Source organism: Argiope bruennichi, chromosome 7 (genome assembly GCF_947563725.1).
Source record: "Argiope bruennichi chromosome 7, qqArgBrue1.1, whole genome shotgun sequence".
Lineage (NCBI taxonomy): Eukaryota > Metazoa > Arthropoda > Arachnida > Araneae > Araneidae > Argiope > Argiope bruennichi.
The window spans coordinates 120,230,535-120,302,623 of NC_079157.1; the positions used below are offsets into that span (position 1 = coordinate 120,230,535).

General features: G+C 27.7%; 1 protein-coding gene across 2 annotated transcripts; it reads right to left on the reverse strand.

The window, feature by feature from the left end:
* Positions 1–11,049: 11,049 nt before the first annotated feature.
* Positions 11,050–51,219, reverse strand: LOC129974900 (cytoplasmic aconitate hydratase-like). 2 transcript variants are annotated; one of them, XM_056087678.1, is made up of 23 exons: positions 51,004–51,219; positions 47,125–47,217; positions 45,611–45,785; positions 44,957–45,094; positions 39,689–40,039; positions 37,261–37,330; positions 35,267–35,450; positions 32,359–32,498; positions 32,049–32,220; positions 31,406–31,506; positions 28,660–28,776; positions 27,090–27,249; positions 25,167–25,302; positions 24,960–25,044; positions 23,874–24,030; positions 22,609–22,673; positions 22,426–22,485; positions 19,956–20,060; positions 18,874–19,016; positions 18,623–18,770; positions 16,987–17,109; positions 14,805–14,990; positions 11,050–11,941 (listed from the first exon to the last, which is right to left on the reverse strand). In XM_056087678.1, exons 1-23 carry the CDS (start codon positions 51,014–51,016, stop codon positions 11,822–11,824), a joined length of 3,042 nt encoding a protein of 1,013 aa, XP_055943653.1. In that variant the 5' UTR covers positions 51,017–51,219; the 3' UTR covers positions 11,050–11,821. The 2 variants fall into 2 exon arrangements, with proteins under 2 accessions (XP_055943653.1, XP_055943654.1); XM_056087679.1 differs by lacking the exon at positions 39,689–40,039 and having other exon boundaries at positions 51,004–51,218.
* Positions 51,220–72,089: the final 20,870 nt, after the last annotated feature.

Here is a 72,089-nt window from a genome sequence, read left to right on the forward strand (position 1 = left end):
GAGTACGACTTTGCTACTCACCCATCACTCATTCGCTTGCACAACCACTTTTTACAGGAGGGCACATTCACACATCTCACAGATAGAACAGATGAAGAACAACTATGCCCAAACCGGGACTAGAACCCAGGGCGCCCAGATCAGGGAGAAGACGCGCTACCCCTATGTTAATTGACGCCGGCTTATCTAGTAGTTATCAGGTGTATTATTGATAAATAGGCATTTTGCCAAATTGTCCTTAGTGAAGCAAACATTTACTTTCATTTCCATTCTGAGGACCATAATAATAGTAACTGTCATCATTTGGATAAAGGAAAAAATTATCTTTAAACATTTAGTCACTTAGGTAGTAGGTCTTCTTCATGTGCAGATTGGATTGCTTTTAGTTCTTTAAAGCGTTATCATGTTGATTTGTTTTCTGAAAAATCAATTCAGACATATAAAGAATCATTATTATTGATCATATTTTAACTATTTGTAATCTTTGGAAGAAGAAAGATGGATTAGTTTATAGATTAATAAGTCTGGCTGAGCGAATCTTAGAATGAACTTTCGTTTCAGACTATATAGATGGTAAAGAGATAATATCAGAATCTTATTGAGAACGTATGGGGTAGTTTATCAAGTCGGTTAAAACGATAAGCATTTAACCTCAGCAGAGTAATGACCCATTATTGCTGATGAATGATACCAAATCATTTCGAAAAAATTAGTCAAAAATTACAGTGGTCATGTAAGTTGGATATTTGAGGTCATTATACCAAATAGGGAAATTATTGGATTATTAAATAATGGATTCTGCATTCTTATATTTTTATGAATTTAGAATACTGCTTTCCTGAACAATTAGAAAGTTTTATAGATATGTTAAAAGTTAGGGAATGAATGCCCTACTGATGATTTACCGGTCTAGACGATAAACTTGACAGAAATTTGGAGATAATAATGAAAGATCTTGATCATTCGAGAATCTTGACAATATTTCCGTTGTGATTCGAATTTCAGTGTTTGTTCTAGAGCATTCGATGTGCTTTTACGGTAATGATAAAAGCAGAGGTTCACAGACAAAGTGAGTGATATGTTTTATCAGAACCTTAAGTAAATAGTGAGATCTGAAATCTTAAACTACCATCTCGTTTCCATCAGTTCGCTCCCACATCCTCATCACCAATAACATCCAATAAGATAGCTGCTGCTTTTGATCACTATCTCGGAACCGGTCAATCTCTCTCAGTCAATCTTTGCCTATCTTGAGAGTAGGAACTATCACCTTCTTGAGACTCTTACTCAGTTCACGACACTTAACCAAAAGCAATATTATCATTCAGTCACTATCGTGAAGGAGATAATCCTCTGATTCAAGGACAGGAGCTCCGGTAAGCTTGTTATGAAGCTATAACAAAGTGAATGAATCGATGGAAAGTTATAAAGTGAATTGTCTCCTTGGAGTGTTGATCTCCAGAGAATTCTTTCTGAATGCTTTTCAGTTGTTTAATAACTATTTACTGCTTTTGTGCTGTTGATTTTTGTTAAGTACTATTTTATGCACACCTTGTTTATGGTTAATTATGTGCATTTCGTGCAGTTTAAAGCGTTTTGATTTGTTGATGCTTCTTACAGCATAGGAATTGTGTACAATTGTGTTCAAATTGTATACAGCCGACCACCTGGTCACCATTTAAACGAAGCATTATCGACAAAATTTGCTACGGCCGACTGCTGTCTTTATCATAATCCTTCCATAGCACCGGCCGATTCACCAAGCTGATATTCTCTTCGAGACATTTGGCCTCCAACCACAAAGTCCTCAATCACTGACCTTCCTCCTTTCCGAACACGTATCATCCTGCCACATTGAGCAAATCTCCTCTGAATTCTCAATATTCCTCCAAATTCTCGTTCAACAACAAAAGAAAGGAAAATACTTTAAAACTTTCAAATAATTGGAAAAAAACTGTCAATTTTTAAGATTTTCTGGCGCCAGAAGTACTGTACTTAAGTCATTATTTTTGACAATTAGATTCTTTCTTAATTCCGAGGCTTCTGTGCATTCCTTTAAATAACGATAGAAGGCCCCAGTTCCACCTCAGTTTTCTTTATTTTCAAGCATTGTTGCATTATTGTAAATAGTTGGAAGTATTGGGAAAATTTCGCATGTCCTGATATAATTTTGATTAGCAGCGTAATTGGTACTCTTGGACTTTCCACCGTATAACCAACCATACATGCAACAATAATATTACAACGGACAAATGTTACCGTATATATATTGTTTTTATTTGGCTAACCTAAAAAATTTTACACAGGCTGAAGTAATACTTTTTGTATTAATGTTTTATCGTAGTTGTAACATGCATTTCAGTTTATTTCATTTACTTTCTAGTTACCATTTAAATTTCATAATAGCAATGAAATTCATTTGGTTTCTTCTGAGTTTATCAATAATTCAAATAATTTTCAGTGTCCTTAACCTTTTAAGAAGGGTGTATGTAACATTTGCTTTGAATGGATGCTGTTACGTATTCAGAATGCATTCAAGAACACAATACTAGTGTCCGCCCTCTTTGATGTATATCTATAAAAATGATAAGAAATCCAAATTTAGAGTTGTTTGAAGAATTAAAAATATATTTCTTCAAATGAATTTTTATCTGGAATATTAAAAAAAAAAATTATGCCAATCTAGACTCTAAAGGAACTGTAGATAAGTCGGCGCTATTCAGTGTGTCAAATGTTGGTTTACATGTTTGATTTAAGGTTTGAGTTCAAATATTTCGTCACTTGAAAAGACGAGTGTTTTTGTTACACCATGTGGTGAGTGATTAATTTAATCGAATTTGATTTAACCTTTAACGAATTGACTGAGTTAATTGATGGCAGGAGTTGTAGAGAAAAATTGTTGTGTTTGCTGTGTAGATGCTGTCTGCTACTTAAAAAAAAAAAAAAAAAAATTAGATGTAAAAAATAATTATCCACGTGGTTTAAAATTGATAGCCCAGAACCTATAAATTGATAGCCCCTAACTATATAACCTCACAAACGAGCATCAGGACTGCATGCCCTCCTGCCTCCGTGACGCTGAAATTTGGTGAGAGGGGTGGAGTGTCGGTTCAGGTGCCATCTTCGTCATCTGGCCACTATTCAAAATTATGAGGTCCATGCAAAAATAGTGCTCAAATTGCTTCAAAACTTGATGTAAATACTGTTTAACTATAATGGAATTTGACAAATTATTCTATATATTACTATGATATTAAATTTTCTTGATTAAAAAATATTATATTTTCCACCAATTTTTTTGTTTGTTTATTTCTGATCATTTATACAATTTTCACAGACAAGAGATATATACATTAGTTTAAATATTTTGAGTAGGAGTATTTCATAGCTAAGTATTGATTGAGTTCAGCATGTCGAAAGGTTACGACGAATACATTCATTCCTTTTGCCGTGCAACGCCATCTATGAGCAAATTTACACAACTGTTTCCAAAATGCACAGAAAACTGAATATTTCAAAAGTAATTCATGATAAAATTTCAGTCCTGGTTTAATTTCTTTGCCTGTTATTTGTGTTTTATACGCAAAATAATTTTATTTTTGGATTGATATACTATGAAAGAGTGGGGTTAAATTCTTTTATCTTTTGAATAATTAAGAAATAATTATTATAGAAATTTTTGATAAAAAAAACCTTCAACAGATTTTTCGATATTTGTATTTATATATTAAGTTATGATTGCTTCGTGTTTGTAAAGATGAAATTCGATTTCTTTTTCTCATTTCTTAAAGCTAAAATTTTCAAAATTTCGTAAACTTACATGTTTTTGCGATAATATATTTTTCAGAGCTTTATTGCCAATTACATGATTAAAGAAATGATACTGACATTTTGATTTCATTCTATCGATGTCATCCATCTGAGTAAAAATTGATTGTAAGATTCCATAAAAACATTACGTACTGGCCACCTCGATGACCAGCTAGTTCGCCAAGACTAATGCTCGCTAAAATTAAGTATTTTATATAACTTAATATCTTATTTTCTTCAGCAAAATATTTTTAAGCTTCACACTTTTATTGCCATATAACTCATATTATTATAAAAACCTCAAGCCAGTTTGTTCATTGTATTATATATTTCTCTAATTTACTGTCAGCTCAAATAAAATTTGAGCTTTAAATTAAAATTGAAGTGATTAGACTCCAATTAATACAAAAACTATTTTGGTGAAACCAAGCATGTATTTTTTAATAATATGAGTACAGAAAACAGAATCGTTCAGCATTGAAGTCTTATATGCTTTACAGAATAATTTTCATAATTTATGCAATATCTCAAAAAATTATTCAATAAAAAAATTTCCAATTCATTCTAAAATTCCTTTTTTTATTTTTGCTTTCAAAAGAATTTGAATGACATACGTAACTAACAATACTTTATTTTGTTTGGACTTAAAATTATATTACAAAAAAAATATGAAGTCTCGATTTTATACAGTCCTTTGATCCTAAAGAATCATTTTCTGGGAAATATTTTTGACACTCCAACTTTTAAATAATAAAAAAATGATAGTAATAAAACATGTGTCTATCTTTTGTGATCAAATCTGACCGAATTATGAAGTTTTAAATATCACAATTTTAAAACAATGAAAATTTTCATAATTTGTATCTTGAGGAAATTCTGAACGCTGATTGTCGTATTTTCTTTGAGAGGGTCCATGGAGTGGTCTAATATCGTCTGTTTTCATAAAAGCGTAATATTCAAATTTTCATTACTCAGTTTTAGTCGCAATTGAATGTATATTTCTTTTTATTTAAAGCCCTTCACTTTTGGCAACCAGCTGTTTCCCTGGGAATATTGGTTATATATAATTTTTAACTTTCTTTAAATCTTGTAGATATAACCTCATGTTAATGATTCCGTTAAATTATCTGACGTTATTTTAATTATCTCTTATATATGTTCTGCTTATTGTATGGGCGAACCTTTCTAATGGAAATCAATTCCCATGGCATTATGATGATATTAAACACGTAAATATCCCGTTCATCTATTTTCTAAATTTCGCAATATTGTAACTTCATTTTTTAAACGTCTCGTAAACTACACATATTAAATAGAAACCTTGTTCTTTCACTTTAATCAATGGAACAATTACACGCAATCAGATAGATTATGATGTAGTGATTCAATGGTTTGAACTTCATCTATCAATTGTTGGAAACTAATAATAGATTGGCATACGGTCGGTCCTCATACCAAATTTGGAGATTTTTGCCAAATTTTGAGCAAAATCCATTCAAAGAAAGTCTATCCGGCTGTTCGAATGTAAGTTGACATCATAACTACAAATGGAAGAATAATCACCTATCAGATTTTGAGTCAAATCCAATGAAGGGTGGACCATCTGTCAATCCGTACTTTCAGAAACATGTACACGTGATAACTCAAACACGCAATGACTTAAATATATCAAATTTGGTATGAGATTTTTTGACTACAAATGTAATTTCCCATCAAATTTTGAATTGACTTGGTTGGGAAAACACGTATTTAAAACACAAATTCGATTTTCGGATACTATTAACCACCTGCTAGTGATTAATCGCCAAAACACTCGCCAAGGATGGCACGATACATTCAGAAAAAATGCAAACTTCAAGCCAAGGGTTAATATTTTATAACTATTGTACGCCAATGCCATGCAACATTTTCTTTGGGATAACATTTTTATTAGGGAGTATGAAAGAAGGTTTTTTGTTGGGGGGGGGGGCACTCCGTTGATTTGTCTTTTAAACTATATAGATATTAAATAGAATCCTTCTTTTTAAGCTTTTAACAATGATTTTTAAAAAATCACGCAATTCAGTGACAGAACCAAAAAATAGCTTACATTTCAGGCAAGAATGTTATAAAAAATTAAGCCAAAAATGTTTTTTTATTAAATTTTCTAAAAATTCAAGGAAAATTAAGTTAATTTTTTTAATTATTAAGCATTGTAAAGTTCATTTTTGTGCAGCAATATTTTCAGAAGTCATCACGAAAAAAAACACCCAAAATTCAACTTAATTTTTAATAAATTAAAATAATAATGGATATTCGTGGCATTAATGGACTTTTTCCTTGCCTTTTTTTTTGCATATTTTGACGCAGCATTTAAATTTTTTCCGCCAATTCTGCCATTATTCTACTGGTTCCTCGTGTGGTATAATAGCAAGATAATACTGTGTTCACTTCTACCTATCATATACAAAAAATCATTGACTATAACTCAAATAATACTTGAATTGTTACAAAGTGCTGAATTTGGAAACTCCGAATTCGCTGAAGAGTGTCGGGAAGTGCAGTAGTCTGGAAACCACTGCCATAAGCAACTCCAAAAGCCCAATTCACTCTTCAAAACAAAGGCTGTTCGCCATTCAGAAGACCCCATTCTTTTTCATTTCCATATTTGTCATGGAGTGAACCATATCCGCTTGCACAAAAGACGATTTTCACATAACAGGAAGAAGAGGACAGGGGGTGGAGGATTCACCCAAGAGAGGGGCAACAAATTTAATCGCGTAATGGAAAGAGGGGGAGCTTCCCCAACTTATGTAAGGGAGAAGGGAAGTTATAAAAACCGAGAGGGTCATAACAATATTAGCGGTCACGGGAAGAGCAGTTTAGGGAAAAGAGGATTTGCAAGAATTGAAAGCAGTTAGGGGAAGGGGATACTCCCCCTCTCCACAAAGCAAAGAGAAATATTTAGTTTTTGGAAAGACAGTAAAGTTTTTAAGTTAGAGAAGTCCATTTCTTGATTAATTGTGTCCTTGAACTGAAAAGAGGGTTCGTTTCGTTTCTTGTCAAAATGGAAGTTGGTTCCATAGACAAATGTTTTGATGATTGAGTTCTGAATATACCATTTAATACAATTTCCAACTGACCACAGGGAATGAAAGTTAGAAAAAATTGTTTTTAAAATAACCAAAACAAGTACCTCGATATACTTCTTTGAATCATCTAAAGAGTTTTGTTTATGTGGTCATTTTTCAAAATAAATGTCCATGCCAATCCAGTTAAGTGTATTAAAAGAAATTGGATGGGCATATTTCGGGAGGGGGGGGGGCAAACAAACAAAAAAAAAACATTCCCAAAAGATAGTTTAGAGTATTTTATTTTCAAATCTTCAATCTCCATATGCCCTTCAATTATTCGAATTAAAAATGAACAACAACAACAGAAAAAAAAAAATAGACTGTTAAAAATCTTCCTTAGAATTTTGGATAATTATTTTATAAAAAATTTAGCAGTGTAAAGCGCATTTTAAACAATTTCTTCTTATTACTGATGTATATTTGTATCGACCATATCATGTCTATTTCGATACCAAATAGAAATCCCAATTTCTAAACAAATGTATAAAACTTAAAGCAATTATCTTAAAAGGAAATTTAATACAGTTTTTATGCATGGAAAAGCCCATTTCCGTAGCAAATTGCGCGTATTTTTATCTCGTGCTTTTTGTAAGATATTGACTTTATTTTGGGGAACGAAGAGAATTTTCACTATATTTAACTTTTCTATTTCCACGAAAGTAAAGAAAGCTGCTGAAAATCACAAAGCAATGCATTGAGTTTTTAGTGTTAATGATTAAGATTATTCACTTAGCAAATTTCTTTTTTCTAATTTGCGCTATAAAGTGATTAATATTTTTGGCAGACCAAATTCAAGTTGCTAGTAACCAAACGAATGCGATCACCGATTCGTACTTTCATATTTCAATGCATGACTTTAGACTCATAAGCTCATTTTTCAGTCGCAAGCAACTAGGATTTTTTTTAAATCTCAGTATTTGAGCTGGTTTATTGATTGAAAGAAATTTAATGAACACTGCGTATAAAATTTACACCCCAAATGTGTGAAAAAATGATAATTCCTACAATTTAATATTACACACATGGGCATTTTTAATAGTGCTACAATATTATGGGTCTATCTCCCTAAGAAAAGTTCATTTCATTCACAGTTTTAACATCAGACAACATGAAGGAATATTGGATATGAAATTATATTTAAATGATAAACCAGAAATCAAATATAATCCCGTTGACCCAGCTGGTTTAAGTGACGATATCACAGGATTCGACTCTTAGGATGATTGATATTGTTACGAATCTGTAATGTTCTTCCGAGCACAGATGGTTCCATCATAGGAAAAGAAGTTTTGCAGACAACTCTATTGGATGCTGATCGGATGCCGGATCAATAACCACTGGGCTTGGCGCCCATTTAGCGATAAAATGGATGATACTAGAATCTTCTGGAATTTTGGCGATAAGACCAGTAGGAGACGAGTTATGCTCGATTGTTCGAGAACCTTCTCTGCCCTGCTCTGGAAGCTAATTTTTTAATTTAACACTTGTTGCTCGATTCATATTCTCCAGAAGAAATGTTTTTCGTTAAGTTTCTTTAAAATAATCAATAGATTTATTTTTAAAAAATTTAATTATAAGCTTGAGAAATTTATTCACATTGTAAATATCTGTGGTAAGTGGACAAAGAAGATTTTCCAAATTAAAATCAAGTAAGAATTATGTTGAGATAATCATGTTTCAAGAAAGTTTAGTAGGGTTTCCAGTCAACCGAGTCCTTAATTCTAACGACGTTAAAGATTAATAACAATAATAAAAAAACTTGGTACTTTTGTTTTTAAAAAATATCTACATTTATCTATTACATGGTTTTCTGTTCATAACAGAAAATTAATTTTTTTATTCATTTAAAAACTATGTGGCTATGTATAAAAAATGTTTTTATAATTAATATTGCATACAGTTTTATCAATAGAATTGTTGATCTGAAAGTAATTTTTGGAAATAAATTCAATAAGAGTATAACTATTTGTCCGTTTGTACGCATGCAATTCAATGGCTGAAAATTGTAACAAGCTATAAAAATGAATTTTATTTGATTTTTGCATACTAAATAGTATGCATATATCACATTTTGAGCTTAAGAATCGAAGTATCCAAAGAAAGCATACAGCAATTCTTTTTATAAGGCAAAGCTAAATATAGTGCCTATAATGCAAGTAAATTAAAAAAAAAATCAAAAGAACACTTCTGTTGAATTCTCTACACTTGAAATAAAAGTACTGAAGATATGATATGATTTTAAATCAATTAAAAGAAATAAAATGTACATGAGGAGAAGAAAGGGAGGAAAACAAAAAACACCCCTCGAAATCAAATCTCACATAATTTTTTTTTTTTTTTATAGTGAAAACACTGTGTTCATTTTTTCGAGGCCTCAGCACTATATATTAAGGGAGGGAACATTTCTAAAAAAAAATAAAAAAAAAATCAAATCTGAGAACATGCAGGAATATTGAAAGCATATATATTATAAAAATAATGTTTATTCATTCAGCTATGGTGAGTGCCCTCTCCTCAAATATTTGATAGTTATAGAAAATTGTTCATGGAACTGATTACTTAAAATACTTAATTGTAGCATATACCTGGTGAGATATAAGAAACAGGCAAATCAAATTTCATCAAATACTTTAAACATAATATTCTATTTATATGCTCACATAACTTATTAAAATTGATAACAATATGAAATTTTCATTCATTAATTTTTTATCTTTATACTTTATGTGGAGGATGTGTGAATATTTTATTGATTTTATTTGTTCCACTGAAATTTTGTTTACAATCACATTATTTCATCTAAAGTTAGCTTCAAAATGTGAAGAAAACCTATTCTACCAATTGATAGCAGAGATGTAGAAAAAAAAAAAAAAATGTCATGTCAAAAAATGCAAATATTGTGAGCATGGGCAGAGATCTTCCCACATAGCAGTTCTTTCAATATCCAAGAGATATCTTTAAATTCTGTTAAAAAATTTTTAATAAATAATAACTTCTGTTAAAGATTTTTTCCTTGTCAATTGGCATTAGCAGATTTCAGTGTAAAGTTACTATTGCCAACATTTTAACTTCCCAGAATTGATCTACATGATTAACCAAGTTTACGTAAAGCTTGCATATATAAATAGACATGAAATAAAAAAAATAACTATACAGAAAATAAAAAAGATAAAAAAGAAATAAAATATAAAATGGAAATAAACTTAAGTATGCTGAAAAGAAAAAAAAAAAAAGATAGAAAAGAATTCATTAAGAAAAATAAAAAATAATAAAGTAAAATTTTTGAAGTTCTCAATGAAGAAAAAAAGATAAACAGAGATCAATTTTTAAAATAAGAATAAAAGAGTGAATAAATATGGATGCAAGAAAAGTCGGTGACTATCAATCTATTGCTCTAAGTTGCATACATAAGCATTCAAAATGAAGTTACTGGTGATTACTAATTTCCATATACAGATTTTGAGATATTAAAATTGAGTTCATAATATTAAGAGATAAATTTTCATTCTGCATTTTCCAAAAATTAATTACTACAATTTAATATTACCAATCGTGGTGATGCTGATGGAAGACTAACAAAACATATTTTTTTTTAAAATTCTAACTCTCAATTTATCAAATAATAAAATAAAAATATCTTTTCAGTACATTTTAATGATTGCTTCAAAAATTAGAAAAATTTATAATTCAGTTAATTTCAAAACTAAGGAGGATAAGCAATTTCCTTAGCAAATTTTGCAACTATTTTTAACATAGTGTAAGCTACAAATTTAATCCTCTTTCCAACTTATTTTTCTCTGAAAAAAGGAAGTATAAAATCCATATAATATATTCATAAAACTAAAAATAAGAAGGAAAAAAAAATATATTTATCTAGCATTTTTCCCCATAGCTTATCCCCCCCCCGACATTTATGAAAGTTTTTTGTAAACAGTTTCTCAACATTAAAATGCCATGTAAGATACTAAATAAATATAGTTAACTTACTATATTAAACTATAAGAATCTAATATATATTGAGAGAATAACTAAAAGAATCATACAAATTTCTGTGCTTCATTAAAATTTAGTGGGTAATGTAATAAAAAAAAAAATTAAGAACACAAATAAAGAGACATGTAGAAAATACCTCAAACCAACATTTATTTTATAAAAATAAAAATAAGAAATCACATTGCAAAATGCAAATCAACAAACCAAAAAGAGGTAATCATCTGTAACATATCTACTTCAAGCGGTCACATTCAAATTCTCAATATCAACCATGAGAAGTGTTGAATGATTTAATTATATTATTTTAATTCTATATACTATAACATTTCATTAACTTCCTCGATTCACCAGTCAAATGAACATCTATTTTAAGAGCTCAATATACATACAAAGGAAAATATTCCTAGGTTTTAACAATGAATAAAAAATATTTCAAATGCAGAAACCTGGAATTTACCTGATACTTAGAAAATAAAGAGTCAACAATAAGTTTAAATTAATCTGTATTTATGTTACAGGAATCTCTAAATATTGATAGTATTTGTACTTAACTTGTAGCTATAAGCAAATCGTATTATAAGCATTGGAAGCATATTATTAGTACAAGAGTTGAATGAAGTAAAAATTTTATTCAAAGAATAGGGGGAAAAAAAGAAAAGAACAAAACAAAGTTATTCTTGCTGTAAACTTTATAAATCATAATAGTTCATACATAAAATCTGAGTATTCGTCAAATAAGTAATAATTGGTTTCTTTTATAATACACCAAATTCAAAACAAAATCTAAAATGTAAGAATTAGGAATTGTCCACAAAACATATATTGTGCTGGGGTCCTGCACCTTATTAATTGAAACATAAAAACAACACAATTTAGAACAAAATAATCAGTATTTAGAATTTCTTTTATGCACTTTTCAACATCTGTCGAACCATATATTGTAATATTCCACCATTCTGAAAGTAGGTCAATTCCACCTCTGTGTCGAAGCGAGCAATAGTTTCAAATTTTCGACCATCATCCAACTAAAAAAAAAAAAAACAGGAATGATTAATAATGGATTTAAATGCAATTTCTGAGAAAAAATATCAACATGTGTTTCAATCCTTCCAAAATTAAAATTGATTAAATAAAAGAAATGATAAATTTTTTTTAATTTGATGTTTACATGGGATATTAGTTTATAGCATTTAAATACAAGCCCTTGTTTCTGAACATGCAGCTGAATTAATATAAGCTTAGTTCTTTTTCTAAACACATCATGAAAATTCAGATTTATCCATATTATTAGTATTATCTATTGTATCTACTATTTCTTATCCATACTAAATTGCAAGAATAATAATTAATCAATATCTAGTAACACTGTAAGTAGACAATACTATTTACTTGCTAGGGAATCAGTACATTTTGGGATATGCATGAAAATTTATTTTCATGATGGTTAATACTTAATTCAGTATACTGTAGATCAATTTTAGAAGTTTTCACTACAAAAAAAAGTTTTCATTTGATATTTTAAAAAATGTTAGTAGAAAGATAACACAAAGAAAGTTAATTTTTATTATATTTTTTAAATATCTTTTAAAATGCATTTCATAATATATCTATAGACTTTTTTCATTTGTTCTGCAGTTTTAGAATGCTTAATGATTTAGTAAAAAGACAATGTTTTTACAGACACAAATAATAGTTTATTAAATAGGAAAAAAAGAATATTTCCTTATATGCATTACAAATTGCGTTTCCTCAGAGTGCTTAAATTATTAATTTTAATTTGTATGTATGATTACATTGATATTAATGTAATATAAATGTATTTTTTTTTCTTCTACTGGAAGCTTGTCATGAAGTATAAATATCTGTAATATCTGTGAGTAAAATCATATATAAAAGCTGATTGTAATTATTTAAAAAGAAAATGGCTCATTCATAAAAATAAATAAATAAACCAATATTTTTAAAGAGTTTTCTATCAATTTTAGGGAAACAAACAGCATAATAAAATTAATAAAACTGATATGTTATACCAAACACTATATTTTTAAAAATATTTATATATTTTAAAATCAAACTGTTCACATCAGAAGATATTTTAAGTACATTTTATTTATTATTATAAAATTCATATTTTTTTTCCTAATAGGTAATTTTATTCAACTAGTGAAAGCATTTTAAAAAACAGATATTATAATTTTTATGAATGTAATATATTTATAATTTAAAAATACAGTGAACTCGTAATAATCTGAATAATTGGACAACATGACAAAAGCAGATATGAGAATTTTGTGTATAATATACCACAAAATATTGGGTTGGCAACTAAGTAATTGCGGATTTCACTCATAGATGGCTTCAGTTGAATTTCTAGGTTTGTAGACGTAGTACAAATGTAAAACACATTTTGTTATTTGATAGTTGGCAATTCAGCTGTCAATCAGTAAAAAAAGTTCTTTGATCGGTTGCGTAGTTTTCGTTTGGCGTTCGTTGAAAAATGGAAAATGAAAAGGAACATTTTCGTCATATTTTGCTTTTTTATTTCCGCAAAGGGAAAAACGCATCGCAAGCTCATAAAAAGTTATGTTCTGTTTATGGTGACGAAGCCTTAAAAGAACGGCAGTGTCAAAATTGGTTTGCCAAATTTCGTTCTGGTGATTTTTCACTCAAAGATGAAAAACGCTCTGGTCGTCCAGATGAAGTTGATGACGACCTAATCAAAGCAATAATCGATTCGGATCGTCACAGTCCAACACGTGAGATTGCAGAGAAGCTTCATGTATCACATACATGCATTGAAAATCACTTAAAACAACTTGGCTATGTTCAAAAACTCGATACATGGGTTCCTCACGAACTGAAAGAAACACATTTAATGCAACGCATTAACAGCAGCAATTTGCTAAAGAAACGTAATGAAAATGATCCATTTTTAAAACGACTGATAACTGGCGATGAAAAATGGGTTGTTATGAACAATATCAAGTGGAACAGGCCAGGTGAACCAACTCAAACAACATCAAAAGCTGATATTCATCAAAAGAAGGTGGTTTTGTTATCAGTTTGGTGGGATTACAAAGGAATTGTCTACTTTGAACTCTTACCACCCAATCGAACGATCAATTCTGATGTCTACATTGAACAACTAACGAAATTAAACAATGCAGTTGAAGAAAAGCGGCCCGAATTGACAAATCGAAAAGGTGTTGTATTCCATCATGACAATGCAAGGCCAGACACATCTTTGGTCACTTGGCAAAAATTATTGGAGCTTGGTTGGAATGTTTTGCCACATCCACCATATAGTCCTGATCTTGCACCATCTGATTACTTTTTGTTTCGATCTTTACAAAACTCCTTGAATAGTAAAAATTTCAATGATGATGATGATGTCAAATCGTATCTGATTCAGTTTTTTGCTAATAAAAACCAGAAGTTTTATGAACGTGGGATTATGATGCTGCCTGAAAGATGGCAAAAGGTCATTGATCAAAATGGGCAATACTTTACAGAATAAAGTTATTTAGTTCCATGAAAAAATTGTCTTTGATTTTCTAAAAAAAATCCACAATTACTTAGTTGCCAACCCAATAGCTTAAAAATAGCACAAATTAATGAAAAATGATTTGAAATTTTTTTTATTTACAATAAGAGGCTTAATAATGACTCAATATGCAGTAACTATTTCCATTTAAAAATCTATTTAGTTTGTTAAAAAAAATTGTGCATGTTGAACATTTGTTAAAATATTTGATTTTTATTTATTTTTGAAACTTGTTTAGTAACGTTTTAGGGAAAACAGTCACAGTAAAATCAAACAATTTATTGTATATTATATACATATATATGTATGCATATATAAATGTGATTTAACTTATAGTCACTTACCAATACTGGAACTTTCATCAGAGTTTCTAATTTATCAGGTATTATTATGGTATATTGTTCATATCCAGTGAGTTTTAAACTTTCAGCATTTTCACCAGGCAAAAATTGCAGAGGAACAATGCCCATGCCAACTAAGTTACTACGATGGATTCGTTCAAAACTTTCAGCAATGATTGCACGAACACCCTGCAACAGGAGAAATAATGAGCAATTTTTTTAAAAAAAAGTGATAAAAAATAGAAATAATTCCTTAAAAAAGAAACAAAATATTTTAATAGCATCTATTGCTGATTGCTACAATTAGGTTTTTTTCAGAGCATTTTATCATGAAACATTTTAAACTTGGTTGTGTTAATAACAAAAGCATGGTTTTAAAGAATTAAAAAAGTCCTTGTTTCAACATGACACAGGCTTGGAACAAAAGTGAGTGAACTTCAAAGAATGATGAACTGTGCCTTACAAAATTAAAACTTCCTAAAACGAACATTAAACTTAATAACAATATAAGAAATGAACAAAAATTCACACAGTTTTATATATTTTGAAAATATTTGTGTCATTCTTTAGTCATGCTGAATGGCATTTGTTTTCATTGAAATTTATTTTATTGCAGATGATGCATTTGAAAAATTAAAAATAAATGAGAAGAGAAGTGAGCCGAATAAAGTGACAGACTCTTGCATTAAAAAAAAAAAAAGTTAAGCTACTATACTTCCAACATTAATTATATTAATTATAACTTGTGTTTAAAATTTTTTAACTTAGTTTTGACTAATCATATTTGTTTTGGAATTGTGTTTTAGCTCTATATCTATATTTTTCTAGTAATAATGGTCTTTTCTAGAAATTTTGTAAAACTGTAAAAAAAGAGGGGGTGGAATTTATTCAACTTCTGCTATCGATCATATCAAGTAGAAACTAAAAATACCATTTTAAAGGTAATAAACGAACATTAAAAGATGCTGTGCCTAAAACTTTTTTTCTTATGCATAAAATTGTACAAATTTCCTATGTAATCTATATCTAAATATAGTTTACAATAAGCAATATAATTATTCTTAAAAGTCTGAGTATCGACATAGTTTTAGTTTTTCATTTGCTAATAAATCTTTGAAATTATTTTCAAAAAGAATTTTAAGATCACCTTTTTAATTAGTAAAAAAATTGTAACTAATTGTTTTTCAGTTTCATTTGATTCATTTCTCCCCTTCATATAAATATTTTTTAAAAAATGCATAATTTTATACTGACAAAAATAATAGTCAATTAAAACATTAATCAATACACTATGAATGAATGAATTTATTTGAAATTCTTCATTTTCACATGTGTAGAAAATAAATGTCAATTACATTTTGCATATAAAATATTAATACTAAATGTATTATTTAATAATGTTTTAATGCCTGATTTTTTAAAATTCTATTTGAAATTGTATACATTATCATAATAATTATAAATACGACAGAAACTATCCTCCACATTTAAAAGTAGTGATTATTAATAAAGGGTAATGGCAATAGAAAATATTTTCTTTTAACTGTTTCATATTTTTTTGCAGCTGAACATATTTATTTTTATATATATTCTTACATTAAACAACATGGAAAACAATGTTTGTGTTAAAGAATACAAGATTAGCAGCATTTAAAGGCTAAATAAAAAACTGCTAACATTTTGAAATGTGTGAATTCATCCCTAAATGCATCATTTTAAGGGTAAGACAGAACATTTAACACTATGGAATAACTAACTATACATAGGAATGAACAGAAATTTTGCATGTTCCATTAAAACATTCCTGTCTAAATTTAAGTATGTTGTCATTTAAAAATTTTAAAATTCTAATTTTGAATTCTTTTTTATTACAAATTACTTTATAATAATAAATATGTGTAACAAAATATGTAGAACAATTGGGCAGTTTAGAATTATGATTCTACACATTTTAGATTCTTGTATTTTAAACATTTTAATACATCAAAGATAACAAATAAATAAATAAAAACCTACACAAATTCAAAAACAAAATTGCATTAGTGACATATGTTCCTAACAACTTTAGAAATTGAAAAATATATATATGTTAACACAAATAAAGTGAAAAAGAATTTCTATACAAATATCATTAAAAACTATGATTCAAAAAAAAAATTATACAAGGAATATAAGATATACTTACAAGAAGGTAAGGACCTTTGGCTGCCCAATCACGAGAAGATCCACATCCATAATCCTTCCCAGCTAAAACTATCAGCTGTCTTCCTTCAGATTTGTATTTTACAGCTGCATCAAAGATATCCATCTAATTTTAAACAAATAAAAGCATTACAATTTGCATAAATTTCACACAAAAAATTATGAAAAACAATAATACAAATAAATTTTTACACATTTACAATTGTAAATAATTTTAAAACACAGCTAATTAGACATAGGCATAAGACAAAACTTGAAATCCATCCTAAAAGAATGTTTAAATGACAAGCAAATTTACTAAACCTCCTTCAAAATTGATTTGGAACAAGTTTTAAACTAAAAATCTAAGTAAAATTCAGGTAATAATAAAATTAATATTAATTGGTAGACATTAGATAAAGGAATATTTTTCTATTATTCAGATATATCTAATGAAACTTGTTCATTCTGTGGTTATTCAAGCCAAATATCAAAATGATGTCAAACTTGCAATCAATAAGACAACTATTTTAAAAGTAAATTGAATCATAAAGAGTTTCAAATACACATTTTGTTAGTATTCTTCTAAAAATTGGATTTTGTTTTCTATTTCCATTATTTCCTATTTTTCAGTTTTAATAAATGTTGTATCATTATTACAAATATAATAGAATACTAATAACATTTTTTTTATATCAATACCATTTATTTAAAAAATTAAATAAAATGTACTGAGTTACTTAGAATTAGTTAAGTTATTAAAAGAGCATATTATTACTTAATAAATTACTTAATAATTATAACTTAAATAAATTTATTTCTAAAGCAATTACTTAGATTTATATACTAGTATTTAAAGAAAATAAAATTTGAAAGTTGAAAATTTATAAAGATATATGTAGGTATATAAAATATAACTTCATTTCCAAAATAAACCTTGAAAATTTATTAAAAATTAGTATAATAATAGTAATCAATATTTAAAATGACAGAACAGCAGAAGATGCAACACAGGAAAAAGAATCCTTATTTGGACAAAATATTCTCAAGTTAGCTATTTACAAATATTGTCAATATATCTGCCAGCATAACAAGATCAAAACACCTCCTTTTCCCTTTCAAATGCCTCTTGCAAGCTCAGAATTGTTGTTAAACAGAAAATGTGAACACTATGAAAAAATATCTAATTTTATTATATTTAGGCATATTAACAGGGAATTTTTACAATTAGCAAGCAGAATTCTTAATGTAAATTAATCTCTCCTCAGACACTTCCTGGAGATATCAATCAACAGTGACAGTGGAAGAGGATGCAAAAAATGACAAAAAGATAAGGTCACTTTGCATCATTTTATGACCTTGATTTAAAAAGGAAAAGGACGTAGGGATATTGCATTTTACCTGTTCAGCCATTCTGAAGATGTCTGAATGGCCAGCTGTCTCGGCCGACTTGCTAGCCAGAAGGTTATTTTTTTAAATTTTGTTTTATCAATTAATTATAAAAACATCGTATACATTCAAATACATAAATATTATCATGTTTTTGGAATTCAAAGGCAGAGGGTAGTAGCTAAAAATATTCAGCAATAAAAAGAAAACAAACCAAAAGAAGAAAAAAATGAAAAATTTCAAACACATGCCTCAGTTTTACTATCAACATGAATAGTTCTTGGTCCAGCTTTCTTCAAGAATTTATTTACAATACGAATATTAGCAAATGTACCACGTTTCATTACTTCATCATGACCTCTCCGTGCACCATACGAATTATATTCTCGGGGAGTCAAGCTAAAATCATGTAAAAGAATTATTTTTAAAAAGTCACAATTACAAACATTATATAATGCATATCTTTAATGAATGCAATATAAATAAGTAAAATCCCACTCACCCTTGAGCATTTAAGAACTGAGCAGCAGGACTGTTTCTGGAAATACTGCCAGCAGGTGATATGTGATCTGTGGTAACAGAATCTCCTAAGTAAAGGAGGACTCTAGCATTTGTGATGTTTGTTATTTCTGGAAGATCTAGAGTCTGGGGGAAAAAATCAAGGCATGAAGTACTTAACAAGATTGAAAATAATAATTTCTTTAAAATAATTTGATATACTTAAAATATGATTGAGAATTGAAAATTATAGACGACATGAAAAAAAAGAAATTTAATGATTTCTACAATTCATAAACATAATTCTGGGTAAATAGCTGTCATCTTAACATGATGCACAAATCCTTCAATTGCAGAGAACTTGTTAGAATATGTTTCATGAACTGTTGCTGATTAAAAAAGGAAAACAAAAGAGAAGAGATAATATCTGATTCATTCAAAATTTCCAGATACTATCATTCCAAGAAATATATACTATATATGAAAAATATGCTATAATGAAACTATAATCCAATATATAGGTATTATTTCAAAAAACCATGCATATGATGCTACAGCCAAAATAACCTCTCAAGCATTCTGAAGATGTTAAAGTTTATTATATTCCTACTGTTACTGCATAAAATAATTCGGAAATGAAAATAAATTTTCTCTGGAAAAAAAAATTTAAAGGCAAAGAATTAAGAAATCAATTTTTGAAAAGGAAGAATTAAAAAATCAATTTTTGACAGTCAAAAGTTTTAAAAAAATCAAGCAGCCAGAGCTGAAACTTTGCATTGGGGTAAAAAAGAATAATTAATACAAATGAAATGAAATAAACACTTAAAACCATTTATCTAAAAGAAAAAAAATCAATAATTTAATGCTTCATTAAAAATTGCTTATTTTTATTTATTTAGAAATATTTGAGATAAAGCCTTATTTATTTAAAAAGCAACAATAAGTCATATATTAGAAAAAAAATCAATAAAATTCACACTAATCTCTTACTGTTTTTCCAAAACATGCAACTTTTAAAATTATAAAATCAACAAAATTAATAATTAAGAAGCATGCTTTTCAACTAATGAAAATGAAAAAACTTACCATGTCACCAAAAAATGGAGGAGGTTTAATGTAAGTAGATTTAGGATTCCATAAATACAGGCTTCCCTCAGGAGCATTTAAAGAATTCCATCTTTTATTTCCAAACTATAACAGATTTTTAAACAAATATTTACTAAAAAAAAGCTGATTGAATAATTTTGGTTTAAAAGCCTATTTAAGAAAGCATTTTTCAAATGACTGATTTGAATAATTTTACAGTTAAAGAGCGATAAAAGATTAAAAAACAGACCAAAATTTAATAAAGCACTTAAAAAATGTATATTATCAATTTCCTATTATACACAGTAAGACATATAAATTTGTTAGTCTCCAAAAGTTAAGTGAATCTTATTTCTTTGTGCCTAATGTGCAAACTAATTTGTGCAAAAATATATGAAAATTAGAGCAACTGTGCATTACCTAATTTTAGAATCAAGTAAAATTTACAATTAAATCATGTCTTTTTTATTCTTTTTTTTTTATGAAAGTCCACTGTAGAAGAAAAATGATAAAGATATTTGTTAAAAAATCTATTTTAATACGGAGTGTGTCATTTCCTAATCTGGCATTGATTTTTTTAATACTTCCAATTAAGTTGCCAGACACAGAAGACTAAAATAAAGACCATTCATGAAGAACGTCATCATTTAATAACCTTGGTAAGATTTCTAAAGCAGCCACCAGTCCACAAATGTAATTCCAAAGATGCTCAAGATCAGATTAAGTTCAGAAGATTGACATGGTTAGTCAATTGTCCAAATCTTGATCTGCAATATATTGTTAATAAAGCTAGTTTGGTAAAGACAAATATAATAATTCCCCTCAATAGATGATCTGACAAATGATTGAAAATCCCATTTCTATACCTCACAGATGGGAGAATTTTTTTTATGGAGAACATGGAAGTCAGTGCAACTATTCAGAAAGACTCAAGCAAAAACAATGATTTCACCTCTTCTATCTATTTCTTTAAGAAATTTAAATTAATAGTATTCAGTGCCTTATTTTCTCCATCTCAGTACACTATCTGAATTAATCTGCAGAATAAATCTAAATTCATTTGTGAAGCAGATTCATTGTTATCTCTGAGATAATGTTTCCCTGCCAATGTAAATTGGCATTTCTCTGTCATCATTTAAGAGAGACACAAAGTTATCTTTTTGCACTTAATCTTGATTGTGAAAACATTTTTGCACCATAATCAAAATTCTCATTTTATTTCAATAAAATGAACTTCTAAAAGGAGTAAAAGCACTTTAGTAGCCTTTCCTCTTTGAGCAAAAGTGCTACAATTATCTTCGACACAGGTTCAAACACGACCAACCTGTAACAAGTCTTCCAAAACTGAATTTTCAGTTGAACTAAGACCACACTATTAAGATACATTAAATACTTGTGTATTAACTGCATATCAGTGATTAAAAGCCAAATGGTAAAAGAAAAAAAAATCACCTAACTACAACCAGTGATTAATTGTCAAAGATGGCATGTTAGTCATAATTAAAAATCCGTCTATGTTCACTGATAAAAGTATTAAGTCAAAAGTTTGCCAATGATGTATGGTCAATATACAAGTACTAAACCTTCTAGCAACTGGGTCAAGATTATTTCCATGCATCACATCATTCAATATCTGAAATTAGATATACAGCTTTTATGAAACATTAACAATTTAATCTTCATGAGTAATATGACAGATTAGTATGCATTCACAGTAATTGTTTAAAACTCACAAATGCAAGACATTCATAGTTTATTTTATATAAATTTGTAGGTATGTTTCTTTCATTTAACTTATTTAATGCTATTTAATATCCTTCACATAAATCATATTAACTAATTTTATTTGCATGCACTTAATGGTGAACTCCAAAAACAGACTGCACTTTAACTTTTGTAGGCATTTTGCAAACTCAAAAAGTAAAACATGTTTCATTAAATGCAAGACTTTTGTTTTCCTTACAATTTCATATCATAAAGCAGCCCAACACAATATTCCAAAATCACATTTAAAATCAGAAGAAATAAATTTTAGAGAAATCGTAAAATTTGATAAATATTAATCTTAATTAATGAATTTTTAAAAACATGGTTCTAAAATTTTATGTTGGAATGGAACCTGCAACTTTGCTTACAATTCACAAAATTATATAAAAATGAGCCAGTCAATAAACAGATTTAAAGAAAAAAAAATGAACTTTTAATTTTTTTTATTATTTTTCATAACTGAATTTTAAATCCCTCTTGAATTTTTTTTCAATTATTCATTTTGAAAGATATTTTTACAACATATTTCATTATTATGTAATATGTTATGAAAATATGTGAAAAATAATCAGAATTTTCTCCTCAAACAAAGCTTTTTTTGTTCGAGTAATGCACACTTAAAAGATTTCTTTGCATAAAAAATTTATCTGGAAATTAAGGCCTTCTTTTGCCTGTGTAGAATAAAATTCTTGATGTGAATTACCTGAATTCTAGAATAAACTTCTTGAAACATAGCTGGAAGAACATGTTTGGCTTCAACTTCCTAAACAGAAAATAGAGTTATAATAAGAAAAAAAAAAAAAAAATAACATTACCAACTACCAATCTTAATTTATCATATCCACCACATTTTCTTAAAAAATTAATACATTTTTAAAAACCATACCTGAATTTCTTCTCTGGAAGGCCAAATATCTCTCAGATATACATCCTGGCCATCAGCTCCTTTACCTAGAATAAGTTAAACGACATTTTTTAAATTAAAATGATTCCTTCATAATAATCTTGTAAATTTAACACAATAAGCAATTATTACTGAATTTAAAATATTCTCCTTGCAAATGATATTAATAGAAAATTTAGCATGAGTTAATATTTAACAATAAAAAAAGTGTTGAACTAGAAGTCAAGCAAAGGTAACCAAATTTTTGAAATAAACCAAAATATCCAAGATAAAATTGAATATATATGTTCTAATTTTAAAATGTTTCTAAAAAAATGTTCATTTCTTCAAAGGTACTTAATTTTCAGAATTTAAAGAATTTTGCTCTTGGTTTTATAACTGTATTTATCATTTTTCTTTAATTACAATAATATTACAATTATACTTATGTTTCTGTGATCAGAAAAAAAAAAAAAAAATGAATCACCCAGAATCTTGTATAAAACTTGACCACAATATTTCAAATTGTTGTCCAATAATAGAAAAAAGTATTATAAAAGTTTTTAAGCATAAAATGAAGCTTTAAGCTTCCAAAGTAACAAATGTATATAAAACAATTTCTTCAGTTTAAGCTACTTTTAATGTTTCATAAACAATCTTTTATATTTCATAGTCAGAAAGTTGTTATTCTTGACTACTTCATAAATTAATTCAGCAATATACAAATAAGCATTTGAATACCTTTGTATCATTAATTCATGAGATATCAAAGAATATACTGTGCGCTATTTCTTACCTTTCTCCTGAACTGGTACTTAATTTATACAATAGAAATAATTAAACATAAAAAGGCAAAATTATATAAAAAAAATTAATTAAACAAAATATTTAAGAAATTTCAGAAGCTGTGAAAGGAGTTAACTCTTTGACTGTTAATACTCTTAAGTCAAAGTGTTTTGTAGGAGCAACATGCAGCTGGAAGTAACTAACACTGCAGACTGAACTGATGGTTTGCAGTAGACACATATATGCTCCCATAGCAGTCAAAGGGTTATTTAGATCTCGCAGCTTTTTTTAAAGAAATTTTTTAAAAGAAGGAATTAATTTAAGATCAAAAAAAAAAAAAAACATTTGCATATTTTTGATTTGCATGCATAAACATAACAAAAGGATTGATTCCAAGCTGGAAAAAGGATAATAGCAATTAAACACATAATCTTAAATAAGAAAATAAAAAACTACACTAGTTGAATTCAAAATGTACATACCGATTGGTTCAGTTTCAAAATCAATATTGACAGTACCAGCCAGGGCATAAGCAACAACCAAAAGGGGAGAAGCAAGGTAATTGGCACGAGTGTGAGGATGAATTCTTCCTTCAAAGTTTCGATTGCCTGACAACACACCACAAGCAACTATCTCACCCTAAAACAAGAAGTCCATCAAAATCTACATTTTTAATTCATTGAAAACAAATTAATCATGCACATAATATTTGAATATTTAATAAGATTAAATGCAATCATAAAAAAATATTGAAAACTGAGCTTTAACTCTAAAATAACATGTAGAAATTTCAATATTTTACATCATTTAATATTAATTTTGATCTCCTCTCGATATATTAATTGATATTGTAATAGTATCTATTTTTTATGATCATTTCTGAATAGTTAAATAATAAAAACTTTTATAAATATTAAAATATGCTTCTTTAAAATTTATTACAATAATATAGCCAAAACAAGGATTTATTTTTGTGCAAAATATTTGTATAAAGGTTTGTCATGTTACTATTAGTCAAAAAGCATACAATGTATAATTCTTCCCCTTTAAAAATATAGTAGTTGTGTGAAAATAAAAATAAAAAATACTAGACAAATATGCCGAATATTTTATGCACAAAAAGGAGAAAAGCAATTCCATACCCAGAACAGAAGAGAAAATAGTTTATCTAAGTTTTTACCTTCTTACCCTCATTGATACACAATAATTCAACAAAACAACTTCAGAAGAAGTATATCAAAGAAAATTTATCATCCAATAAGTGTACACAAAGAACACAACAATGATTTTCAAGTAGTTCTTAAAACACACACACATTTAAGCTTTTGCCATTGACATATCTGAAATAATTTTAAAAGTACTTCTCCCAAAAAAAAGTACAAGATTTTGACATTTTTTTCTTTGAAATTAAGAAATGCAGAATTTCCTAACATTTAAATAGGCTTTGTAATTATATCAACTAAAGGAATGCAGCATAATGTTCAAAACTGTAACTGAGAGAAAATAATAAAAGAAAATCAGACACCTATATTTTCATATCTAAAATAAGAGATTAATTATTATCATACCACATCAATAGCTTCTACTATACAGTCGGGAAGAGGTCCACTGTTTCCTATGCATGTCATACAACCATAACCAACAACATCAAACCTGAAATGAAATAAACAATGCTAATACAATGATAAATATTCAATAATACATATATATTACAGGTTATGACTTGATTCTCTTCGTTTAATTAAATTATAGCATATAAAAATATCAATAATTACCCAAGTTGTTTTAAATATTTTATGACACCACTTTCTTGTAGATAATAAGTAACTACACCACTACCAGGAGACATGCTTGTTTTGATGTAAGGCATAACAGTAAGACCTTTCTCTACTGCCTTTTTGGCAACCAAACCTAAGATAATACATAAATGTAAATATAAAACAAACTGGGAAATTTTTTTTATAAATGTTATAAATCATGAGATCTACTCTTTTTTATTTAATGATTTAAATAGCATTTTATGAAATAAAAATATTAAAATTCATGCTTTTAGTTCAACATAATAACATGACCTGAATATATTGTCATGAATCTATAATGTTGCTTCTCAGCACAGTTTGTTCCATCATGGAAAAGACAGTTTCACGGACAGTCTATTGGATGCTGAATGAAAATCAGATCAATGACTCATGGGCTTGGAGACCATTTAGAGACAAAATAGACTATACAAGAATCTTTAGGAATTTTAGCAACAGGACCAATAGGAGACGAATTTTGCCGATTCTTTGAGAACCTTCTGTGTCCTGTTCCCGAAGTTATGAAAGGAAAGCACACAGAACTGGTGTCAGGCATATAGTGGAGTTCAAGCTATTAGTAGATTGAGAATTGAGTCGTGCACCGAGCCTTGGAGACAAGTATTGAAGCAGCATTGAGTCATGTGTTGAGTAGCCAATCTTATAGTAGTGAGTAGGCAGCTGGGTACAACTAAAGTGAAGATATAGTGGAAAATAGCAGGTGTTTGGAGAGACCTTAGTGAATAGTTAAGTGAACTCTCTCTTCTTACAGAATTCTGTCTGGCCACTTTATGTGTTATTGTGGTGGTTTTGTACTACCATTTACTACTTGTGGGCTGCTGTTTATTCTAAACGTGCTGCTATGTATTGCTTGTGTATGTCTTGGTTGTATTTTGTCATCTGCATATTCATGTCTATGTGTTAATAAACATCCTTATCTGTTATTGAAGCTTGATGACTGTGACACCATACACTCACTACAGCAAACCCACTGAATTTTTTCGCAAAGCATTTATTTCATTGACAATATAAAATAAAATAATTATAAAATCGTATGTGATTTAACAGGAAATGCTTTTATTAGTAAAAACAAAATGCAAAATTACAATTTTAAATAACAGCAGGAAACAAAATTTGAAGCACTGCCAGAGAAATACAAAGTAATTATCAAATTGTAAACTAGTTATAATACATACAATGGCTAAATGCAACTTCAATGTCTTAAGGATTCTGTTATAAGCCTAATAAAAGAAAATTTTAAAATTATTTAAAGAACAGATGTATATAATAATTTTGAATCCTGTCGGCTTTTTAACATGTAATATTATTTGTTGTGAAGCAAGATGCAGTTTGAAGACATAAAGAGACTTTTTATCTTTTAAAATTCTTTTTAATCCATTGGGAAAGCATAATTATTTACAAGCAAAGATGCGGACATTGTGTGTCCACAGCGCGGCCAAAAGCGGAAGTAGGGAAGAAGGGCAGAAATAAATTATCCCTCGCCTTATATAACCTTAGATTTTGATAGGGAAAATATTTCTTCACAGTGCTAATATATTATTAAGATTCTGATAGGGATTTCTGATGCCTGTCAATCACATGTAAGGGAAACACAGGGATCTTTTAAGAAAGAATGTGCTTACTGGACATTTTTACCCCTTCATGCTGAGCGTGTGAAAGTATCGGCGTTTAGCTGACTAAGCAATTTTATAAAGCTTCTCTTGAATTAATTAAGTAGAGAAAGTAGAATTGGATCACGAAATAAGAGAATATTTTTAGAATGAAGTTACTATGGGCTAAATTAAGATAAAATCTTGGAAATTAATTAAATTGAAATTAAGAGTTTAAAATATCATTACATGTATATATTAAAATCACATTTTAAGAGATAAATGAAACATGTACCTGCTCCTAACATAACAGATGGATTACTAGTATTTGTACAACTAGTGATGGCAGCAATAACAACAGCACCATGTTTAAGGAAGTACTGTTGATCATTGTATGTAAATGGCACTGTGGTGGAAAGTTTTTCGGGATCCAGCCCAAATCCTTTAAAGCCAACCTGGGAAAAAAAATCAAATAAAATTTCTGATTTTTAGACACATAAAAACTTTATTGTACTGAAATTTTTTAGAGAGAAAAGCACAATTAAAGGATATTCCAATTTTATTACTCCCACCAATTAAGAAATTTAATGTACAGTTTACAGCCATACAGTCAAACAGCCATTTAACTAGAGTATAATAGGAAAAGAAAGAAATACTATTTGCTTTAAAGATCATCAAAGTGATACCAAACAGAATTGAACTGCTGGACAAAATAAAAGGTAAGGACCAAAAAATATACTGAACATAAGCTTATTTTAAATAAGAATAAAAATAAGTAAAGTTTTTAAAAATTATATAGTTTTGTTGAAGAATAAAGATTGAAAGGTTACTAAAAATATATTAAAGTGATTAAAAAATGCTGGTAATAATATTAGAATTCAATGACAGAATAATTAAAAAAATTAGATCAGTATATAAAATTTCTTTTCTTGCTTAGATATGATAACACGCTCAGAATAAAAAATAAATAAAGCTGAACTTAATAAAATAGTAAATTGTGCTAAATGTACACACCGAGAAATAAATGAAATATTATTCATTGAACAATAAAATGAATTAATTTATTTAAAAAGTGATATAACATTAAAAATACCATAAAATTAATAAATTTTCTTTCTTTTCTTTCTTTTTTTTTTTTTTAGTAATCTCAAAAATAATAAAATTCCTTTCCAAAAATGCTGGAACACATTTTTCTGCAGAAATGTGTCATGTCTGAAATATATTTGCTAAATTTTGATTGAATCTATTTGTAAGCAAAAGTATCATTCAAGGTATTCATTCATATGGTTCAACACTGCTGGAAATATTTTGGATAATTAGATAAAGGAAAATAGCTAAATATATTGAGCATATGTTCTAAATGGAAGTTTTATATAAATTTTCATGTTTTCCATCAGACCATATTTAAAGCAGCATAATTTTTAAACAAATTTTTAATTTGGATTGAAAAAAAATTTCTAAAAAAAGATAAATAATAAATAATGTCTTGAAAATATTCGAAAATGCTGCAATTCACATTTGGTGCAGAAATCTGGTATGTCTGCTAATTACAAAATCATTAAGAGCACATTCAACATGCAAATAATATCAGATTTTGAAAGTAATCAAAATTAATAGTGATAAACTTGCTTTTTTTTTTTTTCTGCTTAGAAATAATATGCAACAAACACAATGAATTTGAATACTCTAATCTCCTTCCACATTCAGATTTTATACTCATTAATTAGGATTTCAATACAAATACAAACAGAATAATGTGGAGATTCATCGAACTAACTTAAGATCACTTTTAACATTCTTTAACAATCATAGCACTTTGTTATAAATAAAAATGTGACAGTTCAAAAAGTAGAAGAAAAACAGACCTTATTTACAAGACAGTTCTGAAAATCTTTCTTCATTTCCTGAACAGGAACACGATCATGAGGCCGTTTTGGTCCACTGACAGAACTTACAACAGTTGCTAAATCTAAAGTTACAATCTATAGAAAGGGGGGGGGGGGAGAGAAAAAAAATCAGCAGTTAGTCATAAAGTAGTATTCATTTTCATATTCAAGAGTAAACTTATAGCTTTAAAGTACAGAATACACATTAAATATATAATTTTGTAAAATGAATAAAAGATTGCAAAATTTTATTTAAAAAATGAATTGAGTTTAAAAAGCAGAAGTAGGAGAAAGCTATATTTACTATTAAAGCTACAATATTTTCTGTCAATTAGTCAATTTTCTGTATTTAGATAGAAAACAAGCAATAATGTTTTCTATCTAAGAATGCAAATAACCTTATTTGAAAATTATTAAATGTCCACTACAAAAAACTTTTTTCATTTTTACTTTTCATAAATATTTTTATTCAATACATAATCACGAGTGTAAAAAAAAATAAAATCATGTAGCAATCAAAATATACGAGACTTTCGTTTGCCTCTCAAGACTAATTTTTAAAAATCTTATCTTTATATAAAATAAGCAAACAGAATTTATTTTTCTTCACTTTAAAAACCTGATGACTTTTTAAGTAGAAAAATTTTGCAGTAACAAAAATCAATCTACTATGTAAATCAAAATTCACTGTCAAACAATTCTTTTCCCCTTCCTCTTTTTGTGAAAGAAAAATGAAAAATAGATGCCACATATGGTAATTTTTTAACGAATGACAGATCAAACTAGAAATAATCCTCTATCATATTCTAAAAAAAAAAAAAAAAAAAAAAAATAGATATCATCTAATAAATAAGAAAATTTCATAAATCTTAAATAAAATAATTCTGTTTAAGTTCAATCCCAAATAATATTAAATATAGTCTGATTTTCATTAAAGAATACAAGAAATAAATATGACATTTCTCTTATTTTAATAAATTTGACATACTGGGTGGAATTATTTCAATTTTGAATTAATTAAAGAATTTCATGATAAAATCTAATAGAAAATAAATATATAGCTAAATTAATTCCTATTAAATAAGCAGTTATAATGATGTAAATCTAAAACCACAAGTAAAAACTATGAAAATGATACACAAAAATAGAAAAAATGTGACTTTCCTACAATGTCTAACACATAAAAACAGTATTTTAGAGGCCTCAAAAGTAAAAATGTTTATATAGAAATTTTCTGCATAACAATTTAAAAAAAAAACTACTAAAAGTTGTATATCATTTTAATTAGATTTTATTGTTGACCTGACTATTTTGGGGGGAAAAAAAACTAAATGAATAAAAATTATAAAAAAATATGAAAAGTTCAATCTTAAAATGTTATATATTATATATACAGCAGACTCCCGATTATCCGCGGAGCAAATTGTATGCGCCTGCCGCACAAAGTTTTTTTTTTTTTTTTTTGACTGATTTTTTCGAAAAGGTGCAGTTTTACAGTTATGCTTTTGTAATTACATAATACATTACAGTATTAAAACAGTACATATGTATTAAGTTTTCTGTGTATCCTTGACATCTCTTGTAAGTACAAAGCACTTTTCTGTTTTCATTAACAAAATGCATTTTAGGTTAGTTTTGAGTGATATACTAAAATATTAAGCGTTAGTTAAACATTTCCTGCTGTTTATTTTACGTATTATTGAACAGAAAACGATTTTTCAAAGTTGGAATGACTGTTTTCTCTTTTTCTATACCAGTTTTTAGCTTTTTTCAGATTATCCGCGATTTTTGTTATCTGTGGCGGCTGCGCCACCCAATTCCGCGGATAATCGGGAGTGTACTGTATATATATATAAACTATGCAAACATATATGAGTGATTGGTAAAGTCCTTTAAATTCAAAAATAGTGTTTTGTATAGCCAGAAAAGTAACTTGTACACTTATAATAAAGTGACTATGCTGAATTCATTGAAATGGGTTATAATGCCCCCACAGCAGTAAAATAAGAAAATTATAAAATATATAATAATAATAATAACCAGAAAATTAAAGAAGATGGGCCAAAAAAGTCCAGTTAGTAAAATGTATGCGATACCATAATAAAAATACAAGAAAAAGTTTCATGGACTACTCTAAAATTGAGGGAGATATTTGTAATGAAAATTATGATTATTCCAAGACTTGAAAAAGCGTTCATCCTAAAATTATTTGGATTCTAGGATTTTACTCCCTCCCCGGTGTGTTTTCCAAATATTTTCTTATAATATTTTTGTTTACTTTTTTCAGTGCTTAAATTTCATATGGCTGTTGTTGAGCTCTGAAAAACTGCATGATAGTACCAAAGAATATATTTTTCAATTTTAGGACAAATCATGAAAAATTCACAATTTTAATTGCAGATTTTATTATCGAATATCATGCATTTCTCTAAATGAACATTCTGGTCAGTATCCTTTATTTATTTTTTTAGATATTTTTTGTAACTTTCACCAATAGCGATACAGTAATCTATTTCAATAAATTCAGCATAATCACTTTACTACAAGCACAAATTACTTCTCTGGCTGTACAAGATATTGTTTTGAATTTAAAGGGCTGGAAAGAAATTTACCAATTATCCTATATATAGAGAGATAGAATAAGAAAAACTAATCAGTTACAATAAAAATGAGCAGCAATTATTTAGAATACTTTTCAAAAATTCAATAAAAATGGATGACTTACTTCAGAAAATGCAGGATCTTGATCAGAGTTCTTATAGTCTCTGTACATGTGCACAGCTTCTAAGTAAGCTTTGACATACTTCAAATGTTTTTCATCTCGACCTAATAGAGAAAAGGAAATGGAAAATTAGCACTAATAATTTGTAACACTTTACAAATTACAAATTATTAGCACTAATTTGATAAAATCTTTCAACAATGAATAAATCCATGTTTGTACTGTAAAAGAACAACTTTATCAAACATATTTTATTGCACTTCTCTACTTCATCATGCAAGAAAATTCAGAAGAATCTCCTTTAAATTATGCAATTATTAATCAACTTTAACTTTCCACGCATTAAAAAAAATTACATATAGCTTTCTATCAATATAAATATTTATGATTTCTTGCAGCATGTTAAATTTTGGACAGAACTTTACATACTTTACTTTTAAGAAATCATATAATTATATTCTGCAGAATATATTCTTATCTTATATCTCTTATATCTTATATTCTTCTAATGTTATATTCTTATATATATTATTACAATATCTTAACTTAAAATTCTGCAGAATATATTAATAATTGTAAAAAATAAATTTTGAAAGTATTTAAAACAATCCTTGATGTAATACTTTTATTCAGCTTCATAAATCACCTGTTTGATGCAAATACAAAATGCTCTTATCATCAACAGGGAAGAATCCAACTGTCGCACCATACTCAGGGCACATATTGGATATTGTCGCTCTGTCTGCAATAGACAACTCAGCAACTCCAGGGCCAAAAAACTCCACAAATTTTCCAACAACTCCCAACTGTCTCAGATGCTAAACAGAAAAGGAGGAAAAGAATTTTGTAAATACATGTTAAATGTGATTAATACTAAAATTGTTTAGTGATGAAACTGATTTTCTTTATTTTCATTCCATAGATAACATTCAGGGAAAAAAAAAAAAAAAAATTACTTTAGTAATGGTGAGTACAACATCTGTAGAAGTGGCCATTGGATTCAATTTACCAACTAATTTGTAACCAACAACTTGTGGTAAAACCATACTAATAGCCTGTCCAAGCATAACAGCTTCAGCTTCAATGCCACCAACACCTGAAACCATTTTATTATATGTTAAACGCTTTCAGAAGACATTTTTATAAGATGATTATTGTATTTTTATAACTTTTTATTTCAAATAAAACGAAATATTACAAGAAATTTTCAATACATTTTGATATTTTCATATTTCTCAAAAATAATATGTTGTGATGAAAAAAAAGGGATATATCTTAAACTTATAAAAAAAAAATCAAGGAAAATATCTATTTAATATATATTACATCTATCTAATAATATTTAAAATATCTATTTCAAAGATCATATTCTCAATATAATATGCTGATATCTTTTATGAAATTTTAATATGCTGATATCTTTTATGAAATTTTTGTTCACATACATAATTAAAATATATTTATCTTATTTAAAGAATTCCAAGTGAGTGAAAGTTTTCAAATTCAAACACACCTTAAGAACATTATTATATATACTGCATTAAGAAGTTTTTAAGCCTTCTTTACTACTGATTTTTAATTCAGTATTTTTTTCTACATATTTACATTAAAAAATAAATAATTTCTAGTTATTTATAAAATAACACCTAAATTCAAACATAAAAAAATCTTCCAAAGAATATAAAAAGGTAAAGCAATACATTTTTAGAAATTGTTTAATAATTGTAATTATAAAGAGCTTTCAATTTTATAAGAGTAGTTAAAAAAGTTTTTGGTAAAAAAGAAAGCCCTATAAACAGTTTAAACAGTCTGATTTTTTAATTCTAACAATTACCAATAAATTATCCAAGATGAATATCTTAGATTAAAATTGAAACATCCAAAGAAGTTGCAATAAAATAGCAAGCAAAAGGAACACAAAAGCAATATGAAAGAGTTATAAAAATCAATATTAAAACTTGTAAATATTACAGATTTTAGTTAAAATTAAAGATTAGATAAAAATTCAGATAAGATAAAAATTGCAGTGCTAATATTTTTTGAAAGTGCTTTCTCTGATCTTTCATCGACTTTTTTTAGTTTGTGATAATAAATTATACCCATTAATATATATTACTTAAACTTCATTGATGGCTTACAAATATATTGTTATGTGCTAACTAAAGAAACAATTTCATTATATATATATATATATATATATATATATATATATATATATATATATATATATATATATATATATACAGTACTGGGCAAATTAATTGGAACAAGCATATTTTTAAAGAAAATTGCTCCTTTCTCGGAGATTTTCTGCCTCAAACCGGTTTCAACTGCATTTTTTTACAACGTTCGACTGCCCTTGACTAATTTTTCCCCTTCAGTTGTTGTAAGAAGTGATAGCTTGTGTGAATTGTCTCCTTCTGATGTGTATTTAAAAAATGGATATCACTCCCAGGAAATTGTTAGAATTGTTACCCTTAGTCAGCATACTTCTATGACTGTGAGGTATATTGCTGCAGCAGTTGGAGTTGAAAAACCTAGTGTTTCTAGGATTATTAATCAGCAAAAGAATTTTGGGTCAGTGTCTCCAAAACGAAAGAGTAAATGTGGACGCAAACGCAAGATCACACCTCGAGCAGAAAAATTTCTTGTACGAAATAGTACAATGCATCCTTACAAAACAAGTAGAGATCTTCAGAGAGAATTATTAGCTACTGGTGTGAGCGTGGATTCATCGACAGTTCGACGAAGGCTTTCGAAGCTGGGAGATTTGCAAGAAAACCAATCCAAAAACAGTTATTAACACCTGCAATGAAGAAAAAACGCTAGGATTGGGCCAGGAAATATCAATCCTGGACTGCACAAGATTGGAAGAAGGTTGTATTCAGCAATGAAATGCATTTTTTTGTGCAAGGGTTTCGACCAAGATTTGTCAGGCGAAAAAGTGGAGTTCTCCTGATGTAAATCCCATCGAAAACTTGTGGAGCATTCTAAAGAGACGTTTGAGTAAAGTGGACTGTTCAACAAAGAAAACAATGATTGAGAATGCTATAAAAGTTTGGTTTCGTTATGACGAGATCAAAAATTTATGTTCTAATTTAGTGAAATATATGCCAAACCGTGTACAGGATCTCATTCAAGCTAGAGGAGGACATATTTTGTATTAGATTGCTATACCGTGCATGTAAGTTAACCTATACTAATTAAACAACATTTGTGAACATTTTTGTGTTTGTCCCAATTAATTTGCACAGTACTGTATAATGTAAAACACATATTTTTTAAGCAGTTTCATGACCAAAGAAAGAAGACACTTTTTAATTTTTAATATTTTAAACTTCTGATTTATTCCACCTGGGAGGCATATTATATACAAGAAGTGATATTGAAACTGATGTTTGTTCACATTAGCATGCAAGAGCAGAAAGAACCCAAAAGTTTTTTCTTGATGATTTTATACTACGAGATTCTTAAACGGATTTCTATGATATGTGTTGATTTAGGAAAGGGAAATATAGGTATCTTTTAAAAGAATTTGCTAAGCATGATAGATTTTTATTCCTTCATTCGGAGAATGAGAACTTGCTGATTAAAACAGTTTTACAAAGCTCATGCAGGATTAATTAAATAAAAAAGGTGGAAATGGATCAGAAAAAAGAGAACATTTTAGAATGAAGCTAATATGGGTTAAATTACGATGCAAATTTGGAAATGATTTTAAATGAAAATGAAATGAAATTTAAACTGGATTTGAAATATTTTTACATATATAAAAAACATATAATTATTCTGAAAATTCCTCAACAACTAATTATTTAATAAAATTATAAGAATTTAAGATTTGTTTTAAAAACATGAAAATACCCCATCCAACAATTCCCAGTCCATTAATCATTGTAGTATGTGAATCAGCTCCTACAAGACTGTCAGGATATAGTAAACCATTGTTATCAAAAACCACTCTTGCTAAGTATTCTAAATTGACTTGATGACAGATTCCAGATCCTGGTGGAATTATTGTCATGTTTTTAAAAGCCTTAGCTCCCCACTAAATAAAAAAAAAAGAAAATACATAAGTTCTTGATTTCATTAAAAGAAAATTGAAAATATATGCTAAAAAATCAAGTACAATAAATTTTTAAAATAAATTATAAAAAATATTTATTAAGTAACAATATTCAAATATAATTCTCTAATGCTTTTCTAGATAAAAATATACATTCAAAATCAATTCTTATTCTGTGGTAATGCATGATATACATTATTAACCAAATTTTAGATGTCATCGGCATATATTATGAAAACTGTTTACAATTAAACATTTCTTTAACATCTTTCAAATTAAAGTTAATCCTTAATTTCATTAAGTAATCATTAAAATATACAATAAAAAATTAATTAATTTTAAGAATCTGTATAAAATTTTATAAATATTCAAACGATAACTTTTGGAATTAGATAGTTTGTGTCTATTATTGAACAAGCAAATAATTGGGTTACCTTCTAAATGTTACTCTTCATTTCAATATATAAGACTTTTGAATAAAAAAAATATAGAGAAAGAAAACTCATAAAATAATCATTCTTATATAATTTTTTTAAAGGGTATGCAGGTACAGAAAGTACAGGCACTATAAATTGTAGTGTGAAATGACAATTTAAAAAAAAAAAAGCAAATTATATAACATGTTAGTACAGAATCCTTATATTACATATAATGCACGAGAAGCAAACATTTGGCTGTAAAGTATAAAACAATTAATATTTCATGTATTTCCAAGCCATGGTTTGTCTGTCTGTAACATCAAAAGACAAACCAGAAAAATATAAAATACCTTTGCTAAAGAAATTTCTAAAATCAAATAAAAATATGCATGACTTTCAATTTTTGTTTCAGGCAGAGAATTTATTCAGCAATGATGAAATATACTACTTCAAGTATGGACAGTAAAAATTTTAACCTACACTATACCATATGAAAATGGAAGAGCAATGTGTAGAATCCAAGGAGAAATGTAGGCTGATAAGATCTTTATAGATTCTATAAAATGCAAGCCTTTTCATGAAAAGCCTTCATATGATTTTCTTTTAATACTTTTCCTAAACATCATTTGCCATTCTATATAATTACAAGCTATTAATGCAAAAATTTTGGGGAAAGTGCATACATTACAATAATTTAAATATTTCATAATTTGCAGCAAAACATTAGACATCTGATAATTTGACAAGATCTGATACACTGACTGCTTTTTGTTAACTGATACACTGACTGCCAGTTTTAATGCAAAAATTATTATATAAGACATTGAGTTGTAATATTGTATAAACATCAATTATACTAGTTTGCTGGGGTGGAGTGGAGGTGGAAAGAGAAATCTACAAATAAAACTTTCCCAAGTAAAGATAATGAAAAAAATATCGATTTTAACAGATTTGTTTAAGCAGTAATATTTTAATACAGTATGTAAGTATACAAAATACCAACAAAACAGTTTTTGTAAACATTAATTTAATTTTATAAGTAAATGTTTCTAAATACTATTTTATGAGATTTTTTTTGTGTGTGTGTCAACTATCCACTAAGGTAGATATTCAGTTATATAAGTTCTGGATTCAATTAATTTGAATTATTGGAGTTCTACTGCAAAACAAATTTATCTCTTGTAATAACACAGAAAAATATAAAATAACACAAAGACCTTCCTTGTAATGAACATTTGATAAGATCATAACAAGCAAGAATTATTAAAGCATATGCTATATTTGAGATATTAGAAAGCAAGCTTATTACAATGACATAATTTTGATATTTAAATCCTTTTGAAGAAACAAAGCTAATGAATAAAATTACTCACTTTAAGAAATTCAAATCTTTCTTTGTTCCTTTCGAACTCTAGATCCAAGTTCTTTTCCAAGGAATCAGAACTGCAAGACAAAATATTCTCTATTCATAACTAATCACATAATTTAACATTAAAAAAAAACTTAAATATTATTGACAAAATACATTTGATATTCTCAATTACAACAATAATAAACATTGCATTTGCAATTAAATAATACAATTACGATTGTTAAGTAGTATTAGAATTATTAATCAATATTAAAATTATTTTAACTTTAAAATATATTTTTTCACAAAAAAGTTAGTCATTTACAAACTTTCACTACACTTTTATGCTATAAAAAGTTAAATAAGCATAGAAATGTACTGCAAAAACTTAACAGTTAAGATCTAGAAGAAAGAAGGAGAATTCAGAGAGCAATCAATTTTTTAGAATATTTCTACGATAATAAATATTTTTAATAGCAGAACAATAATCAATGATTTGCAGTTGAAATAATTATTATTTACAAAAGAAGAATTTAATTTCACAAGAATTTATTTGTAATTTGTAGTTTTTGCAATCATCTATATAAAATCTGAACAGACATTTTTCATAAATTTATCACATATTCTTATAGACAGGAAGTTCTGAGAAAATTAATATATATTATTAGGGAACAAAAGTATATTGTACTTGAATCAAACTATTAATACGCTTAACTGATACATTTTCTTCAGAATCAAATCAAAAATAATTTATGGGAATCGACATAGCTATAAAAAGAATGGCAGAATAGAATTTCAATAAAAAAAAGCATAATTTGTACTTAAGAAAACAATAAATCAATAAAGGGATTAACATAAATCTACTTCAATCTAAAAGTGTAATTAGTAATTAGTTGCCAACGTTGGTTTAAAAAAAAGCAGAAGGAAATACAGGCTGGTAACAAATACAAGAATTTATTTCTTTACAAACATATATATATATACATATATAAAGCACAAACATGCTGTTAATAAAAATAAGGAAACCTCAAAGGAAATGAAATTTTTTTTCAAATATTTATAGTACATTTCTTTTAATTTGAATATATATTTCATTTTATATAGATTTTAAAGTAAAATTTATTTAAAACATTTGTATCAAGTTTTGGCTGTGTAGGATAATTTGATAAAATTACACATATACCCCCCCCCTCCCTCAAAAAAAAAATTGATGGATTTTCTTTGTTTAAAAAATCCTTCAATCATATCCTGCAAGTTATAACTCAAAACAGAGATCCTACCAGCAACCGAATCTGCAATAAATAGATAATTTATCTACTAAGAATATTCTTTAAGTTACATGTCTTAATGCAAGTTAACTTGTTTTCATATTTAGCTCATTTGATTTGATGCTAAACATGCAAGAAAAAATTAATCAACATACTACACAAAAAAATATGAAGCCTATTCATTTAAAAATGCCTTATCTAATAAAGAAAAGCAAATTTAAGAAACTGATTTGCTCAACCAATTTGCTTCATTTTCATTATGTCACTATTTTGGATTTTTTTTTTTTTCTTTTTTTTCCCCATTCATACAGCAGCAATAAATTTTGATGAATACTTTATTAGCTTTTGTAAAATCAAAAAGCATTTCCATAACAATTTTAATCACGCTAACATAAGAGACCAGAAACAGAAAAGAAGTCCACATGTTCTAACAAAATTTGAATGTAGGGTCTTAGATGTAAAGTTAAGAATTATTAATCAACTTCAGACAGAAATAAATTATATTGATTTTTAAAGATGAAGTATGAACTAACAAATAATGTAATCTGCATTAGAAGCATCGTTTAAAAGTTAACTGGCAGTTATCTTACACTGTCAGTTAACTTATGCTGGCCACCTCTAAGTAAATTGAAAACTATTCTCGTTCACTAAAAACAAGAATCACTAAATTTTGAATTTAAATCAGCAAAAATATTTTTTAAAAGGAATTACTAATTATTTACAGACTAGAGACAATGAATAGGAAAAATGAAATACATATTGTGCAGATTCAAACAGTAATTGGGAAAACCTAAAAACCCATCATGCAAATAAGTAAGTCTAAAGCAAATTCAACTGAATGCAATGCAGCAAAAGCAGTTTTAAATCGGGAAAGACACAATCTAGAGAACACAAGATTATCACAATCTTAATTTAAAAATAACAGAATCCAAATATAAACTATACTAAAATAAAAATAAAATAAAAAGTTACTAGGCAGAATCAGAAAAAAAAAATGGATTTTTTTTTTTTTTTTTTTTGATATTTTGTAGCTTTAAAGAACGGAATTACTAAAAAAATAATTTTAAACTAAAATATGTAGGATGACAGTAACTTCTATAGCTTTAAGAACAAAACTTGAACTCAAAAATAAGACGTTTAACTAAATACATTTAAACAAATTTTTAAAAAGTCTACACTAACCCTATAGATCTTGCTTTATGAAACGGGCAGTATTCATATTGAAGAGGAAAGTTGGGATGAGGTGAAACTTTAGGATTTTGCAGTTCTTGTTTTAATCGAGAGAAACTAGATGGTAGACTTAGATTTTGATTGTTATTTCTCCATGTCCGCAATCGCTCACAGTCCAAACTTTGGTTTTTAAATGCATATGAAGACTTCAAATGATTCTCATTGATTGTATTTTTTGAGCAATAATTAAATCTGGAAGAATTTTGGTCACTTTCTTGCTTTATGGAAGCACCATTAGGACTTTTTCGGCTGCTGGTCGCAAATCTGTTACCACCACCAGGGTTAGGGCTGTCACGGAGAGTGCTGTAAAGGGGGAAGACAACAGTGAACGCAACTGTCACAAAAAGGAGTGGTTACACACAAAAAGCAAGCACTCTTCAGCTTAAAAGTTCATTTCAAAAACAACTTTACATTTAGTATTAAATGCTGCTCTATGTAATAAATTTAGAGGGTAATTTAGCAAGAAAATCAAATATATCAGAATTTTAATAACAATTTAAGAATAATAAGTTAAAAGAGTCATCAATTACCATTTAAGAGCATTAAATTAGAATAATTAAGTAGATATTACAATTCTTTGTTTTTGAGCTTCCCCTCCCCTTTTTAGTTAATATATAAAAGTATAAAAGAGATATATAAGGAAATGTAGAAAATTCTCAGGCTTGAACTATTTGGTAATGATAAAGTTTTTATTTCAAATTTTAAATTCTACAAATGATTGTAAGTTACAGAAATAATAAAAAAAAAACATTAAAAATCTTTCAATTCAAAATGATTAATTACTTTTTTAGGAGGTAAATACTGTAAAGTGAAAATTTTAATTCAACAGTACCATAAAACAAAATTTTGTATAAATTTAAAAAATTTTAATGAAAAAATGAGTTGTACTTGCTTTTTTTTTTTTTTTTTTTTTTGTAAATACTGCTTTTTTTTTTTTCCAGAGATTTTTTTAAACAATAAAACAATGTTGCTCATTAGAAAACTTATTCTTGGAAGGCAGTTAATGCATTAAAAAAGAATTCTAGACTTTTCTTGCCTAATTATGATTATCATGATGGAAATGCAAAATTCTAAAGGCAGCTCAGAACAAATAATTTATTTAATAAGGGAAGATTTTTACATATGTTTAATTATAAAGATAACTAAAAAAAATTCATATGCAAATTTTGATATAAAAGATATATTTTATAAATTTATTAAAATGATAAACATTTTTTTAGTTATGTTTTGCTAAAATATATATATAAAATATAACATATATTTAATAGTATTCATCATCGTCATTTTTAGCTAATTTTTACAAAGATAAAAAGTATGCTCATCGTCAGTTTAAGTAATTTATAATGTCTATACATGTTCTGTAGCAATTTCCTAAATTACAAACTACATTCGACGAAACTGAAAAAAATATTATAAAAATTAAAATCTTGTTAAAAAGAAAGAGCTTTCAAAGAAGAAACATAAAAACACAAAGTGAAAATGTTAATTTTCAATGTATAAAAAAATAAAAAGGTCATTAAATAAAGAAAATGGCTAAAAAAATAAAAAAAAAGCAGATATTAGCTTCAGAATAATCTAAATAAACTAAGCAATGTATTAATTTAATTAAGATTTATCAACAAAATTTATATTAATTAAATTTTTCTCATAATACTGTATCTATATAAAAATTAACTTATTCATGGTTCAAAGTATTTAATTGATTTTAATCAAATTTTTATTTAAGTCCTAAAATAAATTGATTTGTATTAATTTTAAAAAACTAAATCAATTAAAATTCATGGTAGCCAGATGATACAATTATATAAGTTCTTACATGACAACACTTAAGAGGCATACTCATGCTTCACAAAATCACTTTTAAAATAAATTAAAACACATAAAATTTTAATATACAAGGAATATAAAGTCATATTTTAAGAAAAAATTGATTTGGTAGAAGAGAACTGAAAATTAAAATATAACAAACAATTCATCTGAAGTGATTTTATAAGACCTTAAGATAGAAATAAATAAATAAGTGTAAAAATTATACATAACTTCTGAAAAGTATGTCAATCAAGATAGATATTAAGTATTTTACATAAGCAATAAGTATGATGACATTATGATGTCTTTCAAAATCAAAGATTTCAACACTGTAGAGAGTGTTCAAAAAGTTGTATTAAAAAAAAATGCTGAATTTCATGAAATGGGAGAAGAATCAAAGAAAATGAAACTTTAGGATATACAAGATTTAAATTTTTATAAAACCCAGATTATAAAAATTTACAGATTGCAATTTCAAATCAGATTGTATACAAAAATATTTTTTTTAAATCAAAGGTATCAAGGAATTAATAACTAATTAAAATTATAGCCTTTAAGGCATTAGTACATAATACTCAGACCTCCAGTTTTATATATAAAGTTCTCAGTAATATGCTTTTTGAAAAAGTTCTTAAAATTAACTTTGCATAAATATATTTCATTCTATTTTTAAAGATAAAGTTTACATATAGAAGTATTATTAATCTTTAAATAACCAGTTTCCCTTTGTAGCTAATATCTTTTGTCTTTTCATATCTTTCTATATAATACCAAAATTTGTAAATCACTTTATTAGAATATGGAGGATATTTTTACACACAGGAAGTTTTTATATACAAAAACAACATAAAAAGTTAATGCATTTACTTCTTATATAAAATTATCAATTTTATTTAATTTCATAAAATTTATTTTTTATATTTTTTTTACAATTTTGTGAATTAAAATATATGCTTAAGAGCAGATTTAGGGACACTCTTTCTCAGATGCATAATTTTATTTCATATTGAAGGATAAATTTATCATAAGTAATTGATTAAACACTAGCACACAGATGATATAAAGTATAATAATACCCCCCCCCCGAATCATGAAGTGAATTCTCACATATTTTAATATCTGTATATTTGACTTAAGCCACCTGCTTTCTTAAATATATAAATTTAGCTGTAAAACAATTTTTGTGCTCTTTATATAATAGTTGGTAACAATATACAATTTTCATCCTCAAATTACACTAATATTTTTTATCATAATAGGTAAATTAAATTTACTACCAAGGAGAAAAAATTAATATGAGCTTAAAATTTACTACATGCTTTGTATGTGCAAAATTCCAATCTTCAGTATACTATTTCAATTAATTCTTAAAATGTAACCAAATAGGAACATGAATCAAATAAGTTAATATGCATATGTTTTTTGAATAAACAATTTCAAAATCTTTTCACACATCTGCCAAATAGACAGGTCTGCATCTATTTCCACATAAAAGGAAGGGGGGGGGGGTAACTAAAGAACTGAGAAAAATCCATATTTTCAAAAAGTAAGTCAAGTAATTAGAAAACTCGAAATTTCAAATTTTATTTCTAAAAGAAAGCAAGTGAATATTAGCTTTCAAAAATTTAGTATAGCAAAATTATAATCATGCTTGTGATAACAGGTAAAAGCAAGCTTAATGCATCATGCTGTTAAAATAAAATGTTAATCAAAATGTTTATATAAAGAAGAAAATAGTATATAGTAGCAATAATAGTAAGAAAATAGTAAACATTGGAAAGTAAAATTGAAAATAAACATGAAGACAAAATGAAATTCTTCTATTCTAAAAAAAATTATTCAACAGAAAAATTATTCTACAAATATAGGGAAAGAATTTTTTAACATTTAAAAAAAAATTGTAACAGGATTTTTAATTTTGATTTTAAATTAGGTGTTTGCACATATTGTAGAAAAATAATAAAATATTTTTTGTAATAAAACAAATCTAAATATAAAGAACTACAACATTTAAAAATGCAAATGCATTAATATTACTTTTTTATGCACAAAGCATTATAATGATTCTTTGCATAACTTCACATACACTTTTCATTAAGTTGTAAAGATTCAGAATTTGGTTTTTATATATATATAAAATATTTTTAATTTTTGCAAAAACTACATACCATAATTTTTTATTAACCGAATGCATGTTCACAATAACATATCAATTTATTTTTGTATACAGCAATCATACAATTTCTCTATAAATAAATCTAATTAAATCTTTATAAAGCAAAGTTTTTTGTTGTTGTTGTTGTTAAAATAATGTATTAACATCCCAAATTCTCAATTAAAAGGAATGCAGTATTAAAAGAACAAATAATTCATTTGTTAGTTAAGAATTTGTGCATGTGAATTATCCAAGAATGAATTCTTGTGTGAAAACTACTCAGCACACATATAACAAAAAGAACAGATAACATATTTAAAAGAATATTTAAGGTGGAGAAGCTTATTCAGACTTATAAACATATTAAGCTTTCCATACAGTAAAATTTATGTTATTTTCTGTAAAAATATATACAATACTTGCACATATATAAGCAAAAAAAGGGGGGACGGGAGAAGCTTTCAGCTAGCATTTCTTTGTGATATGAAATTAAGAATTATAAAGTAATAAAATGTCACTGAGCAATAAAAATTGTTGGATTCATTTATGCGATAAAGATTCTATTACAAATAATTTCAAAAATTCACTTTTTTTTAAACAAGACTAGTCAATCTTCCATGAAATTATAAATTCATTTTTTAATTGTATTATTATTAATTGCTTCCAAACATAAGATTATTTTCTTTGCTCAAACTTTTCTTATTTTAATTCAATAAAAATGAAATTATCAGTCTACTCTTGAAAGATATTGCTTAAGAATATTTTTGATACATCTCAAGTAAAATAATTAATTTCCAACTCACATTTGTAATTTAAATATCATAAAATAACATCATAAATATGAATTAATATAATCTAAATAAATAATACATTTTAAAATTGCAATAAAACCTAATTAAAAAAAATTCTGAGTTACAACTGACAGGTGAAGTTATTGATATATCAAATATTAAGATCATGTTTATAGCATCATTAGTTTTAAGTTTTCAATTTTAAGTTTTTAATTTCAATTTCATTAGTTACTTTTTAACTTATTTTATCTCATATGGTTTAGCAGGCTTTTCCAAACATGACAAATAAATAAAAAGTATTGAGAGACTTTGCAATACGATTAAAAGAGTTAAAATTTTTGCTTCTGCATAATTACTGTAGAATTAGTTAACTGAAAACCCATTTACAACTTATCTACTATAATCATCCAATACCACTTAATAGTATACTAAGATCCATTAATAGTTAGATGATCACCCACTTACCTTGTAGAAAAATCTACTTGAACTGAGTGGTCAATTACAAGATCTGCTGGGCATAAAGGGTTTACTTTCTCAGGATCTCCACCTAACTTTTGAACACAATCTCTCATAGCTGCGAAATCTGTTACACAAGGTACACCTCTAAAGAAATGATTCATATTATATTTTCTTAAATAAAAATTCATTTTTATAAATATGCATGGAAATAATATTTTGTTCAACTTTTTCTTTTCAGCTGTGCAGATATCCTCCCTTCCCTATCTATTTGAAGTGGTATGTAAAATAATTAGGATTTTCACTAACCTATGAAAATAATCCATCTTTTAACAACAAAGTAAATGATTTAACTTTCCATCTTCATTTAATAAAGAGCAGATTTATTAAGAATAAGAGAAAGAATAATATAAAAAAATTAAAAAGGAGGACAATATATAATCTCTAACAACTAGAAAAGAGAATAAATAATAAATTACTGGAATGTTCACTAAAGAAAATTATTATTTCAAATATAAGTAAAAAAAATTTTTTTTTACTGAATTTAATTCAATTGTAAATATTAAATATTCTGAACTTCATATTATTCATAATTATACTTATAAAAAAGAATTTTAATTAAAATGTATAATATAGAAACATAATAATACAATTTATACTCACGTAAAATCTTGAAGAATTACACGAGCTGGAGTAAATGCAACATCCACCCCACCTTCTTTAAATTGAAGAGTTTCCCAATTCAAGATATTTGTCACATCCTTTTCTTTTACTTGGAAATTATCGCAGCAACGTACAGCAGCTTCCAATAAGACACGGATGGAAAATGGTAACTTTTCTGAAAAATAATGCAAACATTATAAACATATATATATAAACAGATTATATTATTGCTCAATTAATGAATTTTTTTCATTATGTTTCAAAGTGCCTACCAGTAGCTTAGGGGATTTAACTAGTGGGTTAAAGCACAATGCAGTTAAGAAACATGAATGAAAGGATAAATATTAAAGGTTCCATTCTCTCATTATGTTCATAATCAGCATTGTTCAAACACTGATAGATAAATATATTCTTTGGCAATAAATTGTCTACAGCAGTTAGTTGGCAATTATTTTTTCTCCAGGCATAACAAAAATTTGGCCCAGTTCCTCCTCAACGTTTCCAAGAAGACAATCTACCAATATATACTTTAGATTATGCCAAATTTCTATTTCGGATAATGCTTGGATGTTGCTCTTAGATTGTTCTGATCAACAGAAGTTGTTCCAATTTCTTTTTATTATGAGTCTTGGAATTTATAAACTTGTCTAGTTAAGTAGGACAAAATTAAATTACTTAAAACAATGCATTTTTAAAGGCAAACAAGCTATACAAACAATTTATCTCTAAGACATGTTTAATTAAGGCATTTAATATTTCTCAGATACGAAAAAATGCACTATATTCATAGAAATCTATTTCAACATTCCCCATCTTCATTGCAAGAAAGTTTTACTTCCCAAGCATTAAAAATGCTCTATATCGTTGCAAAAGGAAGATCTGTGAATAGTCAGTGGGGCTCAGAGGTAAAGTATGCGCTTGGAAAGCACAAGGTCGGGGGTTTGAATCCTAGCCAAGTTGTATTAATTTAACAGTTGAATTTTAATTTGATTTTCTTATTATTTATTCATTTGTTAATGTTCTAGAAGCTTCTAGAACTTTCTTTATAATTCTAGATTATTCTGTAAAGGTATAAATTCTGAGTTCCACCAGCAGTGAAATCAATTCTTTGTATGTTGTTGCTTAGAGCTAATAAACTTGATATAGTGTTACTTTGTGATCCGTCATTCTTTGGATCTTCGTGATAATATCTAGCATTTTTATAAATCCTTTAATTTGAATTTAAACAGAAATTAATTTAAACCCCTATGTTTGGATAGATACAAATGTTTTATTACAGAAGTGCCACACTTCCGCTTTCCTTTTACAACTCACAAGTTGGAATTACATTATGGACAGTTTTCTATAATCAGCAGATAATGTCACTTCTCTATTCTAATACACTGTCACATGTTAGATATTTAATAAGCAAGAGAAAAGGAAAAGTGATCGAAATGAGTGCACAACTTATGAAAGAGAATAGCAGATTTTCCCTTCATTCCGAATAAAGAATAATGTTCTTCTGCTTTACTTACCATACCGAGGATCATTCAAACCCAGCAGATCATAATACTTGTATACTGATCCATCAACCTCCAATGACTTAAGGAGATGACTAAAAGGATTACCTAAAAAGAGATTTTAAGAATCAATATTACTAAGCAGTATCTAAAATTTTTAGCTAATGCAATATATCAAATAAATCTATAGAGTAGATTAGCAACTATCAACTGTGAGGTGCAATGTAACAGCTAATTTCATTAAAAAAATGGTAACATTAACTAATTAAAAATTTTATTGGTCATTCAATTTTCAGAAGTTCATGCGTTTTGGAAGAATTTCCATTAGTGATATTTCTATATATAAATATCTATTTTATAATGCTTAAAATAAAATTCATGAATGTATTTAAATTTTATTTATTTGCGAGTGATGTTTATTTCATAACATTTTAATAGTAAAGCTAATTGCGTTAGGTTCAGCTAAATTAAGAATGAATAACTAATTCACATTACATAGCTAGAAATTTTTTATATGTACAAGCTTGGCAAATAAGAAACACTGTTACAGAATGAAATAGGACACATTGTAACTTGCACAATTTATCTAATTAACACATTTCAAACAAGCATATATTTCAGAAACTAAATTTTATTAATCTTAACAGCTCTACATTTTTCATTTAAAAATTTCTGATTAGAAGTATGTATAATAAAAATAAATAGTCAATTTTTTCCAAAGGCGTTTCTATCATAGAAGTTTGCATATTTTTTTTTATGGGACAACAATGTTTCTTTGTATTATTAGCAGCTTATTAACATTTGTTTGTATTTTGTTTTGGCTATTTAAATCTGATAAAAAGTAAAAAGAAGAGGATACTTAGGTTCAATATCTGATGAACATGTGAGAGTTGCAATATTGCAATTGCAGCTATAGTCTCTATCCCCCCCCCCTTTAAAGCTATTAAATTACAGTAAATAAAATTATTAATTGTAGAATTTTATTTTAACTAATTAAGGAATCATAAAATATCTTTATATTTCAATTCAAAAGAATTTTAATGAAAACTCATTTTTTACAATTGTTGCTATTATTATATAATACAATATTCCAAGGATGGGGCATAATGTTATAATATGTATCACTATCAAAAACTGCAATTAAATGTTACTATATTTAATTTTATTGTTATTGTTCCTAATGGCACTTGTCATAGATAAGCCCACTAACTTTAAAAGTCAGTGATTTTAAGCCACAGGTACGTCTCTTGTTTTTCAGTAGCGCCATCTAGGGCCAAGAGGATGACTTAGCTACACACAGGTCACAACCCTTTTTATGGGTCGGACTTCCTTCATGCATTTTATTCACTCATCCACAGATCGTAATTTAGATTTGAATTGGAAAATGATTGCCTCTCACCTAGTATCCCCAGTGGTATTACTCTCGATATGGAGGACTTTGTGATTACAACAGATTTATACGTGCGCCAGCCACCACACACGAGGAGTCTTCACAAGTATCCTCCGGCAGGGTTCGAACTCACAACCCAAGGGACGTGAATCCAACACTCTACCAATCAGGCTATACTTGCCCTCTATTGAATTTTAATCACATGCAATATATTTGTACGAGATCAAAGACTATTTTATGAATTTTGTTTATATGACACCAAAACAGAGGGGGGGAAAAACACTGTTCTTTAATTACCTCTATTTATTGAATAACAAAGATCTCATAAATTCCTGAAAGATTCTGAATCATTTTCTATGAAAATGAAAAGCTTACTTCCCTCTCCCTCCACAGAGGGCTATAGAATGCTCATTTTATTAAATGCTTTGTTTATTTAACAAAATAAGCAAAGCTATATCTTCAAATAAAAAAGATGGGTGCGTCTGTACGTGAATTGATGCTTGATAGGCCAGACTATTTGACTTAGAGTTACCAAACTTGGTATCTTTTTTAGAGAACACAAATATTGCAAAATTTTTAATAAAAGATTAAGTGAAATCTTTGCATTTTTCTATAATAATTTCCAAAAATATTATTGCACAAAAATACATTTTATACAATTTCCAAATTTAAAAAATTGTCTTTCCAATGATAACAATCTAAGAGTCATGTAAATTTTTTCTGAATTTTAGCAATTCTTTAAAAATATTTCTGCTTCTAATTTGCAAGAATAGATTATACTTTTGCTCTGAAATTCATATTGTTTTCACTGTTTCATCAAATATTTAATTACATGACTTTCTTCCATTGTTAAAAGTAAAAAACTTATCAATATAGATAAAATTTGGATGATAGACGACTTAGATTTTAAGTAATACTACTATGATTTTAAGCTACCAATTTTATTAGAGAGATTCAATAAATAAAACTTAAGTAAAATAAAATAACATGGCTTTATAGTCAGACAATTAGGTTAAATGATGGGCATGAAGTTACAGCTGATTTATTTATCAGAAATCAAATACAGCCAATATTCCTGAAGAATCAGTTTTTTTTAAATAAAGTTTTACAAAAATATTTTGATTTAATTTTTGGATTTGTAATAAATTTAAACTAAAGCAACGATATTCTTTATTTAATAAAGTACTGCAGAGTCAGATGACTCCCATGTTTTATCCATATCTCCCAGCCCCACATACACAAAATCAAAATTTGAAATATGCTAGCCTGCAAAATATAGTGTTATGGAACAATTTATTTAACTCACATAAACCACATTAAAAGGTATGAAATTGCAAAAATAGGAATACTGAATTTTTGTGTATATCATTACAAAAATATTTTTTTATTTTCTGCATAATAATTTTAGTTTATTTAATAGTTTATATAGAATAAGAATATGCTCTGTAAATTAAATGGCAGCAGAAATAAAATTACACTTTTATTAGGTCATTATTTTAAAATTTTATCTTGATTTCCACTATATTTTTTTAATTAAATTCTTTCTGTAGCATAAATTGGTAAAAATCCTCAAAAACTGCATTGTCTTCAGTAAATTTCAAATTCTGTACATAAGGGGATATAAAATCACAAAGTTATGATATTCTAATATAATATTAAAGTAGCAAATTAATTTTTATTTTGGTGCATTCTTTTATTAAAATGAAACTGCATACATTTAGATATATAAAAACTTTTTTTTTTTCAAATTTTATGACATTCTTTTAGAAGGAAGTTATAGCAAAAATAACTTTTCTAAATCAGAATATTTAACAATAAAATTTGAGATTTCACTACTGCATATTTTTTATAGCCAGCTTTAAAACAATAACTAGACTAACTATTTTCCCAAAAATGTAAAATTAAAAAAGGATTTGAAACATGCAAACTTGGCTACAAAAAAATAATTATAAGAGATTGTATATTACAGTAGTAAAGAAAATGCTGCAATCAATTTCAGTTAACATTTGTAATTTTTTTTATTTGGTTTTTGCATAAAATTAAAAATTTTCATTACAATAAACATATTATTTATGTAAATTGAGCGGTTCCTTCAACAGCGCGAGTCACACCTCCTACCACAAATAAAAAATCACCAAGTATTCTGATAATTATAACATATCTTGCAAATCCATTATGAATTTATCTAATAAGCAGAATACGAGTATTAATATACACACAAAAAAAAGCACCCGTAAATTTTCTATTTTAAAAGGATATTTTTATTATTTTTTTATAATGAATAAATCTTATAACATTTATAGAATTTAATGATATTTTCAAATTTAGATTATGCATTACTCATTCTTAAAATTCGAGCAAAATTCATTAGGGTAGGTAATGCGGCATATAAGGATCCAAAAATACAACCAAATTCAAAATTATATAGGTATTCATCATTTTGGAGCCCCTCATAAGAAAGGAATACCTATTATGCATAGAATAATAAAAAAAGAATAACTCACCCGAGTGTGTCATTTCGTGTCTTTATATTTCTTTCCTTGTAGCCCAAGTATTGTTAATGACCACCGACGCACTCTCACAAACAGCCCTGATATGTCGCAATTCACATAATCAAGGAGGGATGATGGATTAAAAGCAAAACAAGTACAAAAGTATACACAGATGAAATGTTTACGTACTCCGTTGCGTGAATGCCCTCGTCGACAAATCAATGCACATTTAGCAGATTTGATCACGTACGCAAAATGTAGAGATTACAATATCAGCAAAACATTCATTGTGAACTTTAGTAATTCACTTAATCGCCGTTAGTGGTGCTTCACCTTATTTTGAACAAAAAACTGTTCACTGATTTTAAATTACAAATAGACCATAAAATTAATACTCTCTTTTAAAAATTATTTTAATATTAGCATTTACGGAAACAATACTTATATTACTAAAGGCAATAATTGAAACGGCAGTAGGTTACTGTCGTTTCGAAAGTTATCTAGACAAAATAGCATAGCTGTTATAGTATCATCGAACATCGAAGGAATTTCGATGGATCATTTTAATATATAAAATATATGAGGGCCGCGGTAGCCTGGTGGTAAGGTCACGGCTTCGGAACCGGAGGGTTTCAGGTTCGTGACCCGATTCCGCCGAAGAACCGTCGTGTAAGGGGGTCAGTTGCACGTTAAATCCGTCATGACCAAACGTCCTCCCGCTGGTGTGGTGTGGTGTGGAGAGGGGGGTGCCAGCTCAGGTGTCGTCCTCGTCATCTGACCGCGGTTCAAAATTACGAGGTCCGTCCCAAAATAGCCCTTATGTTGCTTCAAACGGGACGTTAATATAACCAAACCAAATATAAAATATATCAAACATTTATTATATATGTACATTCGTAATAAAAAGAGTTTCAATTTTTTGGAATCCAAGCAAAGGATATTATAACTGTTTATAAACGTAATGACTAATTCTCAAACTGCGAAAGATTTTCTGATTTTTTTTTTTTTTTCACTGAATCGATCTTGTTAACGTTGCAAATTAGCAGCATTTTGGCGATTAGCTGGTTCATCTGAAGCATTGATTATGTTGCATTACTTTTAATTCTTTTATACATAATTTGACGTTCATGATTCAGTCCATGAAATATTTTTAAACTTTAAATTGAGAAAAATAAGTATAAGAAGCATTATTTTAGTTGCCTGACACCAGTTACGCTCATTATAGTGTGGGTACTCACCAAATTTCAAAATCGCACGCATATCATAAATCGCTGCATCACCCTATATTTAATTGTACATTGTCTTAAATGTTATTGTAGCTTTATTTTCTTATTTTTTATGCAATCTTTATTTCAACATTCAAACGGTGGGAGGCAATCAATTGCCAACATGATATGTATTTAATGAATACATCCAACAGCATGTTAGCTGCATTGAGAAATGGAAACAGACCAGCAAGAATGATCTACTTATAACTATCTCGAATACTTTTGAATAAATGTGTTATCTCAGTCTCCATGTTTAAAAAGTGTGGATCTTCGCCAAGATTGTGAAAGCCACGGATTTGCAAAGTTTCAGAATCTTTTACATAAATGCTTTGTGTTTCACCAAACAGCAATTTAGTGAAAGAAAAAGCGTATTAATTTGCAATTATGTCTTGTAAAATGACTGCAACCAAAATTGGTACAAAACTAAATTTTAGTAATAATATCGATACTAAATTTCATTTATATAAGTTATAGTATTTTCTGAGTTATCGCATTTGCAAGCATGCGAAAGCACAGAGCGATAGACGATCAATCCATAGAACATTTTAATTCAAAATCTGATAATGTATCTACATATTAGATGCTAAAACTATTTATCAAGCTACATTCATCTACCTTTTTTCGTATAGTAATTATCAAGAGCATTACACAAACTTCTGTTAATTCTTTTCGTCCAAAAATCGATAAAAATCTATAAATTAGTTATAAAAACAATACGGCCAAATTTCATATGTCTAGCTGAAAGCAGTTTTGATTACTTCTCAGACGGACAGATTCTATTTCAAACTGTGTTTTTGACTCAAGGGGATTTGAAACGTAAAGATTCATAATTTTCACATTTGATTTTTTTTTTATGATTATAATACTTTTTTCTTTTTTTCGAAGAAAATAAATATTAAAAAATAAACAGAACAATTATTTAACGTATCAGCCTTATTTGTTAATATTCTTAATATTTGAATGGATTCTGTTTATAGATTTCAGAAAAAGTTGAATGAAAATTCATTAGAATATTGTCAAAAAATACGAAAAACTACTACAAATGAAAGAGAATATATGTTTTTCTTTGTGTGAACATACATTTGTGGTGCTCTACCGGTCAAATCTTTTGAGATAGAGTTACAAAATTTGGTAAATATAAACTTCCCAGAAAGGAAATTTGTTGTTAGGAGCGATTCTTTTAAAACTGTGATTAATTAAAAATAATGCGAAATTTCGATGTTTTTCTGTGGTAACTTCCGAAATGCTGAATATTATTCCTAACAAATAATTTCTATACGATTTTAAATTTTTAATTTTTTAAAAGGATATGCAATTTTTCATCCTCAATATTTAAAATGTCAATAAAATATATATATATATATATATATATATATATATATATATATATATATATATATATATATATATATATATATATATATATATATATATATATATATATATATATATATATATATATATATATATATTTTGTATAATTTTCGACACCACACTTCACTATTGAAATTTAAACCATTTTCATTATTTAATCGCATGATTTTTTTTCTTTGCTCAAAGACAAAGAACACAGATTTTGTTTATTATTTGTACAGTTTATTTGACGAATATAGAATAGCAAAATTATGGCACCGTTAAAGACAACGTATTATGTAATCAAAAGGTAAATGACCAAACAGTTAGAATTTTAATAATATTAATATCATGGGATTTTTTATTCCATTTTGATGGATTATATACACAATAAGAAAAACTGGTATCAGCAATAAGCATATACAGTACAATCCCGAGTATCCGGTTCGCGGCTATCAATTCTCCGTACTATCCAGCTTAGTTTTCTGTTATCTTAATATAAATGAGGAAGGCAAGGCGTCAATGAAGTCATCTGTTAAAGACTTTTTCCAAAACCTAAAAACTGAAAGTTTTGACTCATATCTTAGCGTTACCTTTTCATATCTGTGTAATCCTTTATCAATGAAAAATAAAATCAGTTTGAGCCAATTTTCCGAAGAATTAAGTGGTGGCCCGGTGGTAAGGTCTCGGCTCCTGAGCCGTAGGGTTTCAGGTTCGAGACCTGATTCCACCGAAGAACCGTCGTGTAAGGGGTTTGTTGCACGTTAAGTCGGTCATGGCCAAACATTTTCCGGCTGATGTGGCGTGGCGTGGAAAGGGGGGTGCCAGCTCAGGTGTCGTCCTAGTCATCTCACCTCGGTTCAAAATTACGAGGTTCGTCCCAAAATATCCCTAGTGTTGCTTTACAACGGAACGTTAATATAACTAAACTAAACAAAAGAATTAGGTCAACGATTTAGATTACTGTTTTGTTTACGTTTCCTTCATTTAAGTTGGGAATTACAGAATTTATGTTAAAATATGAACAGTTTATATCCTTTAACTTACTTTTTTCTCTAATAAATTCTTGAAACGTGCAGTGTAGTATATAAACTACTATTACAGAACCTTCTATTTTAACTCGACACGTTACCGGCAACGGCTTTTATGATTCACCGGGCAAGGGTGCGTTCACATTGAGATAGTACTCAATAAGAAGTGAGTTTTGTATAAAAACTTTGTCTTTTTGGTATTGGTGGGCAAAGAAATGAATTCATAGAACTCCGGCCTATCCGGCTTTTTTGTTTTCCGACCAGTCCTTCCACCACATTAGGGCAGATACTTGGGAGTGTACTGTGTATTAAAACTTTAATTTTTAATTACATATAAAAATAGTTTTTGTGTTTGCTTTATTTGGATTTGTGAATCAGACCTTCAAAGTCCTCTCCTTCTATGTTTTGAATTACATTTCCATAGGGTGCCCTTTCGAAGATTGCGCCTTTTAATTTAATTGATGTAGTGAAAATGGTGCGTTGTCTTTCATAAACCGAATATATATAATTTGAAGCATTTCTAGCGAAATATAGCAGGATCAAATTATCAATATGTTTGATGTGGCATTTCTCAGGATTTCAAACTAATAAATCAATATCTGTCGTCATAGATATTTATAATTTTAAAGAAAAAAAGGAGAATCAAAATTTAAATGTTATTACTTCAATTGTAATCCTCATCTCTTCACTGAAATTTAAATTTAAAATGCTTTATTAAAAAAACATCAAAATATCTAATATAGCGATATTGAAATTCCATCAGCACTGTGGAAGTTTTAGAGTTTATAACTAATACAAATTTAGTTTTGTTTTTAAATATTTTTCGGCAATTTTAAATATGTTTACTTGTTATTCCTAAGCATCCGAGTTAATTGCTTTAATCGCACAATATTTAATCGAATCATGAATACAGAATAATACAGAATAATTCTAGTCCAACACATCAAAGGCACAAAAAATATTTTGATTGATTCGTCTATCGTTATTTTATTTTTGAAATTTGATCATAATTATGTAGCAACGATAAAATGCACACGAAAAAATATATTCAATATCCTCGCAACACACTTAGATATATATCTAGTAACTAAAGAAATAAAAAGAATTTTGGTAAAATTTAATTAAAATAATTTTAAAATTTATTAAAATTAAAGAAAAAATTAAAATTTTTTATTGAAAACAAAATTGATGTAAAACATTAAAGTTTTTAATCATTTTTAATTAAAAAAATTAAGGAAAATTTTGAAAAGCCGTATCTTAGTGAGCATCTATTACACAACAAGTAACTGCTGGTCTTAATTTGGTAGCTCTAAATAAAACAGTTTACCCAGCAGAACTTCTTAAACAATTTTTAATTATGCACTTAGTGTAATACAATTTATTAATTTTATGTTAGCCTATGAACAATCTCATTTTATAGGCTTGGATACTATCATATTTTGCAATCTATTTGCTATAAACATGACACTAGCCAAATGATTTTCATTATAGAGTATTAACAGACAGAAGCTAAGCATATACATATGGTTTTATTATTTGTAGAGAATTCTATAATTGCAAGTATATTATGTATCTTAGTATCCCTGACAGAAAAAGAAATTATAAGGACCCCGACAATTATCAATAGATATAGATCTTGCAAACTGGAATATTTCATATTTCATATTGATTTTATTTTATCATAAGAATTTTGAAATAGAAATGTTGAAGCTGAGGGAATACCATAATAGACCATATAAAGCTACACCACCCAGACTCGAGGGCATTCGGAAAACTGAATAACCGAAACACAGCGACAGCATTGGTGGGAACTATGGTTGAGTTCATTCTAAGGGCCATCACCGGTCAAGGTACAACAACTCCTATAGGAGACATATCTCGTCATTAGTAAAGAATAGTCAATCCATAAAATTTCTGTATTCACCAGGGCGACGAGAACCAACCACCATTTATGAAGCTTTTCTTATCTTCATTTTTGAGATGCCTCCCTGAAGGGGAAATGGTTGAGGGAATAGGTTGGATACACGAATTTAATACCGTTCTTTATCTCTTCCTGTTTTATACAAGAGAGTTGTCGCTGCCTGAAATATCTTGAACTAAAGAGTTATACAGGTAATTATAACAAAGCTGCCTATATATGAGATCGTAACTATCATAGCATTCATAAGAACGGAATAAAATTTTAGTGTAAAGGGTTTTAAGGTATGCACTCAAGAATCATATGAAAAACAACAGTTAGGCATTAACAGTTATGGTTACAGTGACAAAATTTCAAAATTTTCATCTGGCAACACCTTTTTTTTTATTGAAATGTGCTTTCCATAGCAAAAAAAAAAAAAAAAAAGCAAACAATTGCGATGGAACAGTACCTATTAACACGAAAATCAGCTAAGAAAATAGAAAACAGCTGTGGTGTGCCTACCAGAGACTTGAAGTTCAACAGATTGCTTTGGGCATGGTACGTGCTTTGGTTATAGGCTCCATATGGCGCATGCAAGTAGCTGAAGAAGGTCAAGTAAAAAATTTATGGAACACAATAAAAATGTTTTTTTTTTTCAATTGTTTCTCTGCTGTTATTGGTTATTTTCTCTTGTCTTCTTAATCTGTCTGGCGCTGGTGATTCTCTTGCTGCAGATACCGTTTAAACTCCATTTATGGTCTTTTGCTATGGAAAACACATTTAAATAAAAAAAAAGTTGCAACTGCCATTTGAAAAATTTTGAAGTTTTGTCAGTGCAATCGTAACTGTTAGATCTTAACTATTGTTTTTCATATGATTCTTGAGTGCGCATCTCAAAATTCCTTGAACCCAAATTTGATACCTTCCTGCAAACGGTATGATAGTTACGATCCTGTATGTCGGGATAGTTTGTTTCTTTTTTTAAATAATCACCCGGTATGTGTTAGATTTCTTAAAAAATTGGTGGAGAACTATTTAGAGAAAGAATGTCTAGAGTTATTCTTGAGTTCAATTGTTGAAAAAAAATTCTGTTCTACTTTTCTTATAATTTTAGCTTGGTGAAAATTGTTTGGAAAAGTTGAGATTGAGGCTACTACAGCGGCTTCGGATTGTTTCAAAAAGAACAGTTAAATGAACATTTTGTTTGAATTATTAATCTAGTACTCGTATATGTGAGAAAACATTGAAAGGTGAACGTTTTTTTATAGTGTTTTTTTGAAATGATAAACGAAGGTCGGAATGTTAGAAATTCATCACCATGGTAATATACTATTTTTAGTCCAGGGATGTATTGAAAATACTTAGTTTTGGCCAAACTTCTTAAAAACAAATTTTTTAAAGCTATCAATTAAAATTTTTCAACATTTAGTATGATTTTCCACCAATCGCTATATCTAATTGGTAAAAGGATGTTTGATGTATATTGAAAAACTTGTTTGATTGATACTTGCTAAAAGAGAGGGAAAACTATTTTCAAGATTAAACGTTCAGCACTGATATCCAAAAAAATGAAATTCATGTTTGATAATATTTGATATAAAAGATTTTTGACGAAATGTTTGTACATTTTGTCTTATTTTTGCCTTCTGAAATGAACCAATTTGAATTATTAGAATATAAATAATTCGGGTACAAATTTGATGTAGAAAATGGAATTTTTTTCCTACAAATTGCTTCCAGGTGGAATAATTTATATTTGACAATGTGACTGAACAGCTTGAAGTTGCGTAATTTAAATAAGTGTGCTTTTGTATAATTTATTTTGTCAATCTGCTGAAATTTTTAAATATTTTTTTTGTTTGTAGAAGCTAAATGATAAGTGATACTATTAACTGTGCTTTAAAAGGGTTGTAACATTAATAAATAAGAATTTACGGTTTATAATTTACATTTTTTTACCGTAAAAGTTCATGTAACACTAGCTGCGTTTGGCAATTAACTAATTCACTGGGATCAATAGCTGCTAAAATTTTCAATTAAATATTTTATTTAACTTGTGTTTAAAGATTTCTTGTAAGAAATACTTTTAGGTTTTAAATTTTGAAAGTCGTACAAGTCATATTATTTTAGATCGTACATTCTGCTTATTGTACAACACATTCCTATAATTTTCTGCCATCTCCCTAAAAATGTGGTTTGAAACGAAAGGATTAAATTCCAACTAACAGACAAACATATTTTTTTTTTCTATTTTTTAAAAATCAAACATTAATTTTAAAAATATGAGTAAAGAAAATAGAATCTTTCACCATTGAAGTCTTATGAATCCTAAAGAAAAAATTTTATAAATTATTAATATTTCAAAAATTATTTCACAAACATTTTTCTGATTTATTTTAAAATTCAGTTTTACTTTAAAAAAAGATTTAAATTATATAAATAATAATATTTTATTTTGTGTCAATAAATAACTGTACTTCTAAGAAAAATTATGAAGTCTAAATTTTATACAATCTTTGGTCTTATGAATCATTTCCAATAAAATATTCTTGACATTCTAACTTTTAAATTAAACAACGTTTCAATCATCATTTGTGACGTAATTTGATCGAATTATGAAACTCCGACTATTATTATTTTAGAACAATTAGTCTTGGTATAATTCCGCTTCTTAGCGTATTTTTTTCAGACAGTCAATGGAGCTATCTAAAATCTATTTTTACAAAATAGTAAATATACAGATTTTTATAATTCGGTTCATTTTTGTCCGAATTTTTTTATTCAAAATATTAATGTCTCAAAAATATCTTATTAAATAATGCAAAGGGAAGAGGCTGGTATAAAAATCTAAAACATAATTCCTTAGAGCTCTTATTGATTCAAATTATATAAAATATAATTATTTCCTTCATTTAGACCATTTTCTTATAAAATATGCATGCCTGTCGCTAAAAGTTTATAAATAAAATGTTGGAAGCTGATTAGAATGGATATTCTGTACATATTAATTCAGAAAATATTTCTCGTGGATAATTTATAAGCGTTTTTTAATCTGTACTTTTTATGTTTGTAGTTCAAATAACTAACTAAGTGATTTTGTACATCATTTTTTACACATGAAAGTTTCTATAAGGAAACTGTATTTTTTCCTCCTCCTCTGTTATTTCGAAACACATACTTTGTTCTGTTGTTTTGAAAAGGAAAAAAAAAAATTAAATAAACTAAATAAACTAATTGAGAGCAAAATGACATTGGGAAGAAAAAAAAGAAGAAGAAGAAGGATTACAATAGCAATCAGTTGTTGTTCGACTTTATTATCTTCTCTTCCGTGATCTCTGTATTGTATGCAAAAAAAATTGCGACATAAGTGCAAATAAAAAAAAGAAAGAAAAGAAAATGTTTTCTTCGTTAAGTACGAATGCAGTACGATCTGCTTTCGTATTATTCATCTGTTGAAGAAAGGAACATTTCGTTTCGATAAAGTTTACTTTCAGATAAGCTGACTGTCAACTTGATGATGAGATAAGGAGGAAATGCATTACGATTACGAAATATCCGATATTGCTTCGTATGCAAAACGTTGCTTGAACTTTGGAATCAATTAAAATCATAACTGACAGTATATTTATGTTTCAAAGTATCAATGGGTTAAATGTTAACAAGCACTTCAAATTGATTTTTATTTTTAATCTTTCGGTATTATCATTACTTTCTAAATTTTTAAATGTAATTAAAAATCAATTTTATTAATTCATGTTCACGTTGATGGCAATGGTGTTTAATCTTTTGTTCAGGAATTTTTCGGAAAATTTCTCTAATACTCAGAATATTTATTAGTTCATAATTTTAAGAAAGTTTATGATTTCGTCCAGATTATTTCAAAATAGTTAATAGAAAATATCTATAAATTGCAACCAAAAATTAAGACTGTAAAACAATGTAACCGTCAAAAATATTAAAACACTGTTGTTTTTTTTATTTTGAAATATAAAATAAGAAATTCTTTCTAATCAAGTAAACTTGAAAAATACCTGATATTTGTTCAAAGAAGTTGATAAAATTAATTCTGTATGGGCTGATTAAACTTGACACTTTGACTTTTAACTCTGAAAACGTTCAAAAAATTTAATCTTCATATGATATCTACATGCTTCTGGATTTTTCGTCATTATCCATTTAATATGTAATGCATAATATCTAATACATAGTCATTTATAGCAGTTGTACAGAATATAAATTTGCCGCACAGGCGTGAGAGGCGGTTACCTCGTAACTGAGACTTAGGGATGAAGACTCGAAATCTGTTCGACGTGAATGGTAGTGCTCGTATATGATGAATTTTTTTTACATTTCAATCTTGTTCACAGAATTTTTTTCTCCTTTATTTTTCTTTTAAAAAAGAAGCGACTGAATTAGATGAGTAAACGAAGCGTAGAGGGAAATAAGACCTAATGTGACATGTGGGTATCATTTCTGTTAAATAGCCTGCAGGTCATTCAGGAAAGAAGCGGGTCAGAAAGAAGATAACCAGAAGACGATAAGACTTTTTATACTTAGGTTAAAAAAGGTTATACTTAGGCTTAAAGATTATACTTAGAGTGAGATGGGTTTCTAAATGTTTTCAAAAGTATACAATTTTTCAACTTTCGATCTGAAATCGTATACTTACTACGATTTCCGAACCTTCAACGAAAATCGTATTGAACTTTCGATACGATTTTCGTTGGAGAAGAAGTTTTTACTGTCATATCGGTCTCAGACGAAATGATTAATGGAAAAAACTCATATGGATCGACCGTTCAAACTTGGCATGATTAAGCAGATATAACATAAACTTTTAAAAGTATCCCTTCCCTTCCAAAAAAACTTTCATGTATACTTTCTAATGAAATCTTTATTATCTCATCCCTCCCATTTGAAAATTTTTGACCTTGAGTATAGTCATGAATACCATGAATACTCAGAGTTTTAGTTCCAGAGTTCCTCAAGTGACTGTTTTGTGCTTGATAATATAGTGAAGAGAGCATGAATTGTATGCATTTTGATCGCTTTTTTCTGATTGATGAAAACCAAAATTTGACACAGAATTATAATTGCAGTAACAAGATTGTGATGAAAGCTTATAAGCCAGTTAACAGCTACGCTGCACAAGCAATTGCTTTTGTATTGTGGTCATGTTACTGGGCTACAGACCACAAGGCCCCAGGTTCTATCATTGCCCATATCAATCCGCCACAAGATTATGTTTCATTTATTCCAATTGATGCGTTTTTGCGTTTATGCATGCTAAAGTACTGACAGACATATGATCATTTCTCGACGGATTTAATTCAGTCTTTGATCCACATCAAAAGACACTCAAACCGAATACTAAATTTTATTCACTTAAGCTCTTTACATTTTGTAATTATCATTGCCACTTGAATTCCGTTCAGATAAGAAAACTTCCTCTGAATGGATTTCGACCAAAACTGGATAAAAATCTACGAATGTGGAATAAAAAAAGACACATTTCATCCTTTTAACTTAAGGCGTTTTATATTCACAGACAAACATGATTTTAAAAAATGTGTTCTTGGGGACACAAAGAGGCCGAAATATGTAGATATGGCAAGATCTCGAATTTGAATTTTAAAAAAATAATTCGCAAAACTTTCTTTTTACTTCGCAATAAGAAATAGGAATACGACATCAAGTCCTACGTTTCTTTTTAAATTTATGTTTTCACAAAGAACGCCGTTTAAGGATGTCAAAAGCTGCTGTCGGAAGTCCCGTGGAATCTCATTTAATGGATTGCTTAACAAATTAAGCATGATTTGTTATTTTACTATTGCCTCATCTTCAGTTACACACCGGTTAATAGGTTGAAATATTTCCCGTCTTCTCAGTGTTAGGACATAGCCTTTCCACTTTTGCAAGAATTAGTTTTGACAGATGCAGGAGAATCTGAGAAAGATATTTTATCACTTAAAATGCAAATCTTAAAAGGTTTGTATTCGACTGCAAAATACGATAGCAATACCAACGTAAAAACAAATGTATACCTCAACAGTATTTATATTTTTAAAAAATTGAAAAATTAAAAATATAATTAGTGTGTAACTCCAGATATTTAAAAGCATGCCGTATTCTGGAATATACTCAACATGGAAAACTAAAATTAATCTTCGTATCTTGATCACAACGTTGAAAAAAAAAGGTTGGATGAAATATTAGTAGCAACAATGTAAGCTAGTATTAGTTTCATTTCAACGATGAAATATTTTGTTGTCAAATACAATTAAAATTAATTGGCAAAAAACTTAGTGTCATTGATTTTTTTAAATTTTAAGATGCTGGAAAAATCATTTTTCTCTTGTAATATTTTCAGAAGTATTCCAAGATAGTGCCAAAATGTCGTTCAATTTATAATAAATTAAAATTTCAAAAAAATAACTCCGAGTTGCACATTCCTGCCCTTCCAAGTATATATGTGTCAAATTCCATAGCTGTAGGTCAAGCGGTTTGGTCTGCAGTGAGTCGACATACGCACACACATTTATATATACACACACAAACAAACATTTTCATTTTAATTAATAGCAAAGATATATGTTCGTTGTAAAAGAATTCCGTTATAGAAGCTTGAATTATTTATTTATTTATTTGCGACTAAAATGCAATGCATACATCAATTTTCAGCCCGAGTGCTATCATATACTTAAACACCTATGTATTTTCGTTAAATGTATGTTTATTATAATTAAAAGTCATTTTGGATTCCCATCATAAGTCATCACAACATAATGCAATGTTGAAATTACATGGCGAAAATTTTAATCCATAATCAAAGAAAAAATTTTCATTTTGATTAAAGTCTTTGTTTTTTTACTTCCTCATATACGAATTTCAATATTTGCATTTATATTTCTTCCTCAATTTCAATATTTTTCTGAGAAGAAAATTTTGAAATTGTAAAGACATATGAACTCTGAGATTTTTATGAATTTCCGAGCTTCTGAGCGTTTTGAATTCGAAAAAGACATTTTTACTTTCTGGTATACCAAGAGTGAAGTTTTGTAATCGTCAGAAAATTTTAAATCCAGAATTTGATGAATCTTCACATTTCAGACATTTCTGAGTCTGAAAAATACATTTTTGGCATCATGTCTGTCTGTCTGTGATCACGAAAATTCAAAAATGTTTGTCTAGACGAATGATATATAAATTTCCGTATGTAGATTTTGTATATAAAGTAAGAATCTATATTAAATTGTGAACGGAATCCATCAATAGATTGGCCATCTGTCGGTCTGTGCTTTCTCATGCGTATAATAGCGTTAACTCAAAACTGTAGCAATTTAAGTGAATAAAATTTGGTACATGACCTTATTACTAAAATTCCATTTTTGTGCTAAATTTTGGTTTTAGTCAGAAGGAAAAAAAGACATCCACGATGCATATTCGATTTTCTTTACTATACTATGGAGCGCAAAGCTGTCATGCATGGGACTTCAAAATAAAAATCTGAGCACTCGTGGTGTAGGTCAAAGCTGACAATTTTATGTAGAGGAAGAGGCAACAACATCTCTATTAGAGAGAATGCGAGGAAGTTTCGGGGAAGATATTCGAATAAATATAAAAAAAAAAACACGAATACCTTTACGAATGTAGTTTTCAGAAGGAAAGTGTTTATATATTCATAGTAAAATGCAAAAAATAAATAAATAAATAAATAAAATAAAATAAATAAATAATGCTTTTAGTAAGAAAAAATAAAAAATACTGTAATCTATATTATTTTTTAGAAATGATTTGCATTTTAGTAATCAAAAATAAGGAATACCGTAATCAATACTATTTTTTAGAAAAAATTTGTAATTCGCCTAATAATCTTATCATAAATGTTAAATACAAAATAAAAAAATGAAAATGTACTAAACTAAGCTAATCTTTATAAACTGAATTGGTTATTGATACTCTGCAATCAGCATTTCCCTAAGTAGCAACAATTTAAAAAAATTTTTTCTTTGCCATTATAATGTAAACGAAAAGAAATCGGTTTTTTTTTATTCAAAAAATCAACTAAAAGTTATTAGCGAAGTTATATGAGTTAACCATTTTTCAATGAAATGTCGTTCTTGATAATTATGAAAAAAAAAGTATGGGCAAATTTTGCAAATTAAAAACACGAAAAATTATTAATAACACACGAAGTCACAAATTTGTTAAAATTTGATGCCTTCCAACATTTACTTCTGTGTTCATAAAATGTTATTCTCATTTCTGTTATCCCTTATTGTTCTATTATTTCTTTTATTACCATTACTAAAGTAGCATTTTAGCAATGGAGTCCGTCAAATTTTTATAGGAGATTTTGATGATATTATAATTAATAATATTGGAGATAAATTCCACAAATATTCCTAGTGAGCCAGCTGGTCGCCAAAGTCGACTTTTCTGTACTACTAACAAAGCCGAATGTGTATGTGTTGGCTCTCTACAGGCCTGACCGTTTGACTTAGAGCTACCAAACTTGGCATATATATTTTGGAGGTTGAGAATGTGCACTTCAGGTCGGGTTTGTTTATCAATTTTTTTAATTAATTAAAAAGTAAGGGAGATTTTGCTATTTTCCCGCGATAACTTTCAAAAATACTATTGCTCAACAAACAAAATTTACACTATTTCAAAATTTAAAAAAATGCCTTTTCAATGATATTAATTTAATAGTCGCTCAAATTTTTTCTGAATGTCGGCAATTTTTTTAAAAAAATTTCTTTTTGCCTAGTTTTTAACAATAGGCTACAGTTTTTACCTGAAATTTAAACCATTTTTATTGTTTCCTCAGATATTTTATTGCATAGGTTTTTCTTCCATTGTTTAAATGTAAACGAAGGACTCTGTTTAATGTCCGTGTAATTTGCAAGACAAATAAAAATGCGAAGTTACAATATCGCAAAATATAGAAGTTAGGTGAGTTGGATATTTATGCTTTTAATAACGCTACTATGTTATGGGACTACAGTACACTCCCGATTATCCGCGGAATTGGGTGGCGCGACCGCCGCGGATAACTAAAATCGCGGATAATCCGAAAAAAGCTAAAGACGGGTATAGCAAAAGAGAAAACAGTCATTCCAACTTTGAAAAATCATTTTATGTAAAATAAAACGTAAAATAAACAACAGGAAATGTTTAACTAACGCTTAATATTTTAGTATATCACTCAAAACTAACCTAAAATGCATTTTGTTAATGAAAACAGAAAAGTGCTTTGTACTTACGAGAGGCGTCAAGGATGCACAGAAAAATGAATACATATGTACTGTTTTAATACTGTAATGTATTATGTAATTACAAAAGCATAACTGTAAAACTGCACCTTTCTGAACAAATCAGTCATTTGTGTTTGCTTCTTGCTTTGGAAGCATTTTCTCTTGATCCGAGATTGCATTTCTCGTAGCATAAGTTTCTCGGCCAACTCCGCACTGCAAGGGTGAGTAAGAAATCATTTACTCATCAGAGGGTTCAGTTCCGAGAAGGCCTGGGATATTTTTGCCATAAATAAGCACGATGTTAGCAAATTGAACGTTTCGCTCAGTTTTGTGAACATTTTTATTTTCTTTGCTTTACTCTTGTACAAAAAATAAAAAAATAAACTTTGTGCTGCAGGCGCGGATAATCCGCTCCGCGGATAATCGGGTGTCTACTGTACTTCTATTCGATAGGTTCATACACACAAAAGATAGAACTCAAGTAAAACAATCAAAATAATTTAATGTCAGACAATTTGGCAGAATCACGCCCATCAAGTTATATTTAAACGATTTAGTTGAATTCAAATGTCAATATGCATCACCGATACCTCTAATGAACCGGCAGATCGCCTGAGATGACTAGTTTGTAAATAAATATGAAATCAATATAAATAGATATTTTATATATATTTATCAAACTGCCAGTGTAATGCTGAATGAATGATTTCCTGTTTTATTATAACAATTATTAAAATTTTTATGCATTACACAGTGATAAATTATGAAATTTTGTAAAGTGATTATTAAATTATTTAAACTCAATAATCATTATTTTGAATATTTATTGTTAACTCTATGAAAAAAAAAAAAACTAAGCAGAATTTTCAGAACGTAATAATAGTGCAAAAATTTTCAGAATATTCAAAATAATGATTTCTACAATTCGTTTCTACAATTTCATCCATAAAAATTATGTATTTATATATAAACATCTATAAAGCGATAAAAAATTCTCGTCTGATTTTAGAGTCATATTTTTTGAGATACTATTTTTCTATGTTAGCAATTAACCATCCTTATTAAAGTTACATTAAAAAAATAAATTTAAGAGTGTCTCGGTTCTGGTTATAAATATGAGCAAATACATTATGTAACTAATTAGAGCGATTTGTAGACATAACTTCCGTTTATACTCTCCTTGAATTTCAATCTAAAAGGACCTTGAATTATATAAACATAGTGTCAGATACTGAAGGTCAACATAACGCAGAAATAAAATCATTCGTTAGGAATGACAGAAACATTGAATTAAATCAGGTCTCTGAAGTGCAGAATGTTGAATCTATTTTAAAAGAAATATTCTAAATATAAAAAATACTATAAAAACAATATTCGTATGTAAAAATAAATTAAAAATAAAATTTTGAAAATAGTTATAAATCTGGTTTGTCATCCATAAATTAATTTTTGAACTTAATAATAACTATCTTATGGCGTAACTTTTTTGTTTTTTTGTTGCTGCAATGCAAGACAGAAAGGCCATTATCGACAAAAGAAAGTTTCTAAGTTTTCCCTTTACAATTCGATATTTACTAAAGGCAAGAACTGCAAAAATTCAGAGATATCTTTAAGCGTAAGTCTTTCAATGTTCGGTTTCTTTTTTAATGCAAATATTTCTTCGACACCCTGATGTACAATTATGACCTTATAAAATTATTTGCAATCTAATAAAATATTTAAGTAAAATTAATTACATTTATTTTAAATAAAAACAAATACGAATTAATTTAGATTATATTTACTCTAATAATGCTATCGAATACGTTATTTTGATTAAAAAGAAAATGAAATTTAGGCACAATTAAGAGCCTATAAAAAAGTGAAAACAAAATTGCTCTTGTAAGCAATAAAATTATTTATTCAGTACAAATAACAGAAATAAATGTTCTAATAATTGCTCTAAGCCATAAAAAATGACCTTTTGATTTGATGAACAATAAATTCTTTTGTGGATTTTAGATTTCCGGTGGCTGGGATTATCTTCGATTTATTAAGTGATCAAGGATTGGCCCGATTAGTAGTATCAAAATAAATTGGGAAAAAGAAATTCAACAACAATTAGTTTTTTAAAGCAATCTTATATTGGTTATTGAAAAATAAAATTTTTGTTCTAATTATTCTCTGCATTCAGTCTTAAATAAATTATTCATTATTATATGAATATATAAAAATTGGAAAAGTTATTATATGGATATGTAGTTATAAATATTATGGAATCTCGAAATTTTTTTCCCCGCAAATTCATTATGAGCTGTCTCTATGGAATGGAATAAAGATTTAATTAAATTACTCAAAAATGTAGTGATAATCGAAATCTTAGAAATATTAAAACAGTATATTCGCATCCAAAATACAAATGTATACAAAATTTTAAAAGCTTAGTAAATCAAGAAGTGAAAACTCGGTTAGAAAATTCTATCCGTGCAAACATAAAACATCTTAAATAAATGCATACAAATACCATTTATTCATAAAATTTATTATATATATAAACTACAAGTTCACGAGAAAATTCATTAATCAAAATATGATCTTGTTGATACATGTAAAAGACCATTGTTGACTATGTCTAATTTAATTTTTTTAAAAAAAACCCTAAAATGAATTTTTTAGTTGAAAGTTTTGCTGGTGCCATTTTATGATTTCGTAAGATTTATATGAAAATGAACAAAATGAAGCTGTATTACATTTATTATCAATAATTTTTTTAAAAATTAAATTCTCCTCAAATATATTAATTTCTTTTAGGGGTTTTAAAATCAACTTCAAGACTATTGAATGATTGTGATGATATAGTACCTCATACTGACAGCGTGAATTGGTTAATATTTATTGATCACTTATTTCCCTATAAAAAAAAACCACTTTTCTAAAACTCAGAATTAGAGGAGAAAGCAAATAGTCTACATAAATCAAGAGAGATAATTGAGATATCCGATCTTGAAAGTTGGTCAAAATGATTTTAAAATTTCATATTTCTATTGGAACAGAAATATGAAAAATATTATAAGTAATTTCATTTGGTTTTGAGATATTTGAAACTAGAAATTATGTTAAATTTTAAACATTAATATGCTCTTTTCTTTTATTAAACAATATGCATCTAATTTTCTGAAACTATTCAAACAACCAATATAAGATAAATCTTAAATATACGATTCAAAAAGTCGATATAAAAATATGGTCTTCAAAGATTTTTTAATTCTTTGAAGGCTACATTTTTTAATATGGTTTGCAAAATTATCTGAAAAATTTAATTAGCAGTCAGTTTTAGCTTAGTCTATTTCATGCGATCTATTTTCTTATTACTGTCTACTTACAAGGGAAATTTTCTGATAGACATGGTCACTTTAAACAGTGGTCAAATAGTGAAAACAACAAATATGTTCCTAAAATCCATTTTACAGCAATAGGACTAAAGATGTGGTGAACAATATTATTATTTTTTGGATTTTTGTTATTCTCGCAACAAAGGTTATTAAGTCAAAGAAGAAATAAATCGAGGAATGAATCCCAAATTATTTTGGAATCGTATTACATTAAGAAACATCGTTTAATTATTTCAATTTTAAATAAATCACTGAAATTTTATAAAACAGCTAGAAAGTGAACTTTCTGACTGTTATTGATGTTTATTGAAAAAGTATATTAAACCAAAGAGTTTACTACTTAAACACATTTTTGGAACTATGCCTTTCTATATGTGAATTCGATAACTCAAAAACGTTTTGAGCTAGATAGATGAAGTTTAGTATATGGATTTAACATCAAATTTTGAACGGAATCTACCCGAAAGTCTGTCCGAATATGTATTAACGCAATAGCTACAAAACGAAGAAAGTAAATTAAATGTAATTTGATATATATATTAAACATTTGAAATGCAGACATCTATCATATTTAGAAGTATACCCTTCATGAAGTTGTTAGCCTTTGGTCTATAATTTCGTAAGCACATAAACACGATAACTCAAAAATATAACTGTAGTTCTTTGGGAAATTTTGATTAAAATCAGTCAGAAAAAAATCCAGAATACACTTTCAATGTTCTAGTGAAAGTATAATAACTGTAATAACGATTAATCATTACAAAAAAAATCATCAAAGATTGCACGTTAATAGGCTGTTTCGTAACTATTTTTATCCAATGTAATGCAAGTAATAATGCACATGCACATTTATTGGAGAATATACTAAGAAATTTCAGGGCAGCCGCTTCTACTAGTCATTTTTTATGAAAGAGCCGCGTCCTAAAAAATTGCATAACACTAACGTCTTCGTAACTTTTCGATATTTCATGCTTACATCTTAGTAATTTCACGATGTGGCAATCTCTCTTACACAATTGAAGGCAATTAGCACCCTATGCCATGCAAAATTTGTAAATTTCTCACAATGATTCAGCTTGGCAACATCATTTATAACCAGAGGTGATACGGCATCTTCAGTTTCTTATCTTTTCCTACTCCCGCTTGTTGTGTCTTATTTATACTTCAACATAACTATTATCATCGCATCTATCATTTTACTTTGCAACTTCATTATCTCCATGAAAATTGAGTTTTAAATGACATTCAAAATTGTGTTTTTTACGGGAAATGCTATAGTATAAAATGCAGGGGAAGAAACAGGGAGATAAAAAATAGTCGAGACGAACATTTTTATTTATTTATCGACATTCAAAATTATGTCCTTTTGTGGAATACTATACCAAAAAATATTAGGGAAAAACAGGGAGAGAAAAAATAGGCGTGAGCAAACAAATTTGTTTATTTATCGACATTCAAAATGATACTTTTTATGTATAATACTGTGCTAAATAATGTAGAAAAATATATAGACTAGACCTAACATATTTATTTATTTATAGACATTCAAAATCATATTCTTTATATAGAATATAGTGCCAAAAAATGTGAAGAGGGGGATAAAAATAGGGAGTGACAGAAAGAATAGTCAAGACCAAGAACATTTATTTACTTATCGACATTCAAAATTATGTTCTTTATCTAGAAATACTGTGCCGAAATGTAAGTAAAAACAGGGATAGAAAGAATAGTCAAGACTTAACATATTTATTTATCGATATTCAAAATTATGTTCTTTATGTGGAATATTTTGCCATGTAGTAAGAAAAGGAATTTAAGAAAGTAAATCAGTAAAACATAGATTTTTACAAATAAAGCTGAAAAGCAATTTTTAAAAACACTGTTTTAACATTGCTAGGTTAAAACAGAGAATATTTTTTTTAATCTTTTGTTAATTTTAGTCTACTATTTAAAATTTACTTGTATAATTATTATGGAATCTTAAAATGTCCGTTCTCGAATTCACTGTCAAGTCTCGCTACTTATATGGAATCAAAATTTAATCAATTAATCAATTAAATTCAGAATTCATTCAAAATATAAAACTATTGTGTATTATCATCGTGAACATTCAAATTTACAATATTTGAAAACTCTAGCCCATTAGTAAGTATGTAAAAAGAATAAAAATGCATACTATTCGAAAATTCGCTTTTTACAATTCAAGTTAAATAAAAGTGTAAAAAAAAAAAAAAATTGAATTCTAAGAGCTTTCATTAAATAAAGTAATTAACGAAAATTCAGAAATTTTGACAAAATACATGATTAAACTCAAACTAAAACCGTAAAATACTTATAAAAATGATAAAAAAATAAGTAAAAAAATAAAATTTGCTACATAAAAATCGAATTTGAAAGTGCGTGAAACCTTGAATCAAAACACTCTCGTCATTCTTTTTACTAGGCGAAGTCTATACAGAATTGCGTCTGAATAGCGGCTGAAGAGGAAAGTCTTTAGTAGAAATTGCATCACCTGTCGCGAGAATTAAACAGCGGTGAAAATTCTAGAGGAAAAATATAGTTTCAAAAGGTCACCGTTAACTGTGCCAGAAATGCGACAGGAATCTTAAAACTTCGCAGTTAGATCAGTAAGGAATCCGACCGACTTGAGGACAAATGCACTACTCTGTTCTAATAGAGACGAGAAAACTGCCACAGAAATGTTTACGTAATGTAAAAACCAGCTGAAGTTGTCTCCCAAAAACTCTTTCACGTACTCTTTCATAAAGCGTTATCTCCTCAATCCTGCAAAACACTTATGGATCTTTCTCAACCAATTTAAATCAAAATTTGACACAGAATTACAATTGTAGCCACAAAATCACATAATAAATTTTATATATTTAAATCATTGCATTTTTGATTTATCGCGTTTACAT

Excerpts from the sequence above, each read along its gene's own strand:
- LOC129974900 (XM_056087678.1), bottom strand. Across the intron at positions 25,303-27,089 it reads ATCTGTTATGTTAGGAGCAG|GTTTGGTTGCCAAAAAGGCA; the intron begins GTACATGTTTCA and ends GTATTATCTTAG. Across the intron at positions 19,017-19,955 it reads CTCCATTTTTTGGTGACATG|ACTCTAGATCTTCCAGAAAT; the intron begins GTAAGTTTTTTC and ends TTTTTCCCCCAG.